Consider the following 72089-nt stretch of genomic DNA (forward strand, 5'->3'; position numbering starts at 1 on the left):
CATGTGCCTTTGTAAAGCTGTTTTATACATCAATGTTTTCAATAATTCAAACTTGAACATGATATCATTGTGTTTGTTGATTCTGCATTAGTGTCAGTTCTTGTAGTAGAGTATGTTCTACAGGGACTCTAGGCAGGGTCTACTCGGTAATTTTCCATAATTAATATTAAAGCAAGTAGTTCTCTAGTGATGCATTACTACAGAGAAGTACATACCAGGGGCGGATCCAGGAATTCTGTAAAGGGGGGGGGGCACTTCCGGGGTGCCACTTCCGGGTTTCATTTCATTTTCTTTTTCTTTTTGTTTTTGTTTTTAACGATAAATAAATGGGGGCGTGCGCCTCTTGCGCCCCCTCTGGATCCGCCACTGCATACTCATTAAGTATAACATTTGTAGCTTTATAGGCCTGTGTATGTTCCCTTTAATGTGTTTACCGGAAATGTGTAGAATTAGTGCACAATTTTGTATTAATGTGTGTATGGCAAGGACTACAGCCTTTGGGATGCCATGTACCATATTTGTTTTACTAGGATAAACCAGCAATCTTTGAATGCAGTGTATATGAACATAGAATACAAGAAGATTTGATGAGTATTGAGTCACAGAGTCAACGGCACACACACACACACACACACACATACACACAACCCAGACATGCTTGCATCTGCTGTCAAATTTCCAACAGTGAAGTGTAAGGTTTCCTCTTCCATTTCCCTCTACAGAATTGCTTTGTTCTTTTCATACGCCATTAAACAGGCATGTGACCATAAAGCAATATTTACAAGCTCTATTAATCTGCGTGAAGAACAGTGACACTTGTTTTACGTTAAATGCCAGTCATGCATAATATGGGTGGTCATACCAAATGTTCCTTTGATATTGGTCATGAATTTAGCTGAACTTTCATGAAGGCTCCTTTAAGGGGAATTCTATTCTGCAAATTAGTATGGGTGAATAGAATGAACAGAAAAATGAGAGGAACAGCTAGGATACTAAATGTTTATGCAAATTCTCATCAAAACTAACAAATAGATGATTTTTAGAAGTTGTGAATATGACAAACAAAAATTGGCAATTTTGTGATGTAATGCATGAGCTCACCTCTTTTAGGTCTTTGCTTTAATGTAAGCAATTTTCATTTCCCATCAGGTAATTTCAAATTGCTCATGCATCCATGATAACATCATTGTAAATGTTTTCCTATACAACTCCTGCATGGAGAATAGTATATATATATAAATGTATATATACATATATATGTATACATATATATATATCTGATACAGAATTGTGTTCTCTTTATCAATGTTTATGGAAGGACATAGATATTGGTATATATATATATATATATATATATATATATATAGATAATATATATGTATATTGATATGATATAGAATTGTGTTCTCTTTATCAATGTTTATGGAGGAACATAGATATGGGTATATATTAAACAGCTTGGAAAAATACAACAGCTAGCAAATGCAAAACTGACTGGTCTTCTTTGTGTAGATCTGCAAATACTTAACCAATTTTGTATAATAGAGAGAAATTTCATGTCCTATAAAACTTTGCAATAAGCAAACACAATTCATTGAATTGACTCTACATAACCACATCTGTATAGAAAACAAATATCATGCATTGTCCTTTAATAATGCTCAGCTATAATACATTATCATTGACATCTAAGACCACATAACACTAATTAGCATCACTAAGAACCATCCTCTGAGCGTAGACTAATCAAGTAGATCAAGCACATCATATTTATCAATAGAATAATTTAGTACATCATGTACATGAAATTCATCAATTTCTGTTCAATCACACCTTCAAAATTTATTTAGATCCTATCTTCAATAACACTTGTGTTCTCCAGCAGAATTTGTACATGTGAGCAAAAATGAAAGTGAATGTGAGATGATGTCATTGTACATACATCAATGTTCATTTCTTTTATCACCAAATACATGCATACGTGTTTTGTATTTACAAATGATGTTAACTAAAAAAGATCCAATGAAAATATAGCTTGACAATAGTAGCTGTAATATATATTCTATATATTCTGGTCCCCACTGACTTACACATAAACGAGTGCAAAATATTGAATATTTCTTCTTATGCCATGTGAAAACGTGACATACCATTGAGAATTTAGGGTTTCTTGGATGAACACTGAACTAGGGCTTTCTATAGCTCAGTCGGTAGAGTACCAGGCCAGCATTTGGAGGTCTGGGGTTCGAATCCCGATGGAATCCCATTTTCTTTGCTCAATTTTCCAACATTTCATTCTGGTCAGTTTTTCTGTTTGCGTTTGTTACATGTAACTCTGTACATGTAGGGTATGCAAATTTGGTATCAAAAGTTGTGCAAAGCTTTTTAAAAAAAAATAAAAAGGTCATGAAACGACAGAGCAAAATCTTTAAGACACAGTTAACGTCGAGGAGTAACCTGTAAGTTTACGGTGGACTCCCATTCAAACAAAGCCTGGGAACCGGCAGTTTTCTTTTGTTGTGTCGAAATTTTGTTATATTCATAACCAAACTAAAAACGATAAAAAACCTGGAGCGGATAATGTTGCGGTCAGAATGTTTCTTTGTTTTAACCGGAATTTCGTAATAACCGTGGGAGTGCACTGCATACCACATTGAAATACATACAAGTATTTATTTATTTATTTATTTATTACGTTTGTTTGTTTGTTTTTTTCACAGGGTAGCCGTTTCAGTTAAAAAACTGATTTACAAAGGAGCCCTGCATAAAAACAATACGAAATACAGTACATACAAAGTTGAATACAAAATTAAAGTAAGTCAAAAAAAAAGGGGGGGGGGAAACACACATGGCTTACACACTCAGTATATATAATACTTTGAAAGGGCCTATTATGATACCCGTTCGGCTGACACATAAACTACCGAAGTGAATTGCCCGTGCGAGCATCCCAAGATCTATAAAAGGTCTGTATACCACCCCCCCCCCATCCAAAAGTGGGCAGGCAAAAACCCATGTGATGTCCGATATGCCCTAAACAACCTTTACTGTCTTTGTACATGTACAAGTACCCCTAAAACAAAGAGTGCCACTAGTGCGATGTAGGGCTGTAGGATTGTTCCTGTTGAGGTAGTCATATTCAATCCAGTTGATCTGCAAAGACAAAGTGGTATTAAAAAAAAAATAAAAATTTGTTTTTATACACAATAAGAAAGGACAACAAAATTACAGGAAAGTGAAGGTTTGGAAATTTGATGTGATGATAAATTTTGTGGACACCACTGAACCTTTTGAGAAATACCATGTCATGATTGCCAGTACAGCTGAAATGCAATCTTGATCCACCACCTGCATTCTCCAATTTATTCATATTCTCAAAGGCCTTTCTGAGGTGTTGATGATATCATTTCAGATCATTACACATAGACAATACAATGTAACTCCAGTTGTTATACCAATACGTAGTCTAAACAATATGCAGAATTTTTGTTTCCACTTGCCTGTGACATAATGCAATATGACATGGGGGAAGTGAATTGTTTCATTGAGGAAGGAGGGTCATTTGTATAGAGAATCACATATACCATGGCAGTGAGGCAACTAGACATTATGTTTGAGTGTAATGAGATGAAGTTAGAGACTGGCATTGGTTTCATAGCAGGTGCAGATAAGGAATATTGTTTTGTCAAGGGGTATATAAGGCAGCAACTCCTTGAAATTGTATTTAAGACAGGATATCCATGTATAATAGTTGGGTGAAAGTTGAAATTTGACATAACAGTATGCATACATTGTACAAAGTCAAGGAGAGAATGGTGGGAGGGCTGCCTTAAGTGCTAGAAATGTCCTTAATGACAAACCATTGACATTAGATGGCAAACTATTGGCATCATTTATAAGTCACCTTTAGGTGAAATTATGTCAAGTTAACAAACAAAACAAGCAAAAATCTCATTTTAGTTCTAGCAATGAAATACTGGCACTTTCCATTTCTTGGATAAGACTTTCATCAATCTCATTTGCAAGTTACAGTTCTGGGTATGTCTTGAGTGATTGCGAAAGCAATAAAAGTGCTACACTACAGCCAGATTTACTAGGATTTTAAAGACTGCTTAAAGCCATGGGAGGATACCTGTACTTTCATCAGTTGATGTTAGAGGCTCATAGGTAGTCGGGCCATCCACCTGTTCAGTTCCACCGGTAGTCAGTTAGGGTTAGATGAAAACAATTTATTTTCCCTGCGAGCCACCAGCATTACAAACTCTACTGTTTGTGATGCATTAAAAGAATAGTACAGTATTGGTGGAGATGAGAATCGGGCTTTTAACTTTTTGCGAGATACCAAGAAAACACTTATGATATAGTACAGAGCATACCATTTTAAGAGGTATTCAAAGTTTATTTGATGAAAATCGGGTTTGGAATGACTGAAACATCCAAAAACAAAGTAAAACAAAGCGATCGTAATAAATAAAATGTGGGTCCCACACCTTATTGAATCGCTCTGTTTTGGATATCTCGGCCATTTCAAAATCAATTTTCATCAAATAAACGTTGAATTCCTCATGGAATTACATGCTCTTTCATATTTCATAAGAGGTTTCTCATTATCTCACCAAAAAATGTTAGAAACCTGAAATTGGGTCTCAACCAAAACTATACGATCCCTTTGATATGAGACTCCTCTTTAGGGCTTTTTACACTTGTAAATTTTTGCTTAGCCCCGGACTATCGGTGGGGCTAAGGGGGGGCCTTAGCCCCACCGATAGTACGGGACTATCCTTAGCCCACTTTCTGTTTACACTCGTTTTTGCCAAAGTGGGCTAGCCCCACCGATAGTACGGTACTATCTGGCCCTGCAAAATAGCAGGGGTTAGCACCGCAATTGCGGTGCTAGCACCGCAATTGCGGTGCCAAGCAAGTGAGTGTAAACAGAACGAAAAAATAATCCTGGGCTAAGCGACGGAGACGAAGTGCGACCCTCACTGACCAATCAGAAACGAGGTAATCAAGTGCTGCCGGTGCGTGCGTGTACGTGTACAGTACACAGCGTAATTATGAATATTCATGTGGTTTGGAAAGTCCGGGGCTAAGAAAGACGAGTGTAAAAAGGTCAGTTTTCTCCTTAGCCCCGGACAAGAGATAGTACGGGACTAATTGGCGAGTGTAAAAAGCTGAAAAAATTGGTACGGGACTAACGATAGTCCTGGGTCAGAGAAAGTCCGGGGTTAAGAAACACAAGTGTAAAAAGCCCTATATATGACAACATGACATGTCTCTTCATATAAGATATGGACTTTCAGAGGTATGGTATGCATGTTTCTGATTTCTGGTGAGATAACACAGTTGGCTTTACCCACTAAGTTTAAGCCAAGTAGCCTCATCCTGTATTGCAGCTGATTGCCTCCAGTACAGGTCTGCCAACAACCTTTTATCTTCGTCATCAATGTCTAGCTCGTCGAGTGTCTTGAAACGGTTCTTGAAGACATTATGGTCAGCTATGACATACGGCGCAGAGACATGGACAGTTAACAAGCCGATGAGACACAGAATAGAAAGTTTCGAGATGTGGTGCTACAGGAGAATGTTGAAAATATCATGGACGGAAAGAAAATCACACACAGAAGTACTAGAAATGGTGTCGGCTGAACGTGAGCTGCTCTCGACCATCAGGAAACGCCAGATGCAGTTTTTGGGCCATGTCGTGAGGAAGAGGCAAACTGAACATCTTGTCCTGACTGGATTTGTGAACGGGAAGAGATCACGTGGACGACAGCGACTCACATTCCTTTCCGCAATGGCTGGATTAGCTGGCGAGAGAGGACTACATTGCTGCATTCGTGCGACGATAGAGGGAGATGGCGGAGACATACTGCATCAGTGATCGCCAACGGGCAGTGACGTCCATGGCAGAACAGAGAGAGAGAGAGAGAGAGCCTCATCCTAACTAGTGCATGTTTGTAAATTTATAGAATGCCAAATATGACAACAATGATTGTAGTGGTAATAAATGACCATCAAAACTTGTCTAGAATTCCCTTAAACACCACTATGTGATCAAAGTATTTGCAAGATATAAATTTATTTGCTGCTCGGATATAGTATCAGATGTCACTGTCAAATTTCATCCATGGATCATTTGAGTTACTTGTAACTACTTACTTTCTGGGTTCTTGACACACCGATTGTAGTCAGAATTCCAATGGTACCCCAGCTGGCACTCCGTATGTGCCACGACCACAACCTGTACAATTTAGATGAGTGTCAAGATGGAAATGTGTTACAGTGCTTTTAGATAACTTCGCAGTCTCTAATTGGCCTACACGCAAACCTTAGTCAGCTCTTTTTTTTCTTTTATTTTGGGTAGAACTACAAGTATTAGACTAATCTTTAATATCAAATTGCCGTGTAGAAATCATAGCTTAGCGATGAGACCCAACAAGAAGAGGAAATTGTCTTCGCTTAATATGGATCAAATTTTTCTGATATTCACAGGTTTGTTTGTTTGCTTGTTTGTTTTTCCCTAGTTAATATAAGTGAGTATATGAGGTGTTAGTGATATGCACAACACCCTTATCTCAAGCATAATGTGGCTTTGCCAACGGCACTGTAGTTTGCTAAAGCATACTTGTTGGGGCGACAAAACCTCATTATCTCAAATGAATTCAGTCCAGGAGAGCAAATTACATGATATAGCCAATGCAATGTAGCAAATTGGATCACCTTTCCTTTGCCATACCATGGTTACTTCATTTTTGGGTAATTGCAGACAGCTGTGATTTGGACAGGACATCGCTGACTATCTGATTATTAATCCAAAATGGTGATTTTCACTAAAATCTGAGATACAAGTTTTGTCACCCCAGCGACGATATGAAGCCCTAAAGTTCCATGATCTATAGTACTGTGTGTGTGTGTGTGTGTGTTGAGCTTCAAAATTATGTTCAGTATTTAGTCTTCCCCTATCTATCATAAAGTAAACTCTGACATGAGAGGCAATTCACTTCACTTTACTGCATATTTCATCTTGTAACTTAAACAAATAATCATGGAGGCCTTCTGAGAAAAAATGTCACTGGTGACTATAATTGCAAGCAAGAAGGTCATGACTAAAGGTAAAGAATAGTGCACTATATAATGTAAAACAAAGTGAAGATTTCTGTGGACAGCTTGATCAAAATCTTGACCTCCAACTCATTCACCTCTCTCCTTCAATTGATTCATCTCTCTCCTGTTTATACCAGTACCTTATTTTCATGCATATATATATATATATATATATATATATATATATACATATATATATATATATATATATATATATATATATATATATATATATATTATATATAGTTAATTAGCAAGTAAGAGGCAAGAAATATTTCACAAGTACCTTTTTTACCTGGATCAAAATGAGACACAGCCACGCGCAGGCTACAGTCAAAGCGTTGAATTTTCATGAATCGTGACATCTGGCCATTGTGCAATACATGTATAACTTCATGTGCGATGCCTCTGTCATTTTAGGAGAGGATTAGATTATAATGCTAATATGAAGTGGCAGGTTTCACTCCATTATTTTGTGTTTTAAAGCTGAGTTTCATGTAATTATCATACTGTTTTGAATTTAATTTCTGTTTTTGATTATGACATAAACCTGTGTATGCAGATTCTGGTGTTCCTTTAAATGCTGTTTAAGGTTTTTGTAGGGCCTACGGTGCCTGTGAAGGAAGTTAGAATTAATTTAACCTTCATTCATATTTGTCTCGCAACATTCACTAGATACAAAACAATGTAGTTTGGGTTACAATATCCTCTCCATATGTGGACATAGAACTCTCAAGGAAAAGCCATTTGTCCTAAAGACATTTCATTTTGGTTTGGACTGTGATTTACTCATCATTCAAACCTATTATGAAGGTGCACCTGTAGGCTGAATTTGATGATCTCGCCTCATTTCATTGTCTTTGAGATGAGACATCCTCCACTAGCTTAAACATGGATCCACGACGGTACGGCATATTTGTTTTGCAGTGAGATTGGCCTTGGGATGAATATTGAATGCAGTGTAATTCTGGGGAAGTTTATTGACCTTTGACCTTGATTTGAATGTAATCCATATTAACTCATATTATATACCCATGGTAGTAGTGACCTTAGTGTATCACAAGCGATGTTGACTAAAGCTCAAATTGCTGTTTTTCAAGAGGCAAAATGAGCACTGATGCTATAATTATATCATAATGAATAAAATGTATCTACCACATGCAGATGGTGTAAACAACAATTAAAACATAATTAATAAACATAATTAATTATGTAAGTTGAATACCTATACAAAACGAATTGGCCCCAGCTAAAGTACCTTAAAAACAAATGTTTTATCTTTTTGTACCACTAGCTGGTAGCTTCTTATCTTTTCTTGCACTGCAGGCCCATCAGGTCTCGGGCATATATTAAAAAACAGGTAAATGAGCACTATTCTATTGTTATAATATTATCATTATGAATGAACTGTTTCTACCAAAGTAACATCAACAAAAACATAATTATCCAAGTTGAATACCTACAAAACAAACAAGCACCCAGGTAAAGTATACTTTAAAGGATAAGTCCACCTTCATAGGCCTACACATGTGGACAGAGTGAATGCAGTAATATTAGTAGAACACATCAGTGAAAGTTTGGGGGAAATCGGACAATCCGTTCAAAAGTTATGAATTTTTAAAGTAATTAGTATTTGCGCAGTCACTGTTGGATTAGAACATTACCACAGGTTACGATGTCATAGCTGTTTTATCTTTTTGTACCACCAGCTGCTAGCTCCTTATTTTGACAAGACAAGCCATCGATACTATGATAAACCAGTTACTATATTACACCAATCATTACGTCTAAAGAAGCATGGTTTTAATTACAGCGATCAAATATGACCATATACACGCACAATACAATCAATCTCCACCAAGAAATCAGGCATGTTCAATGCGAACAAGAAAATAATGTTAGTATACGGTGGTATTGGCCATATATAAACTATTACCTTGACGCATGATAAGAACAACCTCTCAATCTCCACCAGCGCACAAGAAATGTTAACATACTCTGCTTATACCGGATGCACAAAAGTCACAAGACTTCATGAAATTCTTTACCGACCAGCAAATGTAGGCCTACATGTATTATGGGAATCGTATACACATGCATTCACAGACAACCATAGTATCTCCTTGTTCTCACATTCCAAGTGATTATCAACAATGATCGGCAATCACATCAGAGTACGTGACGAGTAAGGCTTACCTTAAAAGAAATAAAGTTCCTGTAATCAGTCCTGTATGCAGGCCTATTAGTTGAAGCTCCTTGGTTATATCTGGCGCCGCGTCCGCACAACCTGCCGAATGAGAGCCTCAGCAGCGAATGACATCAGCTGCGACGAGCGACTGGGACAGCCCTCCATGAAGAGGGCGGCTTTTTGTGATGCTCCGCCAATAGTGTTCGAAAGACCGTGGACCCTGGGACCTTCATGGTTCCCGAATCAGCTGGGGAATTCGCGTGGTTCTCCTTCGGATTTCCGATTATCCTGCCACGGACCTTATCACGGCTTTCCCCTATTACAGTCATAAGCTACAAGTGCCGGTTCCGGACATACCTGCCTCCTCATATGGAAAATGACGTCACCTCGAACAACGAGGGGATGATCGTGATCAAACAAAGATTGAACTTTCATTGTGTGTGTTTGTTTACTGTGTTTCCAGAACCGTACTATGTTTCCGTCCTGACGATTCTGTTATGTCTGCCTTGTGTACTAATGTCTGTCTTTATTTTAGTGAACTCCACATTTTTTCTTCTCTCTCTCAGAACATAGATAATGCAACATGTTTGATTTGAAGCTAACACGTATACGAATGCGGATTGCATTGTACTTTATTTCCATCCCAAGAAAGCTAGTAAAGGGAGTAAAGTTCATCTGGTTTAAAGAGAAATAAGACTCGTTCATATTCAAGCTGGCCTTAAAGTAGTTTATAGAATCAATCACAAAGTAGATCAATGAAAGTAAGATATGAAAACTGAGAAAAATATCAAAGTTATCATGGCATTGTCTACTTCCTCATGTTTTCACGATGCGGTGATACCGACCACAAATCAGACAGGTGAAAAACGGTGTTATCGCTCCTGACGTCTACCATTTCAGCGTACTCAGTATTCAACTCCTCATTCACTTTTTGTTTAGTGATGTTAAGAAGGAGAAGAAACTATATGCTATGTAGATAGTGAGTTGTTTATCATAGCGATGCAGTCGTTATTTTTGAAGGAATTGTATATTTTCTGTCAATTGTAGAAGGTATCAATACGTCAATCATTCAAGTTGGGTACAACACCCGAGATCCATGCATGAATGGTTATTTTCCAGCAGTCTCTGTCGGTCATAAAGTATACAATATCAGCCATGTCTGGCATCTTATCCATCCCTCATGGATGCCAGTGTCTATATCTTTTAATCCTTTCTCTGCCAATGAGTTTGATAGAGGTACATAGCTCCATGCTCCGACAGAGAAACTATACGTGTCCGGTTCTGAATGCCTTCGAAACATAGCCTGCCAGATCTGTTGTTTGAGCTTTTGAGCTGACCTTGGGAGGTTTCTCAAGAGTTATGACATTTATTTCATGAAAGGCACATGGGGTGTATGGATATCATGGTGGGATCAGGGAGGTGAGTTATAGCAAGGAAGTACTGGGCGAGCTAAGTACCTCCTAGGTTATAGCCCGGCGCGATGATGCTTACATAGCAACACGGTTTTACAGATAGTAGCATATAGTATGCCCCCATCTTGTGATACTGAAAGAAATTAGACTAAGGCGGACGTTGCTCTCGAATTATCTAATTTCTTTCAGTATATGCTACCCACAATGAGGCACTTTGGGAAGTGAACTATCTCTCGCACTATATATTATATATGTCTGTGCGTGTGTGTGTGTGTGTGTGTGTGTGTGTGTGTGTGTGTGTGTGTATAATGAAGATGATCAGAAGATTAACAAATCAAATAATTTTATAAAACACAGGTATAAAATTAGTCAACTGATGAGGATCGTATAGGAGACTTGATCGTGCAGAACAAAACAGCAACGATTAAAATACTTTAACAGTGCCACATGCAAAATACCGAGAGATAGATCACAAAAAATAGAGCTCCCCACCCCCCCCCCCCCCAAGTGCAATCACTGTCGTCTCTGATTTCCCATCTGGCATCACTTACAATACTTTACACGAACCTCGAGTGGTAGCTCCATGCAGGAACTGAGGGTGTCATCCATGTTTTTTGTTGTTGCTGTTGGTGGATTTTGTGTGTGTGTGTGTGTGTGTGTGTGTGTGTGTGTGTGTGTGTGTGTGTATGTGTTCTCCTGTACACTGAGTTGCTTATGGTAGTTGCAGTTTCTAATGATCCGGCAGAGAACTTAGTATGACTATGAATAAATGGTCACCCGATCTATCTGTTGTGTTCCTTCCTTCAGAAATTTTATTTCTTTTCTTTGTCCTATTCAACAGTGATAATTTACTCCTCATTTTGTTTTTTCTCCTCGTCCAGTCCTCTTATCCTAAGAGGGACCAGGTTGATAGAACAGTATAGAATGCTTACGATCCGAATGACTTGTATTAACCGCGCGTAATGAAGAACGGATGTCCTATCAGTGAGTGTGAAAATTTAGGTCCCTGTAGGATACCTAGATGTACAAATATAGGCCTAATCAATAGTTTAAGTGAAGTATCAGTAACAACATCATGGCGAATTTGTTGGTTTTCATCCGTTTAATTGTTTTGAATATCATCCATTTCCTGAAGCAACGAACATCAACGAAAGGAAACCTATTCAGGACGGTTTCTTTCGCCTATATATATATATATTCTGAATATGTATTTCAGTCAAACGATGCCTACTCACTCATTATGATAATTGATTTGATTTGATTTTATTGTTCCACATTTCAAAACATCAAACATGATACGATCGATTGAACATAAGATTGAACATAGCGTCGTAAATTACAAAAAATACAAGAGAAGACAATTTAACAAACATGAAATGTGGGGACCTACTAAAAAGCAAAGCTTGTAATGTATAGGTCCCTGTATATATGAAAGTGTTGGTCTTCTTAAACAACTTAGAAACGAAAACTATGAAAGGAAGGAAAGGGACGTAAAAGAAAAGAGAGCAAAAAGAGCAAAAGAAAGGAATAAAATATACGAAAGCATAGCGAAATACAAAGTAGCCACCTGTAACGCGTTTACAAGACTCCTTGTCACCCGAGCAACACAGTTACGTAACTGTAAGAATGCGCAAAAACGCACATGATACATAATGATTCATTAATTCAGGAATAGCCTTGACATAAATGACTCAGTAAAAGAAAAAACAAAAGGCAAACATGGAATACATATGATAAACAACGAATCTGATAAAGAAGAGAGAGTTCAAATAAAATTGCATGTTGTATTATTAGATATAAGCCTGCACAAGGGATTTTTTTAGTTTACGTTTAAAACAATTCAATGACAACGATTCAGTAATGTCGGAGTCAAGGCTATTCCAGAATGTTGGACCTGTATGTACTATTGTTTTAAGAGCAAATGCAGTTCTCACGGGAGAAAAGTGAAATGAATTTTCCTGTCTTGTAGGGTAGGAATGTATAACTTTATTTTTTACAAACATGGGAGTGAAAGCATAAGGTAATTCGTCTTTAGTTAACTGGTACATAAATATCCCAAGGGAGTAAGAATATATATCAAAAATCTTTAAGAGGTTATTACTTTTGAACAGAGGGCTTGTCGGTGCTAAATAATTGGTACAATTGATAATCCTTACAGCTCGCTTTTGTATTCTAAAGATAGACTCCAGGCGTATTTTGGAACAATTCCCCCAGGCCAGTATGCTATAATGAAGATACGGCAATAACAAATTATACAAAATATAAGGTACGTAATATATATGTGGGGAAAACATGCTTAAGCTTCTGTATAACACCCAAATTTCTTGATAATAACTTACATAATTGATAATAACTTACATAATAACTTACATAATTTCTTGATAATAACTTACATAATTATATAGTTAATGTCATGCAAGTCATTTAATTCAGACTGAACACTATGATTGTGATGGGCTTTTCGGCATTTTTTTATGGACGATTTCCTAGATGTTGAAACCTATACATTACTATTAAAAGTATTGCATCAGACTTTGCTTTGTACGTAAGCATTAGTTTGTTTCCCTGTTGTGATGACGGCGATATTAGGACCTTTAGTTCTGATCTGTGATGCATGGCTCTATAATAACCTGTTATCGTAGTACATGATGGAAATGGTTCAATTTGCAAAAAGGGGTTTCCACGTACTCCTTGTGATAATGCCATGCAATTCAGATATGTATCAATTCGGGCTGAAGACTTGTTTATAGAGGATGGCTAGTAACTGATCAGTGGGAATCAGTGGGAATGCTGTTGGATAATTGTTCCAATTCTCGTGGGATTCATTTGAGAGTACATTATGTATCTATTGTTGTGTGAAAATTATTTGCTTCAGAACGGTCTCATATACAAGTAATGTGAAGTTTGATGCCCCATCACTGTACAGGCATGCTAACCTTGACACATTTAAGCTGACTGGAATCCCCCTCTCTGTTATAATCAATCCTTAATGCCTCCACTAAAATCGGGCATTTTTTCTTATCTGGCTTCGTTTTCTCATTCTCCTTTCCACATCTGAATCCTCCTCTCTTTTGTTTCATTCTCTCTCTCTCTCTCTCTCTCTCTCTTTCTTTCTATTCATATTCTTCCTACTTCTTCTTCCCCTTTCTCTGTCCCAGCTCTTTAATTCTATCTCGACACCTTCTTCCCTTTCAGTCTTTATTTCCATAAACAATAATGTTTCTCTTCCATTTTCCTATTTAGTTCTATTCCAAATAATTTTCGTTCTCCCTCTTTTCCTCTTCCTCTCGCCCGCCCTTTCTTCATCTGTTCTTCACTCCTTCTTCGACGGTCCTCTTCTTTCCAGTCCCCTTTCTTCTTTTACCCTCTTTTCAATCTTCGACTAGTATATTTATGTCACATATCAAAGACTTTTTGTTTTCTTTTTGGGTCCATGTACGTCTAAACACAAAGCCTTAAAAGCTGTCTTGGCCAATCAGTGATCAATTTGGTAAAATTTTGTCAAGGATCCAAATGACAAGTTTTACCTATTTAATGAAACATTATCTAATGCTTAGTGAGTGTGAAGAGTTAGGTCTGTAGACGTAGAAACCCAATGGAAAGTGGAAGTGTGGTATTATCTACATCAACATAAATGTCCTTAGTTTCGAGATACTCAGAACCAACGTAAACGCGCAGTCACGTCTTCGAAAGCTAGAGGACGGACCGCTGTGACTCATCACTGCTTGCTATACCGTATCCGGGTATGATAGCTTGGCAGCTACCAGGGCAGCGCTTTATTGCGGCGTCACGGGTAGTGAAAGGAGCAATGTGTACGTTTGATACACAACCTTCAATGCTTTCTGCATGTTTTTGTTTTAGTTACACATTTTGAACTTTGCAATTTCCTGCTTATGTATATCTGAGAAAAAGCGAAAAAGAAAAGAGAGAATGAAATATAAAGCAATATATCAACAACAATGAATCAGGGAAAGACAAGCACACTATAATACACTCTAGGAAAAATAGGTTCAATTTTGGACCTTTACCGGTGTCACACTGGGAGCACCTTTACGGGTTCAACCTTGTACCTTTCTGGTCTGAAAGGTAAGGTGCAAAGTTTTTAAAGGTAAAAGAGTATTGAACTGACATCCCATAGAAGTGAGAAACGAAGTAATTTATAGCTTTAAACATCGAAAGGCACCGTGGTAAATTTCAACATCTTTACTTTGAAGGGACTGCAAACTCAATGCCCTGCTTCTAGGCAGTCTCCTTTATTTCTAACAACTTTGTTTCGGAATTTGTCGTAAAATTCACAACATAAATTTGTTTCTTACGATTCCATTCCATGCAGTACAAGTACAGTGTATTTCAACAGCAAGGACTGTTTGCATGCCCCCCCCCCCTTCTTTAATCCACCAGTTTAGTGGTCGATCCGATTCTCTTCCAGATTGTGGCGTATTCTCTGCCCATAGCTCGGGCTCGGCTCGGTACGTTAAGCAGGCTCCTTAGCATCAGGGCGCCGCCTTCATAGCACGATCCACTTTGTAGTCGGGATACAGGATTTTTGGGATGTTCAAATGAAAGTAACACACAAAATGGATCTTCTCTTTGTTGACAAAATGTAAATATCAGTTTATTTAATAGGCAAAAAATTGTTGGGGATTTGTGATTGTTTTATTTCCGTCATAAACATACATAGAGATATAAAAGACATCATATAAGGTACAAGGAAAATGATACACCATGCACAAAATGAAACATACATACATAGCAAATGAATAGTATGGCACATCATCGATATACGAAAAAGAGTAGAATGTAGGATTAAGAAAGATAACGGCTGGATAGCCCATAATCAGCTGCACTTTCTGGTGCCGCTTGTCTTCCATGGGGACCAGTTATAAAGAGGTAAGAAAAAAAAAGTCTCATGAAATATTGTTTTATATTGCAATATTGTGCAAGATCTCAAGGTAATATGAACTTTCTTTAGGTGTGTAAATATAATCTTCTGATCGGCTGTTTCAATGTGGTGAAAAAGAGAAAGAAAAAACAACAACAAAAGGCACAGCTGAATTTTTATCTTATCCATTTTTAGTATCATTGTGGAATTATTATCGTTAACATTTGGCTTATAGCAACCGGTAAAATAATCAAAATATCATGGTGCAATTTGTAGGTGTCGAAAGTAATGTTGTTATTGCTTCCTATCAAGTGACATACTGGCCGTTTTTATCATCTTAATAACTATTCAATGCACTCGTAGACAAGTAGTTTCGAAAAAAAGAAGGTGTTTCCTGTAATACAATGAGAACAGGGTCTTGTCTCGTGTTTTGTTTGTTTGTTTCGCCTTCCTTATGTTGCACGTGCTTAAGACAAGTGCTCCTCATCAATGTATTGTGCAAAATTATCGCTTTTTTGCTCTATATGTTTGTTTGTTTGTTTTTTAGAGATGTTGTCTTGTCCTTTTTAATGTCAATGATGGTCCCTTTATACAATGCTATTCCTCTGTGACATGTATCAAATAGAAGTAGTATATCCGTAAACCTCTTCTTCAGTGAAGGCTGCAGCCGTAGTGTATGCATGTGGTATTTTCTGTCACTAAGAAGATGCATCTTTTGTATGGTAAATAAAAATATTGTGTATGGAATTTCCAAAGGACGGTTGGCAGCTCGGCAGGGTCACACTTGTATGACGCCAGTGACATGACATCACCATTTTGCAGAACATTTTGACAGCCATGTAAAGGAAATTTAGGAAATCAGACATTGTGTGAGTAACTTACAACTAAACCAACCGAATATAGAATATATATATATATATATATATATATATATATATATATATATACATGTGTATTTCTTCTAATTTCAGAAACCCCATGTTATTTAGAAAATATGTTTCTGATGTTTCTCATAACGTTTGTTTTGATATAATGCTGCAAAGTATCGCACATTTTATGATATCAACTATGTGTTGTCTGTCAATGTGAAGAGAGATAGATATATAAAGTAAGAGCGAGAGGGTGGGGTGGAGAAAGTTTTAATGGGGATGGAGAGAGTAGAGGGGACAACCCGATCCCTGCTGGAAAGAACACGTCTCACAGTGTGTTCACATAGTCGACTATGTCAAAACGTTCGAATTTAACAATGTGAAGATGATTTTACACCATGTGGTGTGGTTTTTCACAGAGTTCACATAGCAATGTTTTGTTTCACACGGTGAATTGATGATTTATATTGTGTTCACTGTTAAAACGCTCGAACTTGACAGTGTGAAAAGAGTGTGAAAAGATTTCACACTGTGTTTACAGTGTATTCACACGGTGTTTAGCATTGTGTTTCACACTGTTGGACACTGTGTTCTTTCCAGCAGGGTTATAACCTTTAATAAAACCATGAGCCATGTGTTGTAATGCTGGCAAGCAGAAGACACAAGACATCCGGCCCAGCTAAGTATAGATTTGTTTTGCCGTGCCCTCGCGAATCTGATGTGAAACTAATTGTCGAATATGCAATTACATAGGCAAATGTCTAAAACTTCTGAAAAAAAAAATATCATACCAGATGCTAGTACACGGAAAATTCACTGTCTTTGGCGTTCCTGATTCAATGATTCAAAGTACTTTATTGTCTGTTGAAATGAACATAGAAATTCGCGTTCGACTGGCATAATACACACGTATATACAACAAATTGACAAGAAAAGATTGTACAAATTGATAAAAAAAGACAGTAGAAATAGAAAAATAGGTCTATATATAAAATATATATATCTCTCTACACACACACACGCACACACGCACACACACACACACACGCACACACACACACACACACACACACACACACACACACACACACACAAGGGCTGTTTAAAAACCCAATTTCACATGCGTTCAATTCCAAAATTCCGGAAGTATCTATTTGCCTTCATCCCCCATCTCCCCTAAAGGGATATGAAGATGAAAGAGAGAATAATATGTGAAAGCAAGAGCGGAGTGAAGGTAAGAAGAAAACACAAATAGGTACTGGTGGGGGAGGGGCAGTGAAAGCGCCTGACCATTAAAGATATTTACATTACATTTAACAATTAACAATTAACAATTATGACGAATAACCAATGATCCAAACCAAATTATCATAAAATTATTCACCATTATAGGATATTCATTATGTATGAAACAGAATAACAACATAAATAGAAACATGTTTCCTACCATGTAGGGGACACCAGCGACAGTAAGGGGCAAGTCGGATTCGCGTCCGGTCTGTAAAACGCGAGGGAATCGGTTAGTCTACACTCTAACTCTCCAGCCACATTTCCATCTGATAATCATGACACCAAATCGTAAATTTCCACATCAAATTAAAGCAATTCATTTTGTTGGTCATTTAAAGAGAGATTCTCCTCTTGTCAAGTGGCACTTGGTACAAAAAGAAGAAGAAGAAGAAGTGCTATTTCATTTTATACATAACGCACATGACAAAACAACAAAGGCCTAGAGCTCCCATGTACCGCCTTAAGCATCGAGGCAAAGTGCAGGGAAGGCGGAGGGGGTTAATAGGGAACAGATCAATAGCAGGGATCACTGTCATGTGCTATCTTTGGTGCCCCATCACTGTGGTTTTTCTCCTTGTCGTCGCTGCCGGTGTTGCCATCGTCGTCGTCACTGCGATCGCGGCAAGGTAGACCCCCGATCGCAGGATCAGGCAAAGTTTGGCGTGGGTGATTCTTTTTTCTTTCTTTCTTTTTTGCCACTTCCCCTCTTTCCGTATCATATTGGCTCGTGGACATTAACTTAGTGGGCAGGGGGAGCGGGACATGCAAAGAGCTTAGTAGTTCTTGCTGTTAACATATACACTGTACATGTCGATCAGACATCACGGTCCGGATACATGAAACACTCTTCCTGAGGAGTTGAAACAGTGTGCCTCCTTGTTTTCATTCAAAGCAAACTTAAAGAAGCATATTTTACTACAGTATACTTCAAATACGAATTAAGCACGAATAATTTATATGACTCATGTTGGTCTCCCGATAGCAACATCGTATGTCGTTCCCTCTTCCAGCGAACCAATTTTATTATTCTAAATTCCAGGCTATCTGCCCCTGTGCACTTTCAAGCACTTGCGCGCACATTCACCACCATCACACACCAGAGTTTATTTTCCCCTGCTATCTTCGCAGCAGAATTTGTATTGTTACGAATCTAGTACGTCCCTACCTTTTCCTCGGGCCGGCCATCTTTTCAAGCAATGCTTACAATGCCGGCCCTCTGCATTATCGCTTCTTAAATATGATATTGTTATTGTAATCCCTGCTGCATAGACACGCATACTGTAATATTATATCATTAATTTCCTTTTATATCGTTGTTTATGCAAGTCAAACGACTCTGTTTCAAATATACTTTGTATGTTTCCCATGTTCATGATTATGTAATTTATGTATACACTGTATATTGATTTGCTGAAAATAAAGTATCTATCCAACAAAACAAACACTGTACATGTATGATATTGGAGGACAGAGGTGACCTTCACTTCCCGTTTTTACGTTAGTGAAATAATCAGGTTCCCAATATCTGCGGTATATCTCCACCATTGTTATAACTGATATAATTGGAAAAGTGAGCAAAGAAAATGGGATTCCATCGGGATTCGAACCCGAGACCTCCGGATTGCTAGACCGGTGCTCTACCGACTGAGCTATAGAAAGCCCTAGTGCAGTGTTCGTCCCAGAAACCCTTAATTCTCAATGCTCGGGTGGTCAGAAGCTATAGCAGTGTGTTTGTGTGTGACACACACGCACACACTTGAACCTGGCATAAACCCGAAGGATAATTCAACTTGGGGATAAATGCGAGGGATCACCGAAGTGATGCAGCTTTTTTGAGTTTGTAACAAATAAAGACAGAATAAACTGACCAGAAAGAATATAAATTATTAGTGGAAAAGTGAGCAAAGAAAATGGGATTCCATCGGGATTCGAACCCGAGACCTCCGGATTGCTAGACCGGTGCTCTACCGACTGAGCTATAGAAAGCCCTAGTGCAGTGTTCGTCCCAGAAACCCTTAATTCTCAATGCTCGGGTGGTCAGAAGCTATAGCAGTGTGTTTGTGTGTGACACACACGCACACACTTGAACCTGGCATAAACCCGAAGGATAATTCAACTTGGGGATAAATGCGAGGGATCACCGAAGTGATGCAGCTTTTTTGAGTTTGTAACAAATAAAGACAGAATAAACTGACCAGAAAGAATATAAATTATTAGTGGAAAAGTGAGCAAAGAAAATGGGATTCCATCGGGATTCGAACCCGAGACCTCCGGATTGCTAGACCGGTGCTCTACCGACTGAGCTATAGAAAGCCCTAGTGCAGTGTTCGTCCCAGAAACCCTTAATTCTCAATGCTCGGGTGGTCAGAAGCTATAGCAGTGTGTTTGTGTGTGACACACACGCACACACTTGAACCTGGCATAAACCCGAAGGATAATTCAACTTGGGGATAAATGCGAGGGATCACCGAAGTGATGCAGCTTTTTTGAGTTTGTAACAAATAAAGACAGAATAAACTGACCAGAAAGAATATAAATTATTAGTGGAAAAGTGAGCAAAGAAAATGGGATTCCATCGGGATTCGAACCCGAGACCTCCGGATTGCTAGACCGGTGCTCTACCGACTGAGCTATAGAAAGCCCTAGTGCAGTGTTCGTCCCAGAAACCCTTAATTCTCAATGCTCGGGTGGTCAGAAGCTATAGCAGTGTGTTTGTGTGTGACACACACGCACACACTTGAACCTGGCACAAACCCGAAGGATAATTCAACTTGGGGATAAATGCGAGGGATCACCGAAGTGCTGCAGCTTTTTTGAGTTTGTAACAAATAAAGACAGAATAAACTGACCAGAAAGAATATAAATTATTAGTGGAAAAGTGAGCAAAGAAAATGGGATTCCATCGGGATTCGAACCCGAGACCTCCGGATTGCTAGACCGGTGCTCTACCGACTGAGCTATAGAAAGCCCTAGTGCAGTGTTCGTCCCAGAAACCCTTAATTCTCAATGCTCGGGTGGTCAGAAGCTATAGCAGTGTGTTTGTGTGTGACACACACGCACACACTTGAACCTGGCATAAACCCGAAGGATAATTCAACTTGGGGATAAATGCGAGGGATCACCGAAGTGATGCAGCTTTTTTGAGTTTGTAACAAATAAAGACAGAATAAACTGACCAGAAAGAATATAAATTATTAGTGGAAAAGTGAGCAAAGAAAATGGGATTCCATCGGGATTCGAACCCGAGACCTCCGGATTGCCAGACCGGTGCTCTACCGACTGAGCTATAGAAAGCCCTAGTGCAGTGTTCGTCCCAGAAACCCTTAATTCTCAATGCTCGGGTGGTCAGAAGCTATAGCAGTGTGTTTGTGTGTGACACACACGCACACACTTGAACCTGGCATAAACCCGAAGGATAATTCAACTTGGGGATAAATGCGAGGGATCACCGAAGTGATGCAGCTTTTTTGAGTTTGTAACAAATAAAGACAGAATAAACTGACCAGAAAGAATATAAATTATTAGTGGAAAAGTGAGCAAAGAAAATGGGATTCCATCGGGATTCGAACCCGAGACCTCCGGATTGCCAGACCGGTGCTCTACCGACTGAGCTATAGAAAGCCCTAGTGCAGTGTTCGTCCCAGAAACCCTTAATTCTCAATGCTCGGGTGGTCAGAAGCTATAGCAGTGTGTTTGTGTGTGACACACACGCACACACTTGAACCTGGCATAAACCCGAAGGATAATTCAACTTGGGGATAAATGCGAGGGATCACCGAAGTGATGCAGCTTTTTTGAGTTTGTAACAAATAAAGACAGAATAAACTGACCAGAAAGAATATAAATTATTAGTGGAAAAGTGAGCAAAGAAAATGGGATTCCATCGGAAACTGCACTAGGGCTTTCTATAGCTCAGTCGGTAGAGCACCGGTCTGGCAATCCGGAGGTCTCGGGTTCGAATCCCGATGGAATCCCATTTTCTTTGCTCACTTTTCCACTAATAATTTATATTCTTTCTGGTCAGTTTATTCTGTCTTTATTTGTTACAAACTCAAAAAAGCTGCATCACTTCGGTGATCCCTCGCATTTATCCCCAAGTTGAATTATCCTTCGGGTTTATGCCAGGTTCAAGTGTGTGCGTGTGTGTCACACACAAACACACTGCTATAGCTTCTGACCACCCGAGCATTGAGAATTAAGGGTTTCTGGGACGAACACTGCACTAGGGCTTTCTATAGCTCAGTCGGTAGAGCACCGGTCTGGCAATCCGGAGGTCTCGGGTTCGAATCCCGATGGAATCCCATTTTCTTTGCTCACTTTTCCACTAATAATTTATATTCTTTCTGGTCAGTTTATTCTGTCTTTATTTGTTACAAACTCAAAAAAGCTGCATCACTTCGGTGATCCCTCGCATTTATCCCCAAGTTGAATTATCCTTCGGGTTTATGCCAGGTTCAAGTGTGTGCGTGTGTGTCACACACAAACACACTGCTATAGCTTCTGACCACCCGAGCATTGAGAATTAAGGGTTTCTGGGACGAACACTGCACTAGGGCTTTCTATAGCTCAGTCGGTAGAGCACCGGTCTGGCAATCCGGAGGTCTCGGGTTCGAATCCCGATGGAATCCCATTTTCTTTGCTCACTTTTCCACTAATAATTTATATTCTTTCTGGTCAGTTTATTCTGTCTTTATTTGTTACAAACTCAAAAAAGCTGCATCACTTCGGTGATCCCTCGCATTTATCCCCAAGTTGAATTATCCTTCGGGTTTATGCCAGGTTCAAGTGTGTGCGTGTGTGTCACACACAAACACACTGCTATAGCTTCTGACCACCCGAGCATTGAGAATTAAGGGTTTCTGGGACGAACACTGCACTAGGGCTTTCTATAGCTCAGTCGGTAGAGCACCGGTCTGGCAATCCGGAGGTCTCGGGTTCGAATCCCGATGGAATCCCATTTTCTTTGCTCACTTTTCCACTAATAATTTATATTCTTTCTGGTCAGTTTATTCTGTCTTTATTTGTTACAAACTCAAAAAAGCTGCATCACTTCGGTGATCCCTCGCATTTATCCCCAAGTTGAATTATCCTTCGGGTTTATGCCAGGTTCAAGTGTGTGCGTGTGTGTCACACACAAACACACTGCTATAGCTTCTGACCACCCGAGCATTGAGAATTAAGGGTTTCTGGGACGAACACTGCACTAGGGCTTTCTATAGCTCAGTCGGTAGAGCACCGGTCTAGCAATCCGGAGGTCTCGGGTTCGAATCCCGATGGAATCCCATTTTCTTTGCTCACTTTTCCACTAATAATTTATATTCTTTCTGGTCAGTTTATTCTGTCTTTATTTGTTACAAACTCAAAAAAGCTTCATCACTTCGGTGATCCCTCGCATTTATCCCCAAGTTGAATTATCCTTCGGGTTTATGCCAGGTTCAAGTGTGTGCGTGTGTGTCACACACAAACACACTGCTATAGCTTCTGACCACCCGAGCATTGAGAATTAAGGGTTTCTGGGACGAACACTGCACTAGGGCTTTCTATAGCTCAGTCGGTAGAGCACCGGTCTAGCAATCCGGAGGTCTCGGGTTCGAATCCCGATGGAATCCCATTTTCTTTGCTCACTTTTCCACTAATAATTTATATTCTTTCTGGTCAGTTTATTCTGTCTTTATTTGTTACAAACTCAAAAAAGCTGCATCACTTCGGTGATCCCTCGCATTTATCCCCAAGTTGAATTATCCTTCGGGTTTATGCCAGGTTCAAGTGTGTGCGTGTGTGTCACACACAAACACACTGCTATAGCTTCTGACCACCCGAGCATTGAGAATTAAGGGTTTCTGGGACGAACACTGCACTAGGGCTTTCTATAGCTCAGTCGGTAGAGCACCGGTCTAGCAATCCGGAGGTCTCGGGTTCGAATCCCGATGGAATCCCATTTTCTTTGCTCACTTTTCCACTAATAATTTATATTCTTTCTGGTCAGTTTATTCTGTCTTTATTTGTTACAAACTCAAAAAAGCTGCATCACTTCGGTGATCCCTCGCATTTATCCCCAAGTTGAATTATCCTTCGGGTTTATGCCAGGTTCAAGTGTGTGCGTGTGTGTCACACACAAACACACTGCTATAGCTTCTGACCACCCGAGCATTGAGAATTAAGGGTTTCTGGGACGAACACTGCACTAGGGCTTTCTATAGCTCAGTCGGTAGAGCACCGGTCTAGCAATCCGGAGGTCTCGGGTTCGAATCCCGATGGAATCCCATTTTCTTTGCTCACTTTTCCACTAATAATTTATATTCTTTCTGGTCAGTTTATTCTGTCTTTATTTGTTACAAACTCAAAAAAGCTGCATCACTTCGGTGATCCCTCGCATTTATCCCCAAGTTGAATTATCCTTCGGGTTTATGCCAGGTTCAAGTGTGTGCGTGTGTGTCACACACAAACACACTGCTATAGCTTCTGACCACCCGAGCATTGAGAATTAAGGGTTTCTGGGACGAACACTGCACTAGGGCTTTCTATAGCTCAGTCGGTAGAGCACCGGTCTGGCAATCCGGAGGTCTCGGGTTCGAATCCCGATGGAATCCCATTTTCTTTGCTCACTTTTCCACTAATAATTTATATTCTTTCTGGTCAGTTTATTCTGTCTTTATTTGTTACAAACTGATATAATTGTCACAAGTTTCTCTGCTGGCCTCCAACAGGTCGCTCCGGAATACGGAGGACACTCCAATAATTTGAGATTAGGCATCTCAGCCTCCAGTCCTCCCGCCTCGAGTCCTCCCAACTCTATACCACTGGTATCCTTGTCCTGCCTATATTATTCTGCTCTCCCATATCCCCCAAATCAGCCTGCTGTACTTGTCCTATTAAACTTATCTTTCAATTCCTCCTCCAAATCTGCTACTCAATCATAACCATTAATTTCTTCCACTTTAAATATTGACACCCCTCCTATATAGCCGTTCCGCTTGTATGTCTCCAAATTGATCCTTTCCTCTCACCTGCGTAACCTACTGTGTCTGGTTTCCATAACTAACATGATATTCACTCTTCCTCCCGCTGTTTATATAAAGTAAAACCTTTCTGCGCGAGCCCTTTACCGTTCTCCTCTAAACCGGTTCCGAAATTACTCGTAACTCATAATACCACAATATTCTCCTCAAACACCTCACGTCCTTGTCAAACATAAACTCCCAACATCCTCCCTTTTCTAGCTACATGTATGTCTTTGTTCCATTGTCTCTCAAAATAATGTCCCTCTTCTTTTCCCCTTTTTCTAATGTCCCCACGTACCCTAAGCCCGCTCTCTGAACCCTATATCCTATCCCTTTTATTCGTTTTCTTTAATGTCCGAGCTATACTTACCATCATCAACTGATATTCGGAGACCCTTTTTACACCTCGCTACATAGTTATGTATTTTTTTTTTTTATTACAGTCGGATTCTGTACGACCTTGTAATATTTTTTTTTTATTATCTATGACAAACTTACAACTGAATCAAGCCTCCAATATTATGTGTATTTAGTTACACGGGTATTTACTCTCATCAATTGCACCTAACACGCCTAAACATTTATCAGGTTTCATTTTTCATTTACACGAATACTTTCCATATGTATTTTGGCATTGTTTGGGTCAAAATATATAGAGATAATAACTACACAGCTATTTACTCTCATCAACTGCACATAACACGCCTAAACATTTATCAGCTTTCATTGGTAATTTACATGAATACTCTCCACAATGTATTTTAGCATTGTTTGGGTCAAAATACATAGGGATAAAACTGAAATGAACGTGAACGTGATGCTGCTGTCTGATGGGTGTTGTAGGTTTTAATCAAAGGATCCTTCGTTTCCTCGTCTCTCGTTGTTCGCCTTTCTGTTCTTATGACCCGTATCTCAAACTGCCTGGAAATTGTTTACAGAAGGTCCACGAGTTCGACACAAGGTAAAATGAGGCCCATTGAGTCTGACACTAGGCAATCAAGGCCCAGGAGTTGACACTAAAAGAAAAAAAAAAAAGGCCCACGAGACTTAACACATTAAGCTCCATGATGTTTTTTTTTTGATTTATTTTTCTTCCAACACAATTTCATACATAAATCCAGATTCTTTTCAGTAATATCACATAAAATATCAGTAAGCAGATTACAATGTACATGATTCATAGAAAGAAAATAAATATGTAAATTAATTCCATTAACAAATCTATCATATTACCAAATTTCCAAAATATGATTACCTGCGAAATTATGCGGAAGAAGGACTGCCACTATAAGCAAGAGATTGAACACGTGGCAGCCCAGGGACCTATCTACTTAGTACATATAATTATATTGTTTGCGGAATGGGGATGTAATGTCGGTCTCGTGGTCCTTTTTGCCTAATATCGGACTTATGATACTTTATTAGTAGGCCTTATTTGCCTCGTGTTGAGCTCATGAACTGTTATGTATGGTTCGTTGGCTGTGCGGTTCATGGACTTTTTTCGAACTCATGGGAGTCGAACTCATGGGTCGTATGCCTCATGGATGATTATCTCGTGGTATGACCCCTTTGAAATCCCCCCCTCCCCCCCTTTGGCGTTTTACCACAATTGTTTGTAATAAGACTGCTTTCACTGTTTACAATGCCAACATAATGTTAGATTTTCTGTTTTGTGTAACCATGGTAACAGAAGCCTAGAGGTCTTTTTTCTTTAGAATATATGACATCAGTATTCTCTTTGCACCAATGAAGTTGTCTCCTACTTTTTTTTTAATCACTGATATCATAAAGCACATGAAAATATATTTATACACCGAATTTATACATTTCGTTCTTTCCGTGCTTCTCATTGACACCAGTATTTCTAATCTATCAATTCCATTCCTAAACGCTTGTAATTTAAGCCCTCATTTCATTCCTGCCATTTCATCTTCACTATTTTTTTCCTTCAGCTGTAGTACTGATCGTCACCCTCTCACTCAACAATGTCAATGTATCCCAGCTCTGCATCTGCTCCTTCTCCATGTATGACTCACTAAATACCCATGGCCACAACATTGGCCACAACACCAACATGGCTGCTAACTCATAGTGGTGTCAATATAGTCAACGGCGTATCACCATTCGGGTTCCGCTATTTCATGTACGTGTGGATCCAATTTATCTGTAAGTTAAATAAACATGCAGCAGGATATATAATCATTCTAGAGTGTGCTCGTAACAATAATCAATAGAGGAATTTTATTCATTCATTTAACTTCACTTCCCTTTATACAATAATTTCAAATAAAATTACATTACAGTATAGCATTAATTTACATTATACAAAGCTATACAAAATCAATGCAACATTATAACGACCAATAATAATACAGTTATATACTGTGGTTTTTACAATTGCGCAAAACCAAAGTTGTTGAATAGTTTTGGAAATGGTATTACGTTATGACATTATTTCGGTGGCTTCACAGCTTAGGGTTTTTCGACATTTATTTTTAGCCTCATTTTTGTCCTCATAAATTTGCGAATTTACTGATAATGATACCTTAACTTAGGAAAATTGAAATTAAAAAAAAAATAATCATATACGTGTTTTATTCTCAACATGACAATCTATTTTTTCCTTGTCTTGTTTTACCCTTTACATAATACACTTTATATAAATTCGTTGGGTCACGATGATTTTCACACACGTTCGTATGTTGTTATAGTATAAATAACATATAATATATATATATAACATACATGCATTTGGTTAAGAGAAGTGGACATGGCTTTAAATGTACAGTGTACCTAATATTGACATTTTTCTTTCTTTTTTTTTTTAATAATGTGCATCATTTTCCTCCTTTAATGGGGTACTGAATCTCTACATTGTCCAAATATCAAAACATGTAACGTTTTCTTCAAACATGTCAAACCCCATTAAATGGACAGTGGATTTTGCAGACGGCGGGTTTTTTTCTTTGCTTTTCCCTCTTACCTATCCATATGATGTTTTATTTTGCTTTACAGATATATACGGCTGGTATTGACCTGCTTCGTATATAAGTTACTCCTTGTTTTGACACCACACTATGCCTTCTTGGCACCGGTCAGTCTTGGCAAAATTCAAAACGCATAGCCAATAGTTTAATCAAGGTTATTGATAAAACATCTCGATTGTGATGCATAATATCGTATAATTTTTCAATTCTGCTTCATTCACAGATATCTGTTGCTTTGTATAGAATTCTAGTCTTACTATAGAGTTTTAATCTAGTTAGGAACTAAAACACGCATATGAAATTTATTGCTGTATTGTCATTATCACGACGTGAAAGCAGTTGTAGCCAGTACAATCAAATTCTTTACAGTGTAAATACATCAAACTGTAAGACTGAGTTTGTAGTGGATTCCATGCTCAGCTGTTTTACACACCAAACAGATGTTTCAACTAAGAACAATAGAATATTAATACGTGTATGGAAACGTTCTCTTGTTCCCCTACAGCAGAGCTTTATGAAAACAAAGCATCTATTATAGAATATTATCAAAGTTTTGATGAAAATACCCAGAGTCACTGACTGTCGTACAAAATGACAGGTAATGGGGAATGTTTAATTACTTAGTCGATCGGTCATTTACGTCCTTCGTAAAGCAAGTAATATCGCTACAATAATGATCCTTACTAGTGCGAATGTGTCACTCACAATAGTCATGAATGTCTATATCTCCTCGGTTTATTTCACAATTTCGAGAAATGTATCATTAAACCTCTGTAAATAGTCTCTTCTGCATGTGCACTCATCCCAATAATATATCACATCTCAGTAATTAGAGCCAACATGATATTGATTAACTTGAAATCACCTCCATTCACCAGGATATGGAGCAATTTTGGAACTACAATTAAATCTACATAAAAGACCGAATGGATTCGGATGTCTTCATTATAACAGGAGTGCACTGATATACATTGTATGTACAAACCTTACTGTAATTAGGCCCTACTTCTGCAAATGTTCTGTGACATGTAGTAACAATAGGGCATATGTAATCGTGACATGACACTTATTATGTCCAATCCACCCTAGAGAAATTTGTTGACCTTGCATCATTTAGCTGCTGGCTATCAACATTTTGAAAGGTCTGGAGTAATTGGAATGCCTGAAGTACATTTAATACACTTGAACCTGTATTCTCTTGTGAAAATCACACAGTGTATGGTTTCACACTCAGTCATTGATAGCAACTCTGAACCGCACATTGCAACTGTGAATACATACACGTATATAGGGCTGCAGCAACGGAAGATTCATTCACACACTCGACAGGAAATACCCGTTGGCATATTTTTCTTCAATTTTAGTGACTGTCACGAGAAGAATCTGCTCATGATGACATTCCAACACCGAAACCATTAATAGGTGTACGTAACTGATGGCAATCCGGTTTTAATAAGGCTTTTCTTACGTTTCTTATCAAGTTACAATGTACAAGTTTAGCTAGGAAGAGTGATGATATTCTAGCAGTCTTCCATGGCTACTAATGCCGTGCGCTGTAGACTTGAAACCGATACCTAGCAGGCAGTTACCATCGCAACAAGTGACAGTAGACAGTGACACTTGGCAGAAAATTCCGGGATTTTGTACTAAATCTACTGCTAAATTATCATGCAATGCACTGTATGGGTTGAATTAAACTTATAGTATCACATCTTCGGTAAAGAATAACGTTGTCCCCTCCTTTCTTAAAGCCAAAAGTAAAAACACCAATTTCAATTCTCAAAGAGCTGGTAAAGAACTCGACATTAAGGCCGGAATTCACGAAGGTGGTACAAATGAAACCATGGTTTAAACCATGGACAAAAACCATGGAGCGCCAAGTGTCGCATGGAATATTTCGTCACGAAATCAGTCATTTCGTCGATGAAATTATCATTTTGTAACTAAATGAACATTTCGTCCACGAAATGATAATTTCGTTAACGAAACCTGTCATTTTATCGACGAAATCACCAATTTCGTAACGAAATATTCCGTGCGACACTTGGCGCTCCATGGATTTTGTCCATGGTTTAAACCATATGGTTTTGTTTGTACCACCTTCGTGAATTCGGGCCAAAGGGATCAAGATGCCCATTTAAAAAAAAAAAAAAATGGAAAGAATATTTTTCCTGTTTTCTATAGATTGAACTGGATTGTTCGACGATTTTCAATGGACGTATTCATTGAATCTGGGAAGACACAGTGTACAATACAGTCATGTATGCTTGACCAAGTTATACAAATCCATATTGCATCTTGATGCATTGTATTGCATACATTGTTGTTGTTGTTGTTGTTTTTGTTATTTGTTTAGTTTAGTTTAGTTTTGTTTTGTTTTGTTTTGTTTCTGCTAAACCAGCCATCCTAGCCGATAAAACTGCTCCCCTGCTGACCCTGATGAGGTGTCTTCCTTAATATCGCCTCGCGAAGAACAAAACACTCATGATGGTGAACCCCACTCCATTTAAAATGATATCTCTACAGATCCCGAGGGCCATGTCTTTAAATCCACGTTTGTCTAAAACACGTGCTTCGGGTCGATTGTCCTGGTTACTTTTTCCTGGACACAACGTACCGTTATCGTCCGCTGGTGTGGTTGTTGTCATGTCTGTATAGCAACAAAGAGAGAACCAAAAACATTCAAGATTCAAGATTCAAGATTCAATCATTTATTGTCTGATTTAAAAAAATACAGAAAATCTTCCTCCACTGGCAAGATAACAGAGCATAACATGACAAGAATAACAAACAGATCACATATAAATGCACATGCACATATAGATACATGATAATCAACTAACAATTCGACACATCACCAAACAGTACATTGTAACTAATTAGACTGAAATACTAGTGAAATGAAAAGGTATGTTTGAGACTATAACAATAAGATATTAAAATATACTATTGATGCATTGAATCTTTCCAACATGCTGACGTCTGACTATGGCAAATATATATAAAAAATGCAAAGTCATAAATACATAAATACAAAATTGCACAGGCCCTAATATGTTGTTGGGAGTGAAACATGTGTGATGTACACAGTGTACATTATACAGAACCCAGGGATCACGTGTCACATGTGTGCCCAAGAAGAGTAGGAATAAGAAGAAAAGAGTAGAAGTGGAAAGGATGGAAAGAGTTCCAGAGAACAGCTGCCTCTATGGGCACACATTGTAATACAGTGTTGTTACGCAAATATGCATGCACACGTATGCGAAAACATTCCGTGGTCATTCCAATAAAATAGCATAGCAGAGTGCAACAATGAATGCTGCATAATGCAAAAGTAAATCACAGTCCATGTGTGCCCAGGAAGCAAAATAGAAAAGACAGAGGGAAGGGAGCAGAAGATAGACGGGAGGGGGAGGAATTTCCAGGAAAAGCTGCCTCTGTGGGCACACATACAATGTGATATGCCTTACATAAATACATATATCAAGATTCCAATTAGTCAATTCACAAAGGGCTGTAAGTAACTTACGTAATGAGACATCTCTATAAAAGCACATAGAATTGCACACTTATACATGATACACATATACATGGGTGAGCTGTCTTGAAAACCTGTCAATACAACAGTGTTGTCCTATAATAATAATAATATTGTATTAGTTGCACTCAATAAGTGCCCAGAAAAAGCATAAACCATGAAGAAAAGAGCACAGGATCCGAGGGAAAGAAGAGAAATGGGAAAAGGGAAGAAAGGAGTAGTCCTCTCAAGAGAGATGTTTATCAAAACTCACAAAGAATGCAGCATACAGTGTACATGCAGTTGAAATGCATGAATGAATAACATTCTAATGTCATTCACGAAACAGCCTTATAATTCAACAATGAAAAACAGTAATAAGGCACAATCGCCATATACATGTATTACACTGCATGTGCGCCCACTAGTAGGAACCAAGAGAGGAAAGAGAGAGAAAGAGAGAGAGAGAGAGAGGAAAACAGAAGATAGAGGAAAAGGGTTGAGAGCTTCCGTAGAACTACACATGCGGGCACACATGCAACATAATTATCATAAAAGGCATTTGTACAATATAGATACCGGATTATAACAAACTTTCCATATTAAATCCAAATCTATCAAAACAAATGGGCTACTGGAATCAACAAAACAGAATATTGAACGAGAACCAGTACACCTCATCAGTGGTTCCACAAACAATCAACCGAAAAGGTTAAAATCATTTAACCATGCAATTAACAATATCACCAGCATAGAAAAGGAATACCAGAATAACAAGGAAAGCTAAGGAACCAGAGTCACACAAGTACCCGAGAACAACAGAATTTGTAGAGTAGAGTAAGAGGAATCAGGAAAGGAAGTACTGATAGAGAGAAGAATTAGCAGGAACTAGGAAGTACCGGGTACATGCAAAGACACATAATGTCCTTTACCGTTTAACAGAACCATTGAAGATGTGAATAGCATTCGGAACAAAAGACTGTCTGAATCTAGAACGTACTGTTTTAGGAACACTCAAACGAATGCCTGACCGGTTATACTTAAATAGATGATTAAGGGGATGTGAGAAATCATGCATGATTCTTTGAAGCTTGGACCAAACTTGCTTCTCATACAGTTCAGTAACCGTAGGTAAGTCTGTGTGAGTGATTCGTTGAGCAACCTTCCTTACTCTTTCCAGTTTGTTCAAATTTTCCTTGGATAAATTACCACAAAAGCAGACAAGGTTAAAGGTCACAATACTTTGTATCAAACTGCGATAGAAAAGTACAAGAATGGTATTGTCTACCCGAAAGTCCTTTAACTTCCTTAAAAAGTACATCCTCTGGTTTGCTTTCCCTGCTATGACCTGTGTATTAACATTCCAGTTCAGTTTATCATCAATCTTTGTCCCCAAATATTTGTAATCATGTACCTGCTCTATAGAGTGCCCATGGATAATCAGAGGGTCATGAGGTTGAGGGGAACGGCGGAAGTCAAAAATCATTTCCTTTGTCTTCTGAACATTAAGCATCAAATGAGACCTGTCACACCAATCAACAAAGCTTTGAACTTCATTGAAGTAATCATGTGACTCGTGTCTTAAGAAACCACTTATTACAGTGTCGTCTGCATATTTAATGACAGAGCAGTTTGTGAATAGCGAGCTACTTTCACTGGTGTAGAGGGAAAAAAGAATTGGAGATAGTACACAGCCCTGTGGTGCTCCAATACTAGTGGGTTTCTTAATGGAAGATATCCCATTGCACTTTACCCATTGTTCCCTGTTAACAAGAAAGTTGAAAATGATCCTAACAAGTTGGGGGTTAACATTGAGATGAAGCAGATATCCAGCCAGTTTGTGTGGGACTATGGTGTTAAATGCGCTTGAAAAGTCAACAAATACAGCTCTCACAAATGCCTTTGGGGTTTCCAAGTGTTGAAATACATTTTGCAAGAAGACAAGAACAGCATCATCGACACTTCTGTTAGTTTGGTAGGCAAATTGAGCAGGGTCAAAGTTGCCAGTATAAACCTTGAGGGCTTTAACCAAAAATTTCTCAAAACATTTCATTACACAGGATGTAAGGGCAACAGGCCGATAATGATTCAACTCCGAGGGTTTACTTAATTTGGGAATCGGAATGATAGTTGACGATTTCCACAGTTGCGGAATGAAACCAGTGTTCACACACAGCTGGAAAATGTCTCGAAAAACCTCAGCCAATTGTTGACTACATGTTTTAAGAATCCTGTTTGAAATTCCATCAGGGCCACTAGATTTGCTGACTTTGACCTTAGCAAACAGATTACGAACATCTTGAACATCAATTACTAATATCTCTTCTGATTCATTAATTTTGATTTGCAACAATTCCAGTAAAGAAACATTTTCAGCTGAAAAGTCATGAGTATCAAATCTGCTATAAAATTCACATAGCTCATTAACAAAGTTCTCATCTACCTGGATACTACTCTGTCCTTTCTTATATCCTGTTATGTTTTGCATCTTCTTCCAGGCTGCTTTTGCATCACATTTTTGAAAATCATATTCCAATTTCTTCTTATAGTCAGCTTTGCATACACGTATCTGCTTCTCAATCTTGCTCTGTAACTCTTTCAGTAAAGGTCCATTTCCATGAGAGAAAGCAACACGTTTCTGCTTCAGGAGTTCTTTTAATTCCTTAGTGATCCATGGTTTATTATTAGGATAGATTTTAAATTTCTTTACAGGAACAATAGAATGAACACAGAAGAGGATGTAGCTGTTGACAACGGAAACCTTGTCTTCCACGGAGTCTGCACTGTCGAGCAGGACATCCCAGTCAGTACATTCGAGGCTGGCGCGCAGTTCCTCTATGGCATCTGGGCTCCAAACATCTCGTTTGCCAGTCACCGGCTTACTCCTTTTAAGTTTTGTACGGTAGTGTGGCCGCAGAAGAATATTGTAGTGGTCAGATTTCCCAAGTTGGGGGCAAATACTGGCTTTAAACGCGTCAGGGATATTACAGTAGCACAGATCAAGTAAGGCATCGTTTCGCGTATTTTCTTGTACATATTGAGTGAATGATGGCAGTGTAGAATGCAGGTTACATTTGTTAAAATCACCCAATATGATTTTAGCTGAGTCTGGAGATGAGTTTTCAAGTTCGTTGACCTTGGCCGCTATTTGCTCACTTGCCACTTTCACGTTGCCCTGTGGTGGGACATATACAACACACACAAAAATTTGATGGAGTTCCCTTGGTAAATAAAATGGACGAAGACCCACTGTAAGCAGCTCATAATCCGGAGTACATACTTTATCCTTTACTGACCAGTTATTGCACCACCCATTGTTAATAAACATGCACACTCCACCTCCTCGAGTTTTACCTGAGTCAGCTGTCCTGTCACCTCTGATCAGTTCATGATTTGTCACATCTATTGCACTGTCCGGGATATCTGGTTGAAGCCATGTCTCTGTAAAGCACAGTAAACTTGCTTCTCTGTACTCGTGTAGATATCGTACATTGGCGCGTAGTTCGTCCATTTTGTTTTGTAAAGAGCGAACATTTCCGAAAACAATTGTCGGTAGTGGTGGTCTGAGGCCGCGTCTTCTCACCCGTCGTCGCAGACCGCCGGGCTTACCTCTTTTGCGCAGCTTAATCTCCCGCGGAAAGCTCTCGAAACCGCTCGGCTTGCTGCCCGCGTCCGATGGGCGGTAGGACAAGAGCTCCGCCCGTGTGAACGAAATCCGTGTTCCATGGGCGTGGTCGTACTCACTCGGGAGACAGTTTGTGGTCGTAAAAAACCTCGAAATGAGCAAAATTGTCACCAGAAACAGCATCCAGCCAGGTCTTGATGATACAGCTCCCATTTTGTCAACAATTAAAACCGCACAAATCCACAACTTAGTCAACAAATAGTGAAAAACAGGACACGAAACAGAAACAGAAAAAAGCCAGTGGTGGTCGCCACAAAACATGAAAAAGATCCTATTTGATTTTCACTATGACACATTTTTGAAATGGATGACTAATCGTCATAATGACAAGAAAGACGCTTGAATACATATTATTATCAGTGATCATACGAGAACTGGTTTGACGAGCCGGTTACCTTGAATTCTCCGTCCCACAGGAGATACCTTCTAATGAATACTTGACTTTCCGCTGGAATCCTCTTTTTTTTTTCTCACATTCTCAGAAGCTGCTTTAGACTGGCTAACAAAATCAATCCTGATATCCTTCTATTACCAAAATACAGTTTATTTAAGAGAAAGTATTTTATACATTGGTTATCACTTTATTGCTGTATCCATGACTATATCAATGTCTCGCGTGTTCATCGACATTAGCAATGCGTCTCCAATATTGGGACGAAATACAGAAATATTGCTGAACAAAAAGTATGGCGTCGTCATTACAAAGGCCTGTGTGACGTTTCTTTGAAAAGGAAGTCCCCGTATTTATAGGGAATGTGAATTATGGTCTTGCATAAATAATATTGTGCTCGAAAGAAAGCTGCGAGTGCGGGACAGATAGAAAGTTTGAGAGAGCAAAATATACATTACGGATGGAATGATTCATGCTACGTTTATACCACGTTCCCGGCGACCACGGCAGACCCGTTTGCCCTGAACGTATATAGCTCGCCGTGGGTATAGACCGGATATTCTTCTTTTTCCCCTTCTTAATCTACTCATCTAGTCTTCTTATTTGGTCCAGCTCTCGCTGCAGAGAACATTTTAACTATTAGACACCATTCTCACGGCGTCTGGTCAGGCTAGACTACTAAGAGTGAAACACGGAGTGCCCTTTCTGCAGAAGAAGCAATCTGTCTCGCAGATTTTGATGGGCGTTGCCGCAATCAGAAATGTAAATAAAGGTAACATCAAAGAGGAATACAGCATAATATAGTAACGGAGTAATTAGGAGGTATATAGGCCTAGATATATACTTATGCATATATACAACGTATTACACTTTTGAAGACACCTTGTAGATACAGGGAGACAATAAATGGTTAGAATACTACTTTTATGGAAACAAAATTGTGTCTTCTTCGCTTTTACAACTATAATTTCTTAACCCATTCAATCAATTCCATACAGACAAGGCTTAGTATATAATGTATGCATAACACTATCTCGCACGAGCTGTGTCCAGAGTAACATGTTACTGTGGTGTTATAAACATAAAAGGCTTAATAAGAAAACACTTTCAGAGTGAAAGTGTTCATTGATACGTTGTGTTAATGGAAAGGAGAACCTACTGTCCCTCAAAATAATCTTATTATGTACCACTATATAAGTGTACACAATATCTGAAAATTAAAACTTTTGCAAACAACCTCTGATTTACTTCTAGATTTTTTCACTCGCGTTTTTTTTTTTTCAAATGTCAAGAGATGGCATAAAATGACTTCTCACCTCAGCGACATTCACCGCTATAACCACCATAACCAACACGAACGCCAGAACAAGACCTCTAACTGCTGAAGGCATCTCTTCACCTTTGAAGGAGTGAAAAGAAAAATAATTTATCGACATCATGAGCAAAGAGTAATTAAAAAAGCTGAAAATATTTCGGCGTACATTTTAATGATATAGAGGGACAGAAGTATGTAGCAATCACTTTGGAATAGAAGTAAGAGATATTTTCAAAAAGTATAATATACATAGTTTAGATAATTATAGAAGTGTCAGCAGAGAGCTCAATCTCACGAACGTGGCGGGTATGGTGTCTTAATTTCGACAACTGATAGACTTGACACCGATGGACATCATATCATATGCAGTGGCCCTTCATCAGATCTACAATGTATATCAACTGCAATATCACAGCATACAAATGACTATTGTTTGATGAAAATGAAAGGTATGCATAGGTATGTACATAGAGAGAAGGTGCATACAAAAATTGTACATACGATGGCATGATCTTAATCGTATATAGACTCAAAAGTGTGCATGTATACATCGCATGATATTCGGATGGTTATAAAACACTGATGTTATTTGGGCGGATGCTGGTGGCCGGCATGATGTTATAACTAATATATTCGGAAGAAAATTTATCTGTATAGATGAAACTGTCATGAAAAGTACAGTTACTTATTTGTTTTGATACTGTTGCTGCATGCCATCGTGGCTATAGGTGTACATTGGATACATCTGACGAAAAGCGCAGTCCCATAAAAGCGTTTTAAAGTGACTCATGAAAACACCGCGACGATCATTTATTTTAGTGATAATAATCTAGATGTTTATTGATGAATCTTATCATGCAAGATTGTGATATTTCCCTCTCGTGGACTACGGAGGTCATAATAATCTCATCGAGGTGTTAATCCAGTTCTTAACAAAGACGATTTTCTCAGAGGCAAATCGCTGCTCCATACGTGCATTCACAATGATAAGGCAATCGACTTATTATACCATTTGTTTGGAAAAAGAAAACTCGTACAGTGCAGACAATTAAGCTTATACACACTAAGCCTGATTACTTGTTTGTTTGTTTTTTTACCATGATTAAGGTGTGCATTGTTTCTTTCTTTTTTTTAGGGTTATAATATCATTCGTGCATATACTTTCATATATCAGTCAACAGACTTAATTATTTTTGTCGCTGTCATACCCGTCTTCGTGTATACACATTACAAACTGTACTGCTAACCTTCGCATTAGCCTCTTTCTATGTCTCTCTCTCCCCCTCTTTTTCAGTATACCATTCAACACACTTCACTCACTTTCGTCGTCTCATTGTTTTCTCGAGTTTTTGAACGTTCACTGTATATTGATGTGGTACAAAGAATGATATAAAATGTATCTAAATTAATTTTCCTCTATGGTGTTTACTGATATTTTTCGATGAGGGTATATCAAAATAAATCCTTTAATAGTGAGCAAACGTACAAATGGAAAAATAATCAATGACAAGGTTTTGTGTTTGGTACCAGAGGAAGGCACCAAATGGGCGTATTAAAACATTATCTCAAAATGATGATAAAGAGAGGTTATGATCTCCCCTTGTATTTCAGTTCTTGTAAAAATTACCCTTTATATACCTACAGCCATAAAATATGCGGGTTGCTTTATTATTTTTTGTTTTGTTTTGTTTTGTTTTGTGTTTTGTTTGTTTTTTACACCGAGGAGTAATCAGACACACGCATCATCTTACACATAGGCTGTCTGCCAAGTTATAAAGGCCATCTTCGTTGGATAATAAAAAGCCGGTACCTGCAAGTTCCAGGAAATTGTGCCTTCGTGAACAGGGCATCTAACGAATGGCATGGCAGCACTGTACCATCTCTTCCGTGTAAAGACATGTAAGTCTAATATAAAATATCGAATTGATTTCTCAGTCCCAAACAGTAACTGTTTTCTTCAGATTCCTCAGTATATGGAGTGACATCGTGGCCTATTTAATACAGTTTAGTTTCGAAAGTATATAAGAGCGTAAACAGACATCCCCTGAAATAGAATTAGAGTAGAGTCTTTTCTCGTGTTGGTCCCTTCCTGTAAGTTGTGCTTGAGACAAATTCTCGTCATCACTGTATTGTGTAAAATGATCGTTTTCCCCACTTAAAAACATCTATGTTTTCTTTTCAGGGGATATTGGGTCTTCTATCTTGTTTGGCACTATTATAATGTTAAAGGTTGTCCTTTATACAGTGCTATTCCTCTGTGGCATATCAAGTTCATCTCTCTCAGGTTTTTCTTCCCTAGTTATTCACGATTTCATTCCCATCAAACCCACAGTGTCCTGGTATCAAATCCAAGTACACTGTAGTATATTCATTAACCCCGATCTGCTTCTTCAGTGAAAGCTGCATGCAGTCGTAGTGGATGCATGTGGTATTTTCTGTCAATTAGAAGATGTATCTTTTCCATAGTAAATTAAAATATTGTGTATGAAAATTCCAAAGGACGGTTGGCAGCCGGGCAGGGTCACACTTACATGACACCAGGGACATGACATCACCATTTCGCAATTTTGACAGGCATGTAAAGAAAATTTACAAAATCAGACATTATGCAAGTAACACCACACTAACTTACAAAGAAGGTATCCGAATATGAAATATATTAAAGTTTCTTCTCATTTCGGAAGCAAAGCATCGCGCATTTCATGATATCAACTTCTGGTATATAATATGATTGTTGTCTGTAAATGTTAAGAGAGAGGTGTAAATAGAAGGAAATAGGATGAAGAGAGTAGAGGGGACAATTAATTTTGACGAAACTATGAGTCATGTGTTGTAATGCTGGCAAGCAGAAGACAGGAGACATCCGGCCGGGATCGATTTGTTTTGCCGCTGCCCTCGCAAATCTGATGTGAAACTAAACCGTCGAATGTGTGTAATTGGATATCATCGCCGGTGTAAATGTCTGTAACCTGTGCAAGAAAATGAAAATATACCAGATCGCTCGCTGGTATACGGAAAATTCAGTGTCATTGGCATTTCCTATGTAAGGATTCAAGTTTTCAAAGTACTTCATTGTCTGTTAAAGTGAACACAAAAATTCCCCCTCGACTGGTATAAAAAGGAAACAATGTATATATATATATATATATATATATATATATATATATACGTATGTACACTTGTGTTTCATGCATTGAACAATGCCGGCGTTTATGAAATTGTTGCACAGTAGCATGTGTATAGTCGTGAAGAATTAAAGCTCAAGTATGTGCATTTTTATGACTGAATGAGTAATAAATGCAGCGGTGGCGATCACTGCACGTTGCCGATGAAATACCGGCACGGCTACAAATCAGAAAAACACGCTGAATTATCGGCTCGGCTACGCCTCCGTCGGGTCTGTGGCCGCTTGGACGGCCACGCTATACAGTATACAGCGGGAAACAAAATTTGTGGCCGCTGGCTGTGTTAGAAAGGTGGCCCTATACACAGCTTTTCTTTTTTTGGGAGGGGGATTTTTCAATGGGCGCTATAGACAGGTGGCCGCTAAGACAAGTTTGACTATATTATTATATAGAAGTATTAGAACATGTTCACGCTGTTGACTGCAGGTTCATCCGTTATTTATTGCAATAAATACGGATGAACCTGCAGTCAACCGCGTTAACTTGCTCCAATACTTCTGTCTAAAGCTCTTCCTTTGAGGATATCGAGCACTCTTCATAGTAGGATAGAATCACCAAGTGTATATATATTTATTATAGTGCATATCTATATAATACAATAGTTGACTGAAATTGTACAAGTGAAAAAGACATTGTATTTGCATAACTTGATTGGTAGAAATGGGACAAAATGTTATTATATTAAACATCTCTACACACTCATGTGCGCGCGCGCGCGCACACACACACACACACACACACATACACACACAATGGCTGGTTAAAACCTGATTTCACATGCATTCGATTCCAAAATTTCAGAAATATCTATACCCTAACCGCCCCCTCTCTCCCCTGAAGGGATAAGTAGGTGAACGAGAGAATAAGAGTGAAAGCAAGAGCGGGGCGAGGAAAGGCAGAAAAGAATGAAAAAAAGGGACTGGTGGGGGGGGGGGCAATGAAAGCGTCTGAACATTAAAGATATTGACTTGAATTAACAATAGTATTGACGAATAACCAGTAATCCAAACCACATATTCACATCCACCATTATACGACACCTTCGATGTATGAAACGGAATAACAACATACAGAATTATGTTTCCTACCAGGGGATATATGCTATACAGCGACAGTGAACAGTAAAGGGCAAGTCGGGCGTGAAAGACGCGAGGGGATCGGTTAGTTTACACTCTGACTCGCCAGCCACGTTTCCTGATGATAATCATGACATCAAACCATCAATTCCCACACAAGGCTAATACAATTCTTTTGATTTACCTAAAGAGAAAGTTTACCCTTGTTAAGTGGCACTTGTTACAAAAATAAGGCGCGTTTCACCTGACAAAGATTCGGCCTTGTCACTTATTTTTTTTTTGGAAAAAAAAATGAACATAATTATTGGACACTACATACAGAAGCAGAGAGTGTGGTCTCCTATTCATACTAGGCGGGTGTTCAAAATGTACCATCTAAATTAACACCAGCAATGTTAAATCAACATCATGTAGTGTCATTGCTAATTTAACACCAGCGCAGTGTCAAAATATCACGGCTACAGATTTATCACCAAATTAACACCACGAAGTGGGAGATGAACACTTTTTAACACCATCACGACATACATTCTACACAATATGTCAGTGTGGTCCTGTCTTGACACTTTGTTTTTGTTAGATTTAACACCCGTGGTGTTAAATCTAACACCGATCATTTCGCAGTGTACTCTCCAGATGCCCATTAGACATCTCAGTGGATATGGAGACTGGGATTTTCCTCTACCTCTACCGCTCCTCATATAACCTGTGGAACTCAATCCCATAATTTCTCCGTGAAATTGATAAACTGGAGCACTTCAGAGCCTCACTCAAGACTTACGCTTTTCATCAGGCATTTAACTGCTAATTCGAGTCTTGGAGGAATCTTCGCCCTTTTTTTTTTTTAACAGATGATCACATGGGGCTGTACAAATGCCGTGAATCATCATCATCGTCCAGCGGAGAGGATGCTGTGATCACACCCCTACATGATTGTGACTGACCTACCAACGGGTCGCTACTGTCGTCTCCGTCTGCCTGGTCACCATCCGTATAACATACCGTGGTTGCAGCGAGTCGAGCTCACTGCGTAACCCCCCCCCCCCCCGAGTATTATTTTTGCGTAAATGCTATACGTGCATTGGCATTACACGACTTTGTGCACTGTATTGTTTGTCCACACTCTAAAGTACAAACTGTACACGCCAATGAGTAGACTCGGCTATATAGTACATGTACTACGTGTACTACACTTATGCATGTACCCATTAGGGCGTTATGTTTTGCGATGCTGAGGATTTGTTCTGGTTGCCATATCTACACAATGTAATCACGTTCTCCATCTTGTGTAAGAGGGATAAAGGAATAATGGCAAAGTGTTTTTTCATGTAGAAAAACTAATTACATGTATAGGCCTATACTACATAGTGACTGAACATCACAGGGCATGATTGTAAAACAATATGATTTTGGCATGTTGTGCATTATTTAACATGAAACATTTCAACATTCCAAGACTGATTATGGGCTGTCTACAAATCAATATTTCACTTGGTGTAAATCAGAATATCTTAGATGTACAGACATTGAGAAAGTGCAGAGAATGGTGCCTATGATCGGATTCGCTGACTTTTTGATATTAATCTTAACTATATAACACAATATTGTAGACTTAAAAGGTTTTTTGTTTAGTTGTATTATCTTCATACTCTTCTCCGTTTCTTCCACCTTCATCACACCGTGAGAGGAATGACTTATACAGATTAGAATGGTGTCGTTGATTTTGAAGTACGCTTTCATGTAGCGTATCTGATAGAGAAGAAATAAAGATGGATTTCGGGCATTGTTCAATTAATTCTTGTTTGACGTTTGACTATCATCGCTCTATCATGGCTTTGAATATTATCGACTATACACTGTAGCTCCATTTATGTAGCAACAATCAGAGAAAATGTGGTGTGCATTGTTGAGTCCTATTCATATTGAGTGTTAAAGAACTGTTCCCCGAAAAAGTAGCGAAACTTCAAAATGTCATAACTTCCTTATTTTTAATTCCTGCTTTTCATCCCATTTTGACCAAATTCTATTGGGCTAAGAAAATGTGAAATGTCCCCCTTTTCGGACTTTCAGCTTTCACCTTCAATTTTGGTAAGCATAACATGTACAAAAATAAACACATTTTGCATGTGTAAAGGAGTTTTTCATTAAGTATAGCAATAAAATCAAACATAGATATAGTCGTAAATGTCTCCACTTTTGATTGCTCAGACGGCTCGGACGATTTTGTTTTTATAATACACAAGGCAGGAGACCGTTATCAATAAGCAAAGTGCTTGACTTGGACAACGGCCTCTGAGCATAATATGCCTTTTAACAATTTTTTTTTTTTTAAACTAACTTATTTTATTACTGATATAACTTTTTAACTTTAACTTATTCTCTGGCCAGCTCGGCTCGGTACGTTGAGGAGGCTCTCAGCATCTTGATCAGGGCACTGCCTAGACCGACCAAACACCATCGAAAAGAACCAAGACCGAAACATGAATGTTAAGGACCTTTTCCGAAGTTAAAATGAAAATAACACTCAAGTGGATTTCCTCGTGGTTGAGACATAGATCACTTTACGTGATTGGCCAGCGTGGTACATTCCTGTGTTGGCTTTAGGGCCTCGTGATCATTGTAATATTTGTGAGGAGAGAGAGAGAGAGGGGGGGGGGGGAGAGATGGAGGAGGAGGGATGGAGGAGGAGGGAGAATGGAGAGGGAGAGCTCAGGAGAGAAAGAGAAATGAAAGAAGGATATCACCATGTAATTATACATATAATATAGGCCTACAGTCGGCTAATCAAGTGAAGTTTAATTATTATTATTGTCCAGCTGATCAGGACTTGACAATCGAAAGTATACGATTATTGTTGGCATTGCTGCGTATTATATCGTGTCTTTTCACCGTCTCTAGTTTTCGAAAGTAATCTGTATCCCCTGTACTATAATTAGAGCGGAGCAGTGTATCGTGTCTTTTTATTTCCCTTAGGTTGTGGTTGAGGCATGCTACTCATCAAGTATTGTGCAAAACGATTCTTGTTGTTGTTGTTGGCTTTTTTTTTTTTGCCTTTTGGTTGTTCTTTGTTTCAGTCAAGGTGGATTTTCCCATACCCTTTGTCACTTTAAAGTATCAAAGGTAATCTTTAAAATGCTATTCATCTCTTTCATTTGAAGTTCATTTTGTATCTTTATATGATGTTCTCTTTTAGTTTATTCTCGTATAGGTTGCGCTTTCATACCAATATAACCCACAGTGCCCTGGTATCGAATCTAAGAATATTCGTACATAACCTTTGATTCTCAGCTGTGAATGAAAACTGGATTTTCACGGACGACCATGACGACCGATTCTTCAAGAGCAGAAAACTTTCATAAGTTGGGAAGATCAGGAAACAAGTATATAGGCAGTGCAGGAGAAAAGGTGTAACCACTCGGCCTGAGGAAGTCCACAGGAGTGGATGAAAGCTAGTCAGCAAAAAGTACTTTTCAATTCAATTCAATTCAATAGTTTATTAATTTCCATCATCAAAAAGAAAAGAAAAAGTTGACATAATCAAAAGTGATACAATTTCATTTTTCTTACACTCGTCTGATAAAGGATTTTTTTTTTCAAATGCAATATAAAGTGTATGCACGAATTATGTCATAAAAAAGAAACAATGCACTTTGCCATGGCAACAAAAATAGTAAATAATCACAGTGATGGAAAACAGTGTTCCACTAAAAAAGCCAAGCTTGTAAGACGTGGAAGGTTGGTAGAAACCCGGACCTGTTATTGTATGATTCTTCAGTATTCATTTTGCTGTAGCTCTTATATAAAGCGCTCAGTGAGTAATGCAGGAGAATTTTCCTGTCTGCATGCATGGTTATAACAGCAAAACTACTTCCGCGGTCATAACCAGAGGAAACCCAATGACCAAATTGTTTTAATGCTAGAACAGTGCAATTGGTATGAAGACATGTAGTTAAAAAGTCTCTTTGAATCGTAGAATTTGTAGAATAGGACCCCTACCTTTTTCCTCGTACAGAAAATATACTTTAGATAATGCATGTTAATTAGCATTGTGATTGGTGGTTTTTGGTGTTGTTTGTTGTTTTTTTTTTAACCAGAAATCTGTATGTCAATGAGGATTCCTGCTGTTATTTTGTTTTGCTTGTTTGACTGCCCGCCCACCCCCTCCCCTCAGCATATTATTGAGGGTAAGCATATAATCATGCTCGTTCCCTCCCTTTTAAAAGCACCCCCTATCTTGGGACTGTCTAAATCCCTCTCCCCCTCCCCCTTTCGCAGGCGTTCCTTACCTTGGAGACTCCTCTAAAGGAGCACTGCTCAATGCAACGCCATATCAAGTGGGATACCCAACCCCATTTCAGATAGAAGCTGTCTTTATATTACCACTAATTATAGCTTATTCTTTTTTTAATCAGTGAGATTTGACCAAATTGCTCTGATTTTCAAGATATCTTATAACCACCTTCTAAAATTTCTCACTAGTCCAAAAACGAAGAAAGGGGGAAAAACTATCTGTGAAAGAAATCTCCGGGTTAACCCCCCCCCCCCCCGTCTTTTCTCGGGTCGGATTTTCTGAAAAAACCCAAAGTAATTACAATGACATCATGACAACGCATCCATGATGGATGCGTTAACTGTTACTTTAATGAATCAGTGTATAATATGTCTTTTTCAACAATATTGTCATCTTCATGCTGGTTTGACTAGAATGGATACTAAGGATGGAATCCTTGCACCAGACAGATTGTGTGTGTGTGTGTGTGTGTGTGTGTGTTTCTGTGTGTTACAGTTTGAGTGATTGATACACGCCCAGTCCTCATTTAGTTACCTCAGTTACCTATTCCCTCTCCATGAACAAAAAGCACAACAAACTCTTGACTTCGAAAATGATGACTAGAATTAATCCAACATGCCTTGTCGTGTATGGACGCCTCAGCTGCAATGTCTTTACGCCAAGTTCTGCCATTTCAGGGTCACTGGCCAGGAAGAAACCTTTAATCCTGGAAGCATGATGTTCATGCAGCACGTAGATCGATGGGGTCAAATGTTGTCACTCTATATTATAATACAGTGTAACGGGGTCAAATTACACTCTATATAATACAGTGTAAAGGGTCAAAATGTTATCACTCTATATAATACAGTGTAAAGGGGTCAAATGTTGTCACTGTATATAATACAGTGTAAAGGGGTCAGAATGTTGTCACTCTAATTTCTGTATAGGTTGACCAATCGAGACCAGAACGTAACTTCGACGTCGTATGAAATATGCTCTGACACATGACCGAGTCACCATAGGCGTTACTTAAAAAAAGACATATTTCTGTCAATTCTTCTGACAGATTTTAGACAATATCTTCCAGTAGGTGTAATTCATCCAAAGAACTTAGATTAAGTATTAATATGGAGACATACCTGAACCAAAACTAAACCCGAACAAAGATTTAGGTGGTAGTGATATATGCACAGAAAGAAATTGCGTAATTCCAATGTTGATATATTCTATCCACTAACTTCTGTTAACAGCCCCATTCAGAGTGCAGTTACTCATTTGAAATTGAAAACGTAGTTTGCAGAGGATTAAGGTGATCCAACTTACGAATCAAGAGAAAATGAATGCAGCTATAGACCGTGCCCCATATCGTTTAACGTTAAGTCGAAACTGCTGCGGATTGCGCTACTGCTGCGGATGTGTTATGTACTTCTCATATTGTGATAATCTGCATCATTAATACATACCTGTATATTGAAATTAGCAAGAAAAATGAAGAAAGACACAAAACTGTATACTTCCCAACTCCCTACACATCTCGCTGTTAACGAATGCACTGTCATTATGATTTTAATTGAATGGATTCAGAGCTGCCCTTTCATAAGCTTCCTTCCACCAGTCCTTTCGTTTGCCTCGAACGTTCCCATATCCTGTTTGCGCAGTTCAAATTTCTCCATACAGTGTGTGCATCAGTAAGTTGTTATGACATTTCCTATAAATCTACCTTCCTTATGCCGCTGGAATAAACTCTTATGCCGAGTGTAGGCATATATATATATATATATTTTTTTTTTTTTCGAAACTGATTCTCTTCCGGGATTCTCTGCTGTCAAGATAGCCCTACGAACCTCACTAAACTCCGTGCACGTGATTAGGAAGGCTACCCATAACCTTATCAGGATTGTCGTAATGATTTAACCTCATTTTAATTGTGCCGGTTGGGAGATTCGTGTTCAATGCAATGCCCTTTATTGTTGCATCATCCACGGTTTCATTGAGAAATCTCTCTCTGTTTGATGATTTTAAGCATGGGCGAGATACAGCACGAAGAAAGCTTTGTCTGAATAAAGCAGCTAACTGGTGGGGGTCGTGCGCCATGTGTGCACCTTAATGTTTGTATATAATCTGTACTTGGAGAAGAAAATAGAGAGAAAAAGAGAGTGAGTGAGAATGAGAGAGAGAGAGAGAGAGAGAGAGAGAGGGAGAGAGAGGTTTAAGAAAAAGAAGGATGTTTAATCAGGATGTTTAAAACTATATTGTTAACTGATTAAAAAAAAAAAAAAAAACCCAACTACCATCGTAAGTTTCTATCGGTCGAGCATAAGTTGAGCTTAAAGGTAGGGGATACCTTTTACAGACCTCCCAAAATGCAGCAAAACATTAAATATGAACCTCAGGGGAATTGTTTAGGCCACTGCTGAGAAATTTGGAAGTCAACAGTTATCTACAATTTGAATAATGCACAAAACTCAACTATACTCAGTAGTTCTGTGTGTCAGCCACACTTAAGCCTTTTTGTTGCAGTCTTCTGTATTTTTTTATCTATATAAACTCAAATCTTAAAGTATAAGAGCTGATGTAATAACATATAGAGTGTGTGGCAAGAATGTATATGGAAATGTTTGTAAGTTTTGATGAACTTTCTTCACAAAATATACATGATGGACACACATGCAGTGCATGGGTCTGCAAAGGTAGCCTAGTAATGTACTGCGGGAATTTACGGTGAGCCCCGAAAAAAATTCAATTCAAAATCTAACGGTCAATAAAAATGTACTAAATGTTACCTTCCGCTTTCAATACTTTATGGGAGTTTCTAAAATGATACTCTCTTCAACATACCACTGTATTTATACAACTCTTCATTTAGGGCATGCAAATGGGATTTCTACCTTTAAGGCATGACAACATCAGTCAATTAAGTCTCGTTTCGATTTAAATAATTTTGAATTTTTGCTGGCTGCACTTGGCTGTTGCAGGGAGGTAAGACACCTCCTGGCTGTTGTAAACGATAGCTAAATACCAAATAATAACACTTTCCTTCTAACATACTTTAATGTATGAAGCGTGAAACCGTGAAGCCAGGGCGAATTTGAATAACGTTTGCAAACAATTTGTTTTATTAAAATCCTCCTATTTACACATTTGATTGACAAAGTCGTGGAATTGCAAGACTAATATTGAAGTATATGCCTACTCTAAGATTTTGAATGTTTATGTCGTATAATATATCAGACGAATTCGCCCCAAAGAGAATTAAATGCTCTTGCAGTAACTTGGTTAAAATAACAAATTGGTCAGGAAACCCTTAAACACTCCGCAGATCAGACTGCTTACAATGGAATCTGTTTGGTAGGTGTATTTAAGCTATCATTCTTTCTTCTCCAGAAGAAAACACCTAGGGCGATAAGTAGGCATGCTGGTATAAGAAATAAGAGATATATCAGGTGTTCTTGTGAGCCTGTACCCGATGTGGGAGTGGTAGTTGTGGAGTGGCCTCGTTCCAATGAGCTGTAAAGACCAAAGATAGATTTAAGGGGAAAAAAAAGCAATCGATTTTCAGAACTCTGTTTATGTAGTCACATGTAGAAAATGATATATCAGAATTAAGTTCAGGAAATATCACGGATCAGATTTTTGATTAACTATCCGTTGACAACATAGCGCCTTGTGAAGGATACCATGCCGTGACTGTCAGTATTGCAAACTTGACCCACTCTTCTGTTCATGTTTTGTTGGGTTCCATCTGAGTGGCTAATAATATCACTCCATATCGTTAAACTTCGACAACCCTTCCACCTGTTATACATGTACCATGAAGTGGTTTAAAGTATAAAGTATTTCCTTTTCCGTTATATATAGCAGCCAATCTGACAGGCAGGTAAGTAGTAATTCCAGAACTAAGACACCTATAAGTAAAACTGTCAATTTGATAGGAAAAAAAATGCATCTCGTGTGAGTTCTTGAAATGAAAAAGAGTAAATTTACAGATTTGGTTTAAGCGATGAAACTGTCCTTACGACCTCTGTAGCGGTTGGGGGCAGTCATAATTAATTCTCGTTAGAAAAAAAAAAAAAGACGTATCGTAGACAAGCGCATACTTGAGGTTGTATCCAGTTCGAACCTTTCTTTAAGCCAAATTTCTTGGTTTAGATTTGCATCGCTTTCATGACAGATAACCGTTTTGAGTTCGGAAGAGAATTCTGAAGACTACAAGGGCAACGACAACGTCATAGGGATAACAAAGACTTCTGATAAAGTCATATGAGGACAATACCTGTGGTACTGATGATGTCTATGAATGACGCCAAAGTTGTCCGTACGACGTTGACTGGTGCGATTGCTGGAAAATGTCAGGATCAAATTCGAACAATTACCTTTCAATGCCTTTACCTTAATACGCTATAAAATGATAATTTATAAAGTAGTTTTGGTAACAGTTTTTGTCTTTTTGTCTTTTCCCTTACTAAGTACAAATTTCTAGAAGATATTCCTATATTATCTAGATGCGTAGGTATGATACTACATACTGTTGGTTTTACCCACACACCTTCTGAGTGAATGATTAAAAGCATGGCTGGTAACATTTTGAAATTTTACATATGTATATTTCCACACAATTATGGTAATGACAGGACCCGAGTATGAAAAAGAGCAGCGTCAAAATATTACCAAACATCAAACGGACAATGTTACAGTTTGCATGTGATTTTATCTAAGCACAGATGGTGAAATAGAATTTGTTCAGCAACGTGAAAATGCACTCTTTGATTCCATATTTAATTGCATGTATACACTTACTAGTGGACTTTGGCACACATCCAAGAGGTCGAACCCATATCTCTCTGTGTAGGCATTCGTGTTTCATTTCCTGTGCAAAGCGGATGAAAATAGATCTAAAAGTGATTAGGCAGCGGAGTTTTTAAGCCAAGAGTCGGCCGTATCTTTTGTGTTATTCAATCTTTTTCATTCAATGACACATTGCTCAATACAAAATATTACTCCAGTGCAGGTGATAATGACGTGTTTTTTCCCCTTAAATTATTTTATGATGTTACAACACTTCAATAAGGATGAAAACGACTCTTTCATGAAAGTAAAAAAAAAAAAAGACATGGTAAAGCTTGAGAGGTCATACACATGCTAACAAACGTGCCTTAACATTTCATGTGGATTATTGTGATAAGAACTTTGTTCATTAATTTCTTATATCATATTACATTTTGTGAAATCCTGGTCACAGCCTTGCCTTTCATGCTTATGAAATACACACGCAAAAATCAATAAACAACGAAACGAACAACATAGCAATACACAATAAAATAGGAACATTTCCTTTTTGTTTGTTTGTTTGTTTATTCATTTTCCATCTGAGAAGATGGCTGGATAGCCCACATTCAGCTATGCTAAGCTGGTCTTTCATAGGGTCCAATTGGATGTTAGGCGGAACCACTTCACCGAGTTAAAAAAAATATTTTCAAAAGAGAACTTATTAATCCTCATTTCCCAACATGTTTTTTTTTTTCTACAAATAAGTAAACTCATAATAGTTTACTGAACCTGATATATTATGAATACGTTTCCCCATCACATTAACACGTATAGTGTACTTTCTTTTACACATCAATATCATCCGATCCTCCAAACACAACGCACACTTCATCACAGCAATGTACTCCCTTTGCACTGCTGTTCATCCAGTGAGTGACGACATTTACAATTTCCTTTATGGTATAGTTTAAATTGTGTCTGAAGTTTACATGGGGTCAAATTCATACTAGTATAGTAAAGCTCTGCTTATGAAGGTATGATTGACTGCATTCTAATGATTCTTTTCCCCCAAAACTGAACATTATGAAATGTTTTCCCTGCTAAGGATATACCTTCAATTTGATAAACTTAAGTCTTTTCCCCTCTTCCTTATCTGTCCCTACCATACTGCATAACTTGCATTGATGCATTATGTAATAAATAAATCGTTGAAAAGGTATGCCGTCACCTTTTTTTTTCAGTTTACTTATTTCATACTGAAAATGGAATTCAAAAATAAAACTGAACTGATCCTTTGAAAGTATACCGGGAGTGATATTACTCCTAACATATAGATCACTATACCAAGTCAAGGGTTTGTGGATTTCCTTAAAATAAGGAAATCTCTAAGTAGATTCATTACATTGTCACTGACGTTCTGCAGTGACATCACGAGCTAGTCTACTCATCAAGCGATGGCGGCACATTGAGTTAATAACTATGTAAGATATTGTACTACAGTGTATTGACTTCTATCGGCTTCTCACTGATGTGTTTTCCTAACAATGCTGCATTCGCTGATTCCACATAATACGGCTCAGTTATAGTTTGATAGGCAAGATAGGGTGTTTTGTAATGGAGCTAAATGTCTGAAGTATAGATTTGATGATACGATGATTCCAACATTTTGTTTTTTAATCACTGCTCCTTATGTTAAATAGTAGCTTTAAAGTGATGTGACGGCGATTCACCGAATGTATCATAGCAACGGTATTTTGGCAGTGGCCCAAGAATATTGGTGTCGCTTACGTAGTCTGCATGGAACGAGCCGAAATGAACAGATACATGTGGTATTGATAGAGAGAGAGAGAGAGAGAGACAGGGGGGGGGGGTGTGCATGGCGTGGTGCCTCGCATATATATATATAAATATATACATACATATATATATATATATATATATATATATATATATATATATATATATATTATATGCCCCGCATCTTGAGAAAGTTGCCATAGAGACGAGCTGTCTGTGGGAACCTTGATGCATTCTGCTCTGAACTCTACAACGCACATGATACGCAGGAGGATACCCGGTACGTATGATCAAGGAGTTTCAAACACAATCCATGGTCAAGGAAGTGATACTTGGACGGTGTAATCCAAATACGGCCGAAATTCAAGATGCTTTAAATAGCAGAGAGGTATAAAGCTTCCAAGTTATGTCCAAGGACTTGTGCTAGTCTACTATTACTGTCATAATAATATAATAACAGTTCAGCACTTTTACTGCACTTAAAAAGAAAAAGAAATGAGTTAGTAACTCACAGATACAGTTGCAGCCGTTTTTTTGTTTTGTTTTGTTTTTTTTTAAATCAGTTCTCTTGACCGGTTAATTGCGTCTGCTATTCGGATAGGCAGACATTGCAGGCTTTGGTATACTCACGTCGCAAACATGAAATGATAGAGTGGATGCTTCACATATACATAGTAGAGTTTGTGTGTTAATTTTTTTTTTATTTTTTTTTAATGTACATTGTAGTTAGTAAGTCTGTGGTTGATCTTTATTATTATTATTATTATTATTATTATTATTATTATTATTATTATTATTATTGTTATTATCATTATCATTATTATTATTATTATTATTATTATTATTATTATTATTATTATTATTATCATTATCATTATTATTATCATTATCATCATTATTATTCATTCGGCATTTCAGACATAAGTACATGTACATGACACAAAAGACATTTGATTCAGCATATTAATGATAAGATGAAATCATAACACAGGAACGAGACAAAGCACAATTTATTGAGGGGGAAAAAGACCTAGATTGTGACATAGAAAACAGGGCTGCTAGGGGCAAGAAAAGGTAACCCGCAGGTCTCCTACCCCATGCACACCCCATGAACAACGTCAAAATCTGTATGTAAAATAGCACTTAACATTGTATCAGTCACAGTGAATTAAACATGCACTCATCCATTCAGGAACAACAAAGGCATGCGTCAATCACTCTACGTTTTGAATGCAACGCCAAAAATTATAAAAACAGCAACAATATACCTTCCCCGGGGCAAGCACGCCGAAACACTCGCCTGACGAGGTGCGAACCGCAACAATATTATTAAGACGTACAGTATCAATGTGTTTGTAAATATTGATTTGGACCTTCCCTTTCAAGTCGATACCATGGCAGTGTGTGAGCTCCGAAAGCAGAAAATCTTTGACAGGAAAAGTTGGAGCTATATAATATCCCAATTCTAAAAACGTAAATTATTGAGCACTTACTTAAGGGGGAAGGGAGGAGGATAAAAGGAAAATAACTTCAAGAGCAAGCTGCTTGAATAAAGCTATCTCTTGTCAGGTGACACTGATGTTACATGACAAGTACTGTATACACCAAATATTTTGCAAGATTTTTATCTTTGCATATTTCACGAGTCACATGCTTTTCGTGAATTCAAAGACACACAAAAATGTTGATTCTGATCCAGATATAAATGTGACGTGCACGTACACATTTTTCTGTTCAGCACTGTACTTAACGATAGTGAATCTCAACCACTCACAAAATTGTTGGGAAGTCCCGATTCACGAAAGATTTAGACTTGCTAAATATGCATAGATGTATGGCATATACAGTACTCTTTTAATCAGCACATGCTTGTACAAGTATTTCAAGCTTCTACTCAAAAGCAGCTCTATATCAATATGGGCAAAGTACTGTGCCATAAACAGCATTTTTCACACACGTCATCAAAGACTTTAAAGACAGGATATTTTGAAAACCCTTCATAACAAGAGCATGAATGAAATAGAGGATTTTACCTTCTTGTTCACTAACTCAACACAGTGTTTCATGAGTGATCTCTTACTCTGATTAACTTGACTGTACACTAAATTGCTTGTTTTTATAGCTGAGAAGCTGATATTATAGGAATCATAACTTTCAAGATAGATGTGCAGTTTTCTTAGTCTTCATATATCCCATCTTAGCATAAATAGTACTGTACAATGTATGTGCGGCTAGTTAAGATATGAGACATCAGGTAAACTGGCAATGCAGGAAAATGTGTGAGCATAATTTTGGAAAATACATCAATTAGGATCTGTTGGAGAAAATTTCTTTTGCCGCTAAAGCCATGCAAAAAAGGCAGCAATGGTACATATGTCATGGAATAAGGTCAGCAGTGTTGGCAAAAGTGTAAGATTAGAAAAGAATGCACAGTAAAAGAAACTTAAGAGAGAGAAAGTATTTTTGACTGAGACTGCAGGTTTTGCAATTTGGGGTTATCAATTTATAATACTTGTAACAATTGCAACTGACCGCAGTTCCTCAATAGTGTATTTTCTTCTTCACACACAAAAAAAAATATAGGAGATTCTTCAGCACGTCTCCCTTGGTGAGATAGTCTCAAGCCGCAGACTGAAATCTCACGATGGGGTGGTGTACTTTGATGTGAAGCATGGTGACCTAATGATGCAGAAGGTGTCTCGATTTGAGACTAATCAGGTGAGCATACTCTCTCCAAAGATCCTCTTGACTGAAAGAATAATCATTTCCTCTTGAATCAAAGTAAACATGTGCATGGCTTTTTGTGCACATGTACATGCTTGTGTGTGTGCATGTGAATGCTTGTGTGTGTGCATGTGATATGTTTGTATGTGAAGCATACTGTATGTATTTCCAAGGAATTCAGCATGGAAGACAATTTGTGAATTTGGCTGTTGACAGCAGTCTTGGTAGATGTAGGAATCAGTTGTTGTGTAAATAAATGTGCGTGCATTTTTTTTTTCACATCAGTACCAGATGGACTGTAGTAGTGAGGATCAGTCTGTTGTTTTACAGAAAAAAAAAAAAATAATGGTCAGAGAATATAGCGCATTCATATTTTTGGCTGACAAGTCTTATCAGCTTAACCTGTTGAGGACAATTCCCGAGTATACGCAGGCAGTTGTCTATGGGAAATACGTGTTGTAGCAAAATCAAACCGTCCTCAATGGGTTAAATGCCTCTAACCCCAGTGGGTGCTAGAGGTATTGTGTTGTTCATCTGTCTCCGATCTTTCCCACATCTTGCTATCCTGATTGTAGTGAAAAAAAAAAATGCTTGATAGATTTTCATAGTACCTGGCCCAGGTATGCTGCATGTGGTGTAAATTCTCTTATTAAATGCTGGGGAAAATCCCCACAGTTAAAAGGTTAACCCTTTTCACCTTTTCTGCCAGCTTTCTAACTCTTTTGTAACATCTTCCAAAAATAGAACCTCCTGTCGTTTTTGGGGTCACCTTCTTCATTTGTGTACATCAACCATAAATCCATTTCCCACATTTCATGCACAACAACACCAAATTTGCCATTACCCCTCTTCCCACACACACCACATGGATCTAACTCATTCACCGAACGGCACTACTCGTTCCAACCTGGTAACAATAGGGGCGCTGTGGCATATTGGATAAGTCTCCCAACCAGGACACAGGTTCACTTCCTGCCTATCAGTGCTTACGTCCTTGGACAAGAATATGCTTTTACCCACCATGTCCCTGGGTGTATACATGTGAATGGATACTTGGCAATTAATGCTAGGGTAATAATAATGGCAGGGCCCTCTGGTAGAGCAGTGGCAACACTGAAGAGGCTACCCTACATGGGTAAATGAGATATTATTATTATCATTATTATTGTCTTCCAGTGGTTTATTTTTGGTCCCTTGCTCTCAACCACTACATGTACCTTCCACTGAAACTTTTCCCTCAATTCCTCCATCCCCTTGCTCATCAGAACCACCCTACAAGCAATGCTTCTATGTAGATTAATCATATTTCACAATGTAAAATTGTCTTAAATGCTGTACTTGACAATACATCCTTGCTTTTGTATTGTTATGTTTATAGTTTATTTATTTGTTGAAATGTGAAATATGGAACAATTTAAAAAAAAGAAGCAAAACCAGATTATTTGCATTCAATATCTCCATTAACAATCCCACTCTCTGTCACCTCATTAACCACTATTGCGAACACTAACAGTGACAGTTAGGACAGATCCCTGATGTGTGCCAACTTTCACCACAAACTCCTTCCAACAGCTCTGATCCAATTACTCTATCAACAGATAAAGTATTGTCCTTACCTCTGCGTAAGAACTCATCAGAATTAACTGCCCCAACCATTACGTCTGCTATGCCTCTCTTTCTCAGCGCTTTCTCAACCACCTTCCTCGGAACTCTATCAAATGCCTTTAATATCCAAATCAACAAGGCAGATATGTAACTCTTCCTTATCTTATAGGTATTTCTCTAAGTGCAATTTCCTAAGGATGAGCACTGCATCTGTTGTCCTTTTTCCTGGCTCAACACTGAGATTGCATCTTGTTCCATTCCACAGTTTCTAAGTTCTCTTCTCCAATACCCCCAGCCGCAATCTTCATTGCATCTTGTAATTACGTAACTTCACTCCCCTGTTCACATCACATCTCATCATATCCCCATTCCCTTAAGGATCGGTACCTCTACGCAATATAGTGTTCAGTCCTCTAGCATTTTGTGAATTGAATGTTCTAGCAGGTGTGGGAAACTTCGTTGAAAGCTGAAGTGAAGAAAGAGGGAGATTGGTTGAAAACTTTGTCCATCACATGTTGTTATGGTGACTGAGTGTCCATGGCTGAAATTACGTTGTTCACCATGGAGAAAATGAACATATGACTCATAGTGCTGCTTCAAAAGCTACTACTCCCCCTATAGATTGATTGCTGCAAAATGAGATGCAGGAACAATCAATTGGTGAAAGAGAAACAGAATGTTCTCAGTTGAGAAACAAAGTGACAAATAAGTCTTTTGATGTAGAAAATAACAGGCTGGATCTGCAGAAACAAAAATGTTGTCTCTGTAAACACTGACACAGTAATTAATATACTTGGTTGGAAATATCATGTGGGTATTGGATCTTGTCGTCTTGACTTTTGTGGTTTTATGATGGGAATTTTAGGAGGGATTGTGAGGTAGGTTGGAAGGGGGCGTGGCAGGTTTGTGTCATGCGCTGAGTGATTGATGTAGGCCAGGGGGCTCATGTAGGGTGAAGTAAATGTTCCGGACTGATGTCTGTTTTCTATGAATACTGAATTCAATTGGTCAGTGCTGATGGTGTCATGTTTCCCATAGTAGTCGATAATAGAAAACTTGTCAGCACAGCAAATGGCAGGAAAGGACTTCTGCATGGAGGCTGTATCGTTTCTCAGTGTCATTATGAGTGAAAACATGTGAGGAAGTGATGAGGTCATTGTGCATGTATGAACATTAATTTGTGTTGTGTGCACATTGAGGAAGTGTGCATGTCCTGGATGAACTTTATAAATAGACAATGGACATGCAGAATTTTCCATGTCCATTGTGGCATGTTCATGTTTGGTGATGCACTTACCTGGGAATCATATTTTCTTACATCATGTAGACAGGCTCTGCAGCTGAGCACCCTGTGTCTATCTTCACTGTGGTACGTCTAATGCCAAGGAGAATAAACATGACCCTGCATGTAACAATACAAATTCTGCTGCTATCAACACATTCTGTCCATGATTAGGTTATAGTGCCAACTTTAAAAGCAGTAGTGTTATCATTTCAAAAATTATTAGACTTGAAAGTGAAGAGTGTGCAAAGGATTTTCAAGAAATGAAAAGGGGCCTGTAAGACATACCTGATCATTCAACAATGTACTCTCCCCCAAAAAAGGGTTGTAGCAAAACTGCTGAAAGCACACTTCCCATTCATGATATGATCCCAAACTAAAGAATAATGTAGAAAAAGGATAGCTCTTTCAGAAAATATGAAGAACTCAGATTGACCCGGTTGCCCCATTTCACCTTTTTTGAGTCCCCCCGTAAAATGAAGGGGTGCGACTTTTTGTTGGTTTTTGTGATGCACGATCACAAATGTTAGTTTCTCAGTTCATCTGGCATCATTGGCTTTTGGGCATCATTTGAATCGACTGATATTTGAGGTGGTAGCGTGACCATGTGATTGCTGGAGTGGACCGACAATGTTGATGTGCTGGACATGGTCAAATCGTTCATCAGAAGATGAGAAAGTGCCAAGGGGTTTTTTCTTGTGGCAATGAATTTTGCTGCATTGACTCTGTAGACATGTTTGGCCCATGAAGAAACATCACGGTTGATATTGTTCTACACAAATCTGTCAATGACCATTCTTTTTCATTGCTCCTATCCCTTGGATGAGATAGCTGATGAAAGGATTGAAAGATGGCCTTGCTTTAACCCATTAAGGACAGTGTGATTTTGCTACAACACACATTTCCCATAGGCCCTTGCCTGAGTATACTCGGGACTCGTCCTCAATGGGTTAAAAGGCTAAAACTGGGTTGTATGGACGAAAAAGTCCAGTTTTTGGCAAATCACACAATATTGTGCAATCTGATGAGGCGATTGGTACTGGTGTGAGTTTGAGTGAGCTGTCAGCTGTGAGTTAGTTGTTTGATTTCCTCATCATTAGCTTGGGCGAGGGCAGGGATGTCGAAGGTCATGGTGTAGTGTTAACGTTGTTGATGAAAACTTGAGAGAGAGTGTCAGCAGCCATGTTGCGTTTGCCCGAAATGTGATGGTAGTGCATTGGGAAATGAAGTCAAGATGACAAATCTCCCATGGTGAGTACCAAGTTGTCAAGGTTTGCTGTAGAGAGCATACAAATCTTGTAGGTAAGGGGCTTGTGATCAGTACATGGACGAATCAATTCCCTTCAAGCATGTGGTGAAAATACGCCATGTACCATCAACGCAATATTACTAGACTACGCCGCTGATGCAGACATCCAACGCATCTGTGAGGAGACAGAGGTGTGCATCCATCTTTTAATGAACTAGCATGATGGTTTCTGTATATATATAGTCCTGCTTTGGCTGTGTTAAATAAACAGAGTTAGTCGTCATTGAGTGAGATGGGCTTGTCTTCCCTTTGAGCATTTCTCAAATCTGCTGGTGAGTGGTCGCATCAAATCAGCGCACTGTGGGTGAGAAATCTGGATTGAAGTTGATAAGACCCAGAAATTCTTGCTGCTTGTAGAGTACACATTTTGAAGTGCATCTATAATCAGTGAAATACTCTGCAAATTCCAGAGTGTTGGGGGAAATATATCAATTCCCAGTTCAAAAGAAAAGAAGTGACAGTCTCAGTAATGTCTAGAAATGCAATTTTTCATTTCGATTTCAATTTAAAGAATGTTGTTATGCTCTGTTTCTTTTGCAGGGGTTGGAAATAGGCGAGCTCATATCAAAGTATAGCAAGGCACAGGAGAGTGGAACAAGGCGAGAACCCCAGCCTGTCCCAAGCAACTATGAGTCTGATGCTCTGACAAAGCTATGGCCAACACCTGGTCCAAGACAAGAGGATACCTCGGCCGTAGCAAGCCAGCCAGAGCATGGGATGGAGGGTCACTACCAGCAGCCCTCCACCTCATCTCCTAACAACATGATGATCCCCGCTGCATCAACATCTACACCGGTAAGTCCAAACAAAACTGACCCCAACATTGCACATGTGGAGTTGACAAGAGCGGAGCATCAGCCCCACAGTAGCCCGACGCGGCTGGGGAATCCCCCAGCTGGTGGGGTCAGGGTTATGGCCCTGCCACCGCTAGAGGTCAAAGTGGACGACCAGCCAGAGTACAACAATAATGGCCCAGACAACAGTGGGAAGCGGTTGTCATCTGGCTCCGCAGCAGGAGGCGGTCAAGTAAATGGTTACCCTCCCTCTCCAAGGAGCAAGGAGCGTTCACTGTCTGCTGAAAGCCAGGGGCAAAAGGCGACAACAACGCCCACACGGTCGAGTGTGAAGCGGGCACCTCAGGCATCTGATAGTATTCTGAAACGGGGAATCTTGCGGGGAAAGAGAAAGTGATAAACAATATGTGTATCAAAATTTCATCTGCGTGTGACTGCTTTAATTTTGCATTCATCCTGACTACATTTTGGACTTACAAGTCTTTTCCCAAGAACATTTTAGATAATGAAAGGCTCTTAAAAGTTATAACCTGTACTTGAAGTTTTGCCAATGAAAGCAACTCAAAGTTTACAGCAGTGCATGTTACATGATTTTTTATGTTCAAGTGTTATGATGATATTTTAATCTGAAGCATGTTTGTGCAGCACCAAGGTCATCCAAACTCTAGTTTTCTTGGACTTGATTAATGAAGTATTCAAAATATTCTTACCATGCATGCAAATGCAGTGCTCCACCCCCATTAAAATAGAAGTGGTTTGGAAACATGCTTCCATTTAAGTGGGGCTCCCACACATTTGAATCTGGACTTGAAGAAATAAGAGCAATGCTTTGAAGGGACCCATACCAGCAATATTGCCAACGTAATTGAACCAGGCATCACTAGTTTAATGTGACTCACTGTTTGTTTATACAATTCAAACTACAATTCAAGTAAAATCAATGTTCAATACAGAAAAAAATTGAATAAATGTACAACATAATTTAGCCATGGGTATTATAAAATGCCCTTTGCCCAGACTTTGGAGTTACAATGTATCATATGGTGCACCATTATTAAGATTTCATGACCCTAATCATGACCCTAATCACGACCAGCCACATAACCGCTTGCATGCCAATATTGCTGCAGTAGCTGTACTGTGGTGCAACTGGGAGAATGATGATATATTCAAAATATTAGTGTATTGTATTAAAAGGTAACAGTAGTCACTATAACAGATCAACAAAACTACAAAGCTTCTTGAGGGACTGGATAATGAGTGATCGCCTTGAGTTTTCTAAAGCCCCTGTTCCACTATGCCGGTCTCGCCATGATTTGACATTTTTTTCAGATTGGGAAGGATTGAGTAAGAAATGAGCTGATCTGGAAACAGTACAATGTTATAGAAAACTCTAAGAACACTGCATTTACAATCAACACGTATATACACTGCTTGATACGCCCTTACTACGATAATTGAGAATGAGACATTACAATCTCAGACGCTGCCGTTACGCTCTAGAACGATGTGACTACGCTGCAAGTGCAATGTTGCCGATGTTATCCGATCTGTGTACACTGTATTTATGCTCTGAACGATCTACACAATGTTATCACGCTGTTCCCCCATCCAGAAAGCTGAAAAGTGCCCGATCTGCCTATAAATGCCCCGATTCTGCTGCCGATTCGGTTTTTGAGACGTCCCAATCTGGTGCAGATGGAATCATACCAAGTCTTAATTTCACACACTGAGTAGCCCAATTTCTTTGCCTAATCTTCTCAAAAGCTTGTTCTTTATGTCTTTGCTTTTGCAGTCAGGCTTCTCCCTGTTGAAGAGGATGTCATTTCCTCATGAAAATTCCACCATATCCTCTTCTTCTTCCTCTGTCAACATCACATACAGCCTCTCTTTCTTTGCCCTATCGGGTGGCTGCTTTGCTGTTTCCTTCTCGTTATCTTCATTTTCTCCATTCTCTACTATCTCATCATTCTCTACTTTCTCTTAATTTTCTTTTTCTTCATCATCTTTGAGAACTTGGGCTACTTCTTTGTTTCCCATCTCTAGAGCTGCAACGACGTTGACATCATCCTCCATTTTTGCTTCTCGACCTCTTTATTCCTTTCTTGCAGACGTTTTGACAGCAAACTGTCCAGCATATCAGCTGCGTCCTTTTTATATTGCCAGAGTGGAAGATGTGCATAATTGAGACTGGGAAAGTGTAGGAATAGCATAGCTAAAGCAGAAACAGCATAACTAAAGCGGGAATGAAGCATACTGAGAGTGTCGTAGGAACAGGCCTTGATTCTATGCGAAAGTAGAGAACGTAGTGATAGCAGCGTTAAAGTGGAAAGGTCTGCTTTGATCAGGGAAGAGAGGCGCAGCAGCGGGACCACATCGGTGCCTAGTTCCCATTCTTGTGCCGATGTTACTACACTTAGAAAGGCCTTATGCTCATCCTGCGATGTTTTCGCGGACACTATGCTCTCCCGCTTGCCTTATAATTACGAGTCAAAATAGGTCAAAATAGGTCATGCGTGCCACTTGTGCAAACCCAAAATGAAGTGTCAGCATGCATGGCTTAGAAATACTCCCAAACTCTCCCAATTAAATGCAGTTGGTGGTGACTGTTTTATTACTTGTGAATGTATGCACAGGTACGTATGTGAGTCTATGTACATTTGTAGGTACTATAGATATGCTTGGTAATGTATGTACACTACTGGCATGTGCACGTAAGTAGTACATTATGTGCCTTCAAAGCCAAAACATAGTTCTCACAAGGATTCAAAATTGATTTTCCACCATTTGGAATGTGCTTGCAATACTGAATTAATCAAAGTGTCTACCAAGAAACTTATAGATGGTTTACGCAATTTGCCAGGATCATAACTTGTTTTTGAGTATTTTGAGAGTGTATAGAATGATATCAATGAGCACACAACTTTTATTCAAAAGGTCTAGGGCCCGCCCCCGTTCAGCATTGTGGGAAGGTAGAATGTTTAATACGTGATGATCAATTGTGCCGTTGCAATCGTATTCTATGCATGCGATTCACTCTCATGCGGAAGATTGATGGATATTGCTGTGGCCCAATTTGTCAGTTATTGATAATCGATTATGAAAGATTACATAGCAATGACTATTGGCTAAGCCCTGAGACTGCACTTTTGGCGAACGTTTTTGGCTGATATTTCGTGATTCATCGTTACACAACTGAAATTGTGTTACCGTAACCACCCATTATAAATTGGGAACCGCTTTATATCAGTGCAAAAAAAAAAAAAAAAAAAAAACTTGATGTAAGAAATTTTTCATGTGTTATTTCCACCGCTTAATCAGAACCATACTGCTTTATGGAGACAATTTCTGGCAAACACTTTTCTTGTTGTTGTTGTTGTTCTGAGATTGCATTTGCCAAAATTATGAGACTGCTGTCTTTTTTTATCGCCCTTTTGTGTCTGTGTGTCGTAGCGGGTGTATAGTTTTTTGTGCAGTGGGTTTGATGTACACAATATCATGTTACTGGGCATGTACTGAAATGTAGTACTTGTTGTGTTAAATGTAGTACAAGTGTATGTAAATTTAGTACATATCTAGGTGTATTATACATATTGTACATTGTACATGTATGTACATAATGTGACCATGCACCACAAAACCAACAAAAAGTTGCCAGACATGGATTTTTAGTTCAGGGCAGATTTTGAAAGACCAGGCTCTAAGACTTTAAATGATGTATAACTCAATTCAAATGGACTTCCCAAACATTAATTCTGTATAGATACTGGAAAGAAAGCACATATTCTGAAAAAGTGTGAGCTGAGGAAGAGGCTCTGTTCAAAGTACAGGGTCTATTCAAGCACTTTAATCTTTACCTAGCCGTGCTAGCTGTGCGATCAAAGGGGCAAAACACATGATGTACGTAGCAGGGCAACAACATCTGATGAAGGGATTATCCGATTAAGCTGAAATTGAACATGTTCTATCAATACATTCTGTCCATGATTACTGTATAACAATGCCAACTTTCAAAGCAGTAGTGTTATCCTTTCTAATTAGGTTATTGAAAGTAAAAGAGTGTGTAAAGGATTTCAAGAAATGAAAAGGGGCCTCTAAGACACACATGATCATTCTACTCTCCCCCCAAAAAGGGTTGTAGAAAAACTGCTGAAAACACACTCTTTCCCATTCATGTTATGATCCCAAATTAAAGAATAATGTAGAAATAGGATAGCTCTTTCATAAAATGTGAAAAATTCAAGATTGACTCAGTTGAGTCACTTCACCTTTTCTGAGTCCTCATGTAAAATCAAAAGATGCGACTTTTTGTTGGTTTTGTGATGCATGGTCACATATTCAACAAATTGTGCATTGTGCGTGGGTGTGTGTGTGTGTGTGTGTGTGTGTGTGTGTGTAAGGCCCAACATCTCATGATCTGTTAAAAGCCTGTGATAAAATGCTACTGAACTTTAATTTTCTGAGTTTGGTATCCAAAGTTCAGACTAACAGTGTACCGCTCACTATGTAGGCCCTTTGTATGATTCATCCCCATAACCCATTTGATTTCCAGCTAAACTCAGATGGTGCATTAAGTAGCTACAAGGTACATGTAATTAAAATGTAAAAGGAAACAAATGTCATTGGAGATCATTGTCATCTGCATGGTATACAGAAGACTTGCATGTAGACCCATCTGAACAAAAGGATATAAGGCAGAGGTTATAGTGGTTTTGGATAGTTAGTTCCTACTTGTACTTGTACAGTAGCCTGTATGAAAAGTTTCCATTTGTCTGCTTTGCTTGTCCTTTGTTTCCTGTGTGGAGTGTGTAGGCATACTACTGTATGCAATATATCTTATGGCCCGAATTCACGAAGGTGGTTTAAACTTGGACCATGGTACAAATTTAGACCATGGTCTAAAATAAGCGTTAGATAGGCGTACCAATACATGCATTCAACAAGCTCTGCAAGCTCTACAAGCTCTACAAGCTCTGCATTCTACAAGCTCTGCTTTTTAGCAGTCCCCTCCATTTCCAGCAATATTGTTTATGCATTTACCACAGTGACATAACAGTTATTTTTTTGTATCTCTGTTGAAAATTTACCTGTATCTTTTTTACAATGTTATTTCTGTTCATGTTCATTGCATTGTGGTACTGATTTTCTGACATCTGTGTATACGAATGTTTCATTGTACTTCCAATTATTTTGTTTGTTGGAAATGAAATTAATCAATTTGAACTTGAATCAACATGCGCGCATCAATGCACGTTTTTTTTTTACTGGATGCCTGTTAGCGTACGCAATCTGTCAATCATATCTACGCAGAAGAAATGTACATAAACCATGGTTTGAATTTAGACCACCTTCGTGAATTCGGGCCAATGAGTCTAGATTTTCGCGAATGAAGACTGCCCGACAATTTCGCAAGTAGTTAAATTCATGATCATGGAGTCATGTACTGAAAGGAGAAATATATGGTACGCATACGTCACATTCATATAAATTGGGATCAGAGTCAGTTTTTGTGTGTCTTTAATTTTGCAAATAGCAGCTGACTCGCGAAATTCACGAAAATAAAAACCTTGCGAAATATTTGCCGTATACAGTAATATATACAAACGTTATAGTATGTATGATGTAAAATGTTTGTTTGATTATCTGTGCACCATATGTTCTTTTGTGTAAAGTGAAGATGGATCATCTGTCAGTGAATTATAGTAGTGTAGAAAAGTGCTCGGAGACCGCACACCTCTGACAAGCATGCTCATATTTTCACCCATATATGGATCCCAGGCATGCTGAAAATCGGCTAATTTCCTAGTGAAAAAGAAGCCTTGTGCTTACAATTTCCTCATCAGCTTCTTGCTGTGTGGTGCCTCAAGTAGAGCAGAGCATGCACTTTAGCGCCGGTATGCAAACCTCAAATAAGTGCAGCTTGAACTCCTATATTTACCGTACCTGCCAAAAGATAAAAGATCCTACAAAAAGGTATAACCAATCCGCAGATCACTACCAAAATTGAATCACCTATTCCTTGTGTCATCAACTTATTTACATATACTTTTGCCCACTTTCCTTTGTCTATAGATTGCACAAATTTCATAGCTCGTCTGGAATGGTTGAAGAGAAATTTCATTTCCGTTTATGTCAATGTCAATAAAAAAAGATACCAGCATGATTCCCTTTGACAAAGGTTCCAAAATCAGTGTATTGCTATGGCTTTACACGGCTCTTAAGGTTTGTTGCTGGTACACTATAATGCGATTATGATAAAGCAGGTCAATTATTAAAGGTCCAGTTAACCTTTGGGAGCAGTGATTTGAAAAATGTTCATGATATCACCTTCTATGCATATATGTAGGTCTGTTGTACCACAAAACACCCTCTCATATAACATTTTTGCAATAGAGCCTAACATAAAGGAGATGTCAGTATTTTTCTCAATAAACCGTAACTGTAGAATGATGGTTTAGTCTGGAAAAATTTGTATTACAACTGTTGTTCACATTTTGTATATTTAACAATACTTAACATCCATTTTACTGACTCAAATGTTCATAGTGGTTGTTTCTATCCCTAACTCACATTTTAGAACTATTTTAAAGCACTAGTGCTGGGTTTTTGTTTCATCAGCAATTGATAAATTATATGCCTAATAATAATAATGGTATTGTTCTCGTTATTAATTGCAACAAGACCTCCATAATCCTGTACTTATTCATAATGATAATAATAATTTATTGTATGAATTCATAGTTAGAAGTACATTTAACATTCTGTGAGTGAATTGCTTTTGTGTTCAATGCTTATTACATCTAAATTACCATGTTCATTGTATCGGTGGTAAAGCATCGATTGCATGATAGCACACACAGTATGTAGGGCTATAGATGAGTTATTTTTTATGCAAAACACAATGCATATAGATGGTGGTTAGGACTGGGCCCATGCAGGGGCCAGCATTGTATCGTTCTAGATTTGTTTCACCACATCAAGCAATTGTTATCACTGCAGAGCATCCACCTGGCAATAGATTGCCCAAATGTTGTCCTTGTGGAGTCCATACGAATTTTTGAGATGAAAGTAGTTGGGTCATATATATGTTTATGGGCACATGGTGTGTCTGTAATGAAATATAACAAACATGAAAGTGGCAGTGCAATTTGGTACCAGTAACTCGTACTCATATTACCCATATGTCCTATTAAATTCCCATCGTGGCTGGCATGGATGGTTTCTCAAAGACCTCAAGTGGCATGGTGTGCTTCCTTTCTAGGAAGTGTTTCAGTCTGTGTGTTTGTTTGTTTGTTTGTTTTTTCAGCTTAAAGGGAAGAGGTAAAATGACACGAGCTGATTCTGTCATTTAAAAGTATTCTCATGACGATGTGTTTCATTTCCCATGCTTCAAAACCAAAATGATACAGTATCTGATCATCTAGATCTCTAATTACAACTTATGGCTTTATTTAACATCTCCCATGTGTGATATTTCTAGTGGGCTCTTAACTTGAAACAGAAAAAAAAAATAATTTTGTTACTTTTGATATGGTCAGCCAAGTGTGGCTCCTATAGGAAGCCAGGTATTTTGACCATTGAAGTTTCACTTTATCAGTGTACGTATCAACATATTTTTACCCCCCCCCCCCCAAAAAAAAACAAACAAACAACAACAACAACAACAAAACAAAACAAAACAGAAACAAAATTACAAAAGCAAACAAACAAACAGGCAAAAAGCCACATCAATCGGAGAGTTCTGCAGAATTATAGGTGACATTTCCATAAATGTCATACATAATCAAAAGCTGGCAATCCCTGGTGTAAAGATGAGATGTATTGTTATTCTCTCTTTTTTTTGTGTGTGTCTGATCAGCACCCACCTGCCAAAATGTTGTATGTATAATGTATAATGAGGAAAAATTACCAAAATCTTTACTTCTTGGCTGTCATCAGATTTACTTTATCAGTTTTCATCCATGTGCCTTCATTTTAAAGCAGATTGTTTTAAACAACACATATTTATTTTTAGTTGAGGCATTCAAGATATCAATGAGGTGAATTAATGTCTTTCATGAAGAGTACATACTAATGTGTAGATTGTTCAATGCCCATACATGTCCTTGTTGTATTCAGATTGACATATTGTAGTATATGTAATCCTGCATATAAACATGTATGGTTACTTTCAAAGACGTACAGTACTAGATACTGCATGCATCTTGACAGAATGGTAGTTCCATGTGTAAAGATCATTTCCAGAATGGATGAATTTTTATTACTTACAGCTGTAAAGGCATAAATGCTTTGCTATGTGCAGTACCTGTTGTATTCCAGTCATCAGCAGTCAAGTTCAGCACTGCTTGTGAATTGTGAATTCTCGAATCATGTGACTGATGTCACTTTATATAAATTTCGTAAATACAGTCTCGTATGCAGGACTGTATCAGGTTATCTATCATAAAGTTATTTTGTCAAATGCCTAGGTAGAGTTGTTGCAGATTATATGGTAGTTTACGTATACAAACCTGTAAGTGTTATTACCAGTTTTATTGACTCCACAGTAAAGATGTTATGTCCTGTTGAAGAGTATCTGTTTTAATAGCTTGTGTTGAACATGTGCATGGACTCCCATTTCAACAGGAAACTGAAAGTGTACCACTATATAATTAATTTCATCAAGTAGAAAAAGATCAGAATCATATACCATTCGATTTTCTTCAGAAGTGACCCCTTTCATGTCTTTCGAAACCATGTCTTGTTTTATTCAGTCATTAGGTATATTGTAGCCACTTGACAAACTACATGTATGAATGTACTTCACAATGCATGCATGCAAGTATGGCCTATTCAAACTGTGATCAATACGTCAACGCATGTTGTTGACTGGTTTTCACGTACTGGTTTCATGGACACCTGTACGTATGGGTATTTGATAGATACACATTTAGGCAAACTGGGATAAATTTTCTTAATTCTAATGTACTTAAACAAGTAAAAGTCCAGATTGATTTGATTTATGAGGGAAGATACATGAAAAAGCCAACAACAACATGATGAATCAATACAGCCACCCTGACACCTGCAGAGGTTTTCACTTGTTGTTTTTCATCCTGGTTGAATGGTATGAACTCCATAAATGGTGTGAAAAATTGCCTTTGTGTATATTAATTGAAATCACCATGATATGACTAAAAGCAAAATGTAGAACATAATGTCAGACTAATGTCAGTTGTACATGTACCTTAACTGTGTTATGCTGTGTTTCCATTATGTTCTCATTGGCCACAGCAATCACATCACAGGCCACCGTTGACAAAATGGGATGGCTGTGAGGGAGACAACACATGGCAGGCTGTTATTGCCATGGGTTCCTGGTCAGATTTTAAACAATCTGGAAAAAAAAAAAGTATGGAGTTGAAACATAGTAAGCTGCAGCAAAATGGATAGATGACACATTACTGCACTGACAATATGAGGAGAAAATGAAAGCTGTGGATAACGAAGGCCAAAACTCAAACTAATTTGAGAAAAAAAGTGGCCAAAATTCCATGGAGCAAGATGTTTTAGGCAAATGGGGCTACTTTGTTGCATGGAACATGATGTAAACCTAGCATATCATATACCAGCTTTTCATCTCTGAAAACATGTCATTCATTTGATTAAATATTCAGTTGTAATGCACTTATAAACATGTGTTAATACAGAATTTTTTATTTACTTCAAATATTGTTGGTATCATACATGTCAAAATTGTATTTCTTTCATGCCCTACACATTTTCTGCTTTGTGGCTTAAATCACTTTTTTTCAAGGGCAACAATTTGGCATTGATCACTGAAAACATGATGTCGAATGCAATCTTGGTACGATGTGTGAAATACAGCAGTGGCCAAATCGCCCAGGACAACCGAAGATGTGTGTTGGTGGCCTGATCAGGCCTCCAAATTTCATTGCTGGGCTGCTAAAAGACAAAAGGTAGTGTAAAGCCTTAGTGAGAATATGTTAGATATTTTGGCTTGCAAATAACAATTAATTTTATGCCACATTTGCTTTATGACCTTTGCTTTTTGTTTCAAGCTAACTATCATCTCAGAGTTCTGAAAGTGGTGAGCCTGTCGTTTCTGTTGTGATACAGAGTTTAAGATTGCAATTTGTTTTCATTTCTGCTAATATGAGTACAGACGTTAAGATTTCCAGGCTTGAAATCTTGTGTATGCCAAGTTTGTGGTTGGCCTGTTGCCTTTTTACTTTCAAGCTAACTGCATTTCCTTTATAAGTGTCACGTTTGTACAAATTTCATACTGGGCATCTGAGGGTCTCAGACAGAGTTTTATGGTGGTGAAAATGGTTTGCAGCTTGATTTTATTTCCTGCTCACAGGCCTTACTTTGTTAAACCTGCTGGTAGTTTCTGACGCGGCAAGACCAAACAATCACCACTTCCCATCTGTACTTTGACTATCTTAAATGGTTCTTTATACATATTCATTTTAAGGTGGGTCCCTTTTCAATTTCCAATTACTCCTATATCATGTAGCACATTTTTGTTTAGTTTGGAATACAACATTTGGTTGATGTTAGTCATGTTTGTATAGCATTATTTGACAGTAATCGATTTTAAATGGAAATATACATTGTATGAACTTCTAGTGCACATTTATGCTTAGCATTCTGAATATGATACATTTGGCCTTAAACAGTTTATGTACGCAATTTTGCTTACTCTAGATTTTATGCAAAAAAAAAATGTATTTGCAAAGAAGCAAATTTATATTCCTATCAAAATATATATTTGAGATGATAATTTATTGCAACTGTAAATCAAATAAAATACATACGAAAAAATCAGTATCAACAAACCCTTTTTGGCTTGGTGCAGCTTTATTTTGTTTCTATTCTGTTGTTTGAGCATGTGGTTATTTCTTTAACACTAACTCATTTCAATACCTTCAGTATCACATTTCCAAAACGTGATTTTTTTTTTTTTACGTGTGTGTGTGTGTGTGTGTGTGTGTGTGTGTGTAAAGACTTCACAGCTTGTGTACTACGTGGGGCTATTATTATTCAAATCAAATTTACATTGTATACACTTTTGCATGCTGTATAAGGCCAAGTAAAAAAAAGAAAGTAGTTCTCGTCCAGGTTTTTTGAGCAAGGCGATGAGGGAGGTCCTTACTATTTGATATCTTACTATTTTTTCGAGGATTGTCAAAATGAAAGTAATATGTGTTTCTCGTCCGGTAATTCTGAGAAAGGTAACGAGAGAGGGCTTTACTATTTTCTATATCCAATTTATGAAATGAAATATCACTCTGGTAGCTGTGTTATGAGAGACCAGGTCCCAAGTGTATGTCTTGCCTGCACTCTGTGCATTTTCAAACAAATATATATATATGTACCATACTTGAAAAGAAACTTCATGCATGCAGAAATACATTTGCTTTTTCTTTCCACTACAGATGTCAAGAGAAAATGACCATCTTAAAACTGGTATTAGTGTTGTAATGGCATTTCTGATACCAGTGTACTTGCAATTCTGATGTATTGTGCTATTAATTGAAACAGGTATAAAACATGTCTTTCAACAAATGTACGACTGAAATAAATTCCATGATATTCAAAACACTGCTTTATTTATCATTGGTGTTTGTGACTTTTTGTGTCCACACAGCTGGTATGTATCTGCATTCCTTCACAGTACAATTGTAGCACATTCAACTGGAAACTGGCTTGTACAATTGCAGATGGATGTCAAAATGATACCGATATGGCATTATGGCATTAAACATTTAAAGATGTTTCTTCATGTTCTAAAAAGACATTTGATAATCACTCATCATTTGGATGATGAATGATTGTATAGGCCTACCACACTACAGATGATACGACTCACGGCCGTGTCCGTGAATTTACATCGTAAAGAAAAGTGTCCCGCAGAAATACGAGACAAACCAGAATCCATGGAAAAGTTATATATTTTGTAAATACACCCATTTAATAATTTTACATTTGCTGGAAAAGCGCATTCATTTTATCTTCAAAATCTAACAATACATCGCCGTCAGATGCAACGTTACAGAGCAGAGTGAACGGGCCTCTACACAGCTACAGACACGCACACTTTGCCAATAAACGGTGCGGCACGGCCACTGCATTACCGTACCTTCCGACACTGCACGCACATGCACATAGTCACAATGACAGGAAAATGTATACAAACTCCATACAATCCTCACAAGCATGGGCGTAAATCCCGGGGGGGATGGGGGGAATATATCCCCCCCTGAAATGGAGGAGGGGGGGATGGCCTGTACAATCATCCCCCCCTGAATTTTGAAAAAAAAAATGGAGGAAGCAGAAATGTGATTGTATCAATTTTGGCATATTGCGTGACGTTTGTACGCCGGCCTCCAGACAGGTAACAGAGCTGAACAGTATTCTGTCTTGTAGGAAAATGAATACATAATTTTCTCAAGCGCTCGCTCGCTTCGCTCGCTCGCGAAGAAAGTAACATCGACATAACCGTCGGCCTTATGCCAAAAGGGCCTTAACACCATAGACTTTGTACACTATTAGTGCCCTTTTGGCATGAGGCCGACGATACTGTACAATGTAAGGTATGGCTCAGACGTTGACAACGTCACATAACGA

General features: G+C 38.4%; 1 protein-coding gene and 12 non-coding genes across 13 annotated transcripts; 6 read left to right on the top strand and 7 right to left on the bottom strand.

Annotated features, from left to right (window-relative positions):
* Positions 1-19334: 19334 nt before the first annotated feature.
* On the bottom strand, positions 19335-19409 carry Trnaa-agc (transfer RNA alanine (anticodon AGC)). Its single transcript has one exon. It is a non-coding gene; the product is annotated as a tRNA-Ala (tRNA).
* Positions 19410-19661: 252 nt separating this feature from the next.
* On the bottom strand, positions 19662-19736 carry Trnaa-agc (transfer RNA alanine (anticodon AGC)). Its single transcript has one exon. It is a non-coding gene; the product is annotated as a tRNA-Ala (tRNA).
* Positions 19737-19988: 252 nt separating this feature from the next.
* Positions 19989-20063, bottom strand: Trnaa-agc (transfer RNA alanine (anticodon AGC)). The gene has a single exon. It is a non-coding gene; the product is annotated as a tRNA-Ala (tRNA).
* A 252-nt stretch (positions 20064-20315) lies between these two features.
* On the bottom strand, positions 20316-20390 carry Trnaa-agc (transfer RNA alanine (anticodon AGC)). The gene has a single exon. It is a non-coding gene; the product is annotated as a tRNA-Ala (tRNA).
* Positions 20391-20642: 252 nt separating this feature from the next.
* Positions 20643-20717, bottom strand: Trnaa-agc (transfer RNA alanine (anticodon AGC)). The gene has a single exon. It is a non-coding gene; the product is annotated as a tRNA-Ala (tRNA).
* Positions 20718-20969: 252 nt separating this feature from the next.
* Trnaa-ggc (transfer RNA alanine (anticodon GGC)) lies at positions 20970-21044 on the bottom strand. Its single transcript has one exon. It is a non-coding gene; the product is annotated as a tRNA-Ala (tRNA).
* Positions 21045-21296: 252 nt separating this feature from the next.
* Trnaa-ggc (transfer RNA alanine (anticodon GGC)) lies at positions 21297-21371 on the bottom strand. Its single transcript has one exon. It is a non-coding gene; the product is annotated as a tRNA-Ala (tRNA).
* A 276-nt stretch (positions 21372-21647) lies between these two features.
* Trnaa-ggc (transfer RNA alanine (anticodon GGC)) lies at positions 21648-21722 on the top strand. The gene has a single exon. It is a non-coding gene; the product is annotated as a tRNA-Ala (tRNA).
* A 252-nt stretch (positions 21723-21974) lies between these two features.
* On the top strand, positions 21975-22049 carry Trnaa-ggc (transfer RNA alanine (anticodon GGC)). The gene has a single exon. It is a non-coding gene; the product is annotated as a tRNA-Ala (tRNA).
* Positions 22050-22301: 252 nt separating this feature from the next.
* Positions 22302-22376, top strand: Trnaa-ggc (transfer RNA alanine (anticodon GGC)). The gene has a single exon. It is a non-coding gene; the product is annotated as a tRNA-Ala (tRNA).
* A 252-nt stretch (positions 22377-22628) lies between these two features.
* Trnaa-ggc (transfer RNA alanine (anticodon GGC)) lies at positions 22629-22703 on the top strand. The gene has a single exon. It is a non-coding gene; the product is annotated as a tRNA-Ala (tRNA).
* Positions 22704-24263: 1560 nt separating this feature from the next.
* Positions 24264-24338, top strand: Trnaa-ggc (transfer RNA alanine (anticodon GGC)). The gene has a single exon. It is a non-coding gene; the product is annotated as a tRNA-Ala (tRNA).
* Positions 24339-38416: 14078 nt separating this feature from the next.
* LOC140231549 (uncharacterized) lies at positions 38417-69531 on the top strand. Its single transcript, XM_072311686.1, has 4 exons — positions 38417-38543; positions 54326-54460; positions 59203-59457; positions 69253-69531. Exons 2-4 carry the CDS (start codon positions 54425-54427, stop codon positions 69370-69372), a joined length of 411 nt encoding a protein of 136 aa, XP_072167787.1. The 5' UTR covers positions 38417-38543; positions 54326-54424; the 3' UTR covers positions 69373-69531.
* Positions 69532-72089: the final 2558 nt, after the last annotated feature.

This window comes from Diadema setosum, chromosome 8 (assembly GCF_964275005.1).
Source record: "Diadema setosum chromosome 8, eeDiaSeto1, whole genome shotgun sequence".
In the NCBI taxonomy this organism is placed as follows: Eukaryota; Metazoa; Echinodermata; class Echinoidea; order Diadematoida; family Diadematidae; genus Diadema; species Diadema setosum.

What these genes read in the sequence shown, in the direction of transcription:
- LOC140231549 (XM_072311686.1), top strand. Translation starts at nt 54,425, where the DNA reads ATGATGCAGAAGGTGTCTCGATTTGAGACTAATCAG. An exon ending in CTCGATTTGAGACTAATCAG is followed by an intron (nt 54,461 to 59,202) that starts GTGAGCATACTC and finishes TTTCTTTTGCAG; the next exon opens with GGGTTGGAAATAGGCGAGCT. An exon ending in CTGCATCAACATCTACACCG is followed by an intron (nt 59,458 to 69,252) that starts GTAAGTCCAAAC and finishes CTTTTTTTCAAG; the next exon opens with GGCAACAATTTGGCATTGAT.